Genomic DNA, 72,089 nt, shown 5'->3' on the forward strand with positions numbered 1-72,089 from the left:
ACCATCATTATAAATTTGCATGACAGGTAAGGATTACCACCAATTTCCAAGTCTACTCTAGACAATTTGGTTTTCAGCTTAAATATTCATTGGAAGTTATAACTGGCAATTGCACATTATTAAGAAAATGCTTGAAGTTTTTGAATTAATATTCCAAGTCCATGCTTTAAATTTTTCCTAGTGTAAGTGTAACTTTTTGCTTAAAAGCTTATACAAAATGATATGGTGTGGGTAATAAAAGAATGACCACAAAAGAAGAGGATATAGTTATTCAAAAAGGGAAGAAGTGGGTATTGTGTGATATCTTCATTAAATTCATTTTCCATGAAGGAGGAAGTGAAATATTTGTAATTAAGAATATATACATCAATTTCAAAAGAGAGACAACAATTTTAGAGAAATTGAATTAATGTATTTGCACTCTTAGTGTATATGACTCAAATTTTGTTGGGTATGTGTACATTATCAATGAAAAAAGAAAGAGTCTATATAATTTTCTTATGCCAAAATTTGGGACACATTTCATAGTTTACTCTTAAAGGAAAAATGTTGAAAATCGTGTTAGCTAAAACTCAAAATTTTGTTTTCTTGAGTCTAAAGAGCTTAATGGAAGAACTCAATCATAGAGACAACAAAATTGGTTAGTTTTGACTAGGATATGACATCCAATCTAGATCAACAAAATGGAACACTATTACATGCCATGACATCTAACCTATATCTAGTTGAGGCTTTTTGGCATGGGATGATTCATGCATTTTACCTTCACACTCATATTTATTTGTTGGACAATAAATGATAGATGAAGTTTCTAGGAGTCTTAGACAAGTCATTAAAAGCCACTACATCTTTTGGGCATGACTTGGTTGTGCATGTTGTTAAATTTTCCCTTGGGGAGGAATTATTTAGAGAATATCATAGAAATTTTGTCAACATAGATTTGGCTACAATTTTTTGGGCCATTTTAGAAAATATTTTAAAATGGGGCCTCAATTACTTTGTGAGAAGGTCTTCAAGGTTTATTTCTTGGGACAAATTGAAGATATTTCAGAGAACATCAACAAAGATAAGAAGATTCCTCTATTGTAGGAATTTTGTGTGATTTGACATTGAGAAAGAGAGGTGTATTTGTTTCCAATCGTAACCACTTTGGAGGAAGGGAACTATGAGAAAAGGAAGTTGGGTATAGGCAAAAAAATATCTTCCTCATGATTTTTGTAGCTTCATACCAAATGAGTTTGGAGGATGGATAAATAAATACTTAAATAGTGAGAGGTTGGACAAAGACATAGAGGATGAGTCCATTAAAAAATGTCATTATTAAGGATTCCCTAATGAAAGAGCAGGAATTGTGTGAGGTGAATTTGCACACCAAATTTCTCTCTAGGTGTTCTACTTGGTTATAGAACTCAATTAGGTGGATCTTTAGTAACAATTAAGGATTGAGGGTTGGTGTGTGAAAAGTATAATTATATCACTATTATAATATAGATATTAGGTATATAGCAGTCTACTGATAGATATTAGGACATTCGCCAAAGTTTGTTTTTTTGGCTATTTTCTATCTTTTGCATCAAAATATATGTAGATGAGTCCTAATTGGAGTCTAGGCATGGAAGAATTATAAAAAATACATCACTCAACTATGTTCTAATACCCATCTAATACTCCACACCCCTCACACATATATATTATATTTGTAAATAATAATTGATCTCCACATGCAACCTATCAAAATAACTACCCAAAAAATGATAGTTTAATAATATTTAATAAATAATTAAATGTATGAAAAAACTATTACAATGAATCAATAGAACGAACAATAACTAGTTAATTGAAAATAAATATCATTTGGATAATATATAATGAACATCAAAATATAAACTTCTTTATTGAAACTTAATGATGTTTAAACCCAAAAAAATTGAGACACTTGACCATACACTTGTTCAACCAATATTCTCCTAATTCCTAAATACAACTCTCCATCATTCTTACATTCCTCTAAAATATATCCTATCAATTAAAAATCCCAATGATAATGGATGGTTACTACAATCTATATTTCCTACAAAAATGGGAATTTCAAACTCTATTCTGAGTGGGAAGGAAAGCTTGTGTATGGACAATGGTGTTAGTGTTGCTATTATGTCATCAATGATCTTTAAGTTTTCTATGGTGGATCTAGTGGTGTCCTCTACTATTAGGTATTCTCCTCAACCTATGGTGAAGTCTTCTAGCCCTTCATCTCTATCTTTAGGGGGAGTTTATACTATGGTTAAAGGATCTTCCTTGCGAGTCACCTTACCTTCTAACATTTCTCTAGTGGTATATATATTAGAAAGTTGTTTAGTGCTCCCCTTGGTATTCATGACAAGGGCTTAACTACCTCCTATGTACTATAAGTTGAGTGGTTGTATTAGGCATTGATAGACTGGTATTTTGGTGCAATAAAAACCCCACTCTAACAAGTGGTATTAGAGTTTAGTTAAAGGTTTGAATCTTTAGACCCTCGGGTAATGTTGAGGGGGAGATTTTTAGAAATTTGTTCAATGCTTTCCTTGAGATTCATGGAAAGGGCTTAACTACCTCCTATGTACTATAAGTTGAGTGGTTGTATTAGGCATTGATAAATTGGTCCTTTGGTAAAATAGAAAATTCCACTCTAATAATATGTGGCTTCTCTCAAAGTTTCTTTGGGTTTACGTACTACTAAGTTATTAAGGGTTGCTTACCCTTCATCTTCTAAGGCTTCTCCCATGGGAAAATTAGAGACTGTTGCACCCTCGTTGGATTGAGGTTTATATGTGACCACTAAGGGATCTTCAATGGTTGTGGGGGAAACTAGGGCTTCTAATTTCCTACAGCACAAGGCTCTTTTTCCTGCGTGTAAATCATTTTTTGTCATGTTGTTTTTAGATATATAGAAAGAGATTATTCACAAAATCTTAGCTTTTTCATCTCATGATTTGATTTGTTGGCTTTGGGGCTTCTTCCCTAGCCTTCCATAGCTACATGCTTGGATTTCCCAAATTTGGGAACCAATCCTAATGCATATCATTCACATTTATCCAACGGCCAAGGGTTATTTCATTCCTAAAGTCAATCAAACTGGGGATAGAATTTTTTTAGTAGGGAAGATAATTTTGTGTTGATGGTCAAACCCTGGCATCTAAACTATTACCCTTCTTTTGAATTTTTAATAAGATTACTATTCGGTTAGCCTCCCTTACATTTTCCTTCATTTGCAGATTGAGTTTTTATTAAAGGAATTAAGTTAATCTTTGGGGGATTTTAAAATGATTGAAAATAAATTATTTGATAATTTTCATTCAACTTATGCCTATATTTTAGTTGATTTGGATGTTTCCAAAGTGCTTCATGTTGAGATAGTATTTTAATCTTCTATGGACTCTTGGGTTCAACCACTCAACCATGAAGGTATTGTTGGAAACTACAATTGAGATAATTGTTATCTTGTCATTGATGTCAAACCTTAAGGATAAGATAGTTGATATCATAGTAGAGTGTCATATCAAGATGATTGATCAAGAGGATTTGAGGAGATAACAAAAAGACCTAGAGGAAAGGTTGAGTTATGAAGAACTATAATGGCCACTTGATTAGTTTAACCTTGACAAGATAATATGATTGTTTAATCAAAGCTTAAGCAGAGAAGATAGATATATTGGAGCATTTAAGAAGTGATCAAAGAAAGACCAAATGCATAGGCTTGATTGAGAAAAAGATAAGATGATTAAGGAACTTGAAGTTTATACCAAGTGATGCTAGAGTTGACAGAATGATAGTCTAAACTAATATAATATAGTGTTAACCGAATATTAGTATTGACCAAGTATTAAAAAGTATGTTGAATAGAATAATTAGTAGCAATTGAGTAATTCAGTGATGACCAAGTGTCAGAAAACTAGTGTTGGTCGAGGAAGCACATTTGATAGATTGTGAGGAAATCTTGATTTCTAGCTAACAAAATTGAATTCTTTTAATATGGAAAGTGTGTTGAAGATAAGGATGGATAAGATGGATTAAGGTTAGCTAGGAGATCAATGGCTTAATTCAAAGAAAATTTTCTAGAAAATAAGAACATGACTGAGAAGGTAGACATATTCATTATATGTGTTGAATTTGATTGACATCCTAAGATCTACAATGATGTTTAAGCAGCAAAAGATCAGAATTACCTATTTAAGGAGAAACAAGCACCAAACCTTAAGAGGTTAGAAAAGTTTGTGAAGACCTTAACAAGGTTGGAGTAGTTGTTGATTTTTTTGATTGGAAAAATTGAGCAAAAGGTTGAATGGTGAAGTGTTGAGATGAAGAATGATTGCTTGAAGGATTTCCAAGTGAATCAATGATGAAGATGTTAATGGAGGACAATCAATGAGTCAATTGTTAAACTAAATTGTGATATGTATTTGCAAAGTGAGTTGTATTTGTTAGATCAACCTATTGTTACTTTCTAACCATTTTATCAATATTGAAATCCTTTAATGAAGGTTGACATAACAATCATATGTAAATCCTTTAATCAAGGTGACATTCTAATGTAATGTACTTAAGCCCTCTAACAAGGTCACTCCTAATGAGGTGATTAAATCCTTTAACAAGGTCACATTTAACAGTGTGTTTTGTAACCTTTAATAGGGTTGGCTCCTAAAAGAGCTTACTTCACAAGAGTGAAAATTGGTGGCATGTTACTAGTGATTTTTCCCAAATTGGGTTTCCACATTAAATCCTAGTCTCATACTTGTGTGGATGTTATATGAGATATTTTACTATTAATGTTTTACGTTCTACAAGTTTTTTACTATTGGGATAGTGGACTACAAGTTTATGTTACTAATTTTTTTGTATAGAGACCGAGCTAGTAAATATTTAAATCTAAAGTATTTGAAGTGGTTAAAAGTTTAATTGGTGCATCTGGATCTAACGATAACTAATTCACCCCTCTTAGTTATTCTAAATCATTCTAACAATTAGTATCATAGCATTGGTTCTTATAGATAAAATTTTGAAGGTACTTGAAGATAAACATCAAGATGTACAAAAAGAGGTGCCAAGGTTGAACAAGGAGAACTTTCCTACATGGAAGAGTTTGATGAAGTTGCATCTAGAAGGAATTGGAGAAGGAGCAATACACTATGTGGAAAATGCATATGTAGAGATACCAAGACCTCTAATAGCTTAGTAGATGAAAGAGAAGAAAGAACAAAATTAGGCTATTTTGGAGACTGCATCATCCCTAAGCTACACTGAGTTTGATGACATAAAAGAGTGCACTACTACTAAGAAAATGTAGGATAAACTACAGACTATCTATGAAGGAGATACAACTATTTTGAGAGCAAAATCAAAAAGTTTGAGAGGTAATTTTGATAAAATGAGAATGATAGGAGGAGATACCATTACTCAATATTGTGGATGATTCAAAGAAGTGATAAATGCTATAAGAGGATCAAATGGAAAGATTGATGATGAAACTGTCCGCAGCGGCAGTAGCATCATCATTAGTAGATACAGCACCAACACCAGCAGATTCATATCCTGACCTTAGTGATAGAGATTAACAAGGTATTGAGAACTAACTTCCTATTTGTGCTATTACAGTCTCTAAAATATAAGAATTGAGATGTACCCCATGTAATAATCTGACTTTGGAAGGATTGGTTGATAGGCTTACTTCTTTTGGATTGTCAAATTTCAATAATTTTACTCCTACTACTATTGAATCTTCTTCCAAATCTCAATTGGTTCTTGATAAGAAAGGAAAAGGAAAGTGTGTGAATAGTGATAGTGATGTCTCTAATGATGATCTTGATGAGCTTGAAGCATTGATGGCTAGAAGACTTCCAAGAAGTAGAGGAAAATATAAAGGTAAACTTCCTATAATAGGTTTTTGATGTAAAAAAGTTGGTCATATTACTACAAGATGTCCTGACAAAGAAGACAAGGATAAGAGAAGGGAAAGCAAGTACAAAGGCAAAAAAGATGGCCGAGAAAATAGAAGAAACAAGTACTACAAATACAAAGGTAATAAATCTTATTATATTTCTAAAGAAGAAATTGATAATAAGTCTGATAATAATTATGATGAAGAAGTTGTCTATGTTTCTATGAAAGAAGATTTAGATGAAGATGAGAAAATTGCATTACTTTCATATGTGAGTAAAGGTGATAGATGGATAATTGATAGTGGTTGCTCACATCACGTGAATGGTGATAAAAGTAAGTTTCAAACTATGGAACAATACAAAGGTATTTGTGTTAAGCTTGGTAATGATGCATCATGTCTTGTGAAAAGTAAAGGATCAATACAATTGACTAATAAGATCAAGTGTGATAATGTTTTTTGGGTTGAAGCACTTAACTATAATTTATTGAGTGTATCATAGTCAAAAAAATTAGGGTATAGAGTTGAATTTCATCACAAAAAGGCCAAGATATTTGATGCTACTAGTGAACTAATTGGAAGAGGAGAACAGACAAGAGATAACTTGTTCTATCTAGACTTATCAGATGAAACATGCTTGTTTGCACAATATGATGATATATGGTTATTTTATAAGAGGTTATGTCATGGGAAATTTGATAATTTGGTAAGCATTAATAAGATGAAAAGAGTAACAAGATTACAAAGATTGAAGAAACCCGATAATGCTATTTGTCAACAATGTCAATTGGGAAAAAATAACAAAGTATGGTTTCAAGAGAATGAGTTATACATCTAATTATATTTTGGAACTTGTTCATATTGACCTTTGTCGACCTATTGGAGTTCAAAGGTAATATGGAGATAAATATTTCATTTTTTTTATGACTATTCTAGAATGATGACTATGATGTTTCTAAAAGAAAAATCTAGTTATTTTCAATTATTTAAGTGGTACTTGGCAAGAGTTGAAAAGGAAAAAAGTAAAAGTCTAAAGTGCTTGAGATCTGATAGAGGAGGAGAGTTTATGTCTAATGAACTCAACATATTCTACAATGATAGAGGAATCAAAAGACATATGTCAGCACCTAAGACCTCTCCCCAAAATGGAATAGGTAAAAGTAGAAACATATTAATCATGGACTGTGTTATAGCACTAATGATGGAGAATAATGTGTGATAGAAATATTGGGGAGTATTTTTTAGTATAGCAGTCTATACTTTGAACTAAGTACAAGTCAAGAAAGGTACAAACATTACACCCTTTGAGTTATGGTGTGGGTATGCACCTAATGTGAAGTATTTTGAAGTCTTTGGAAGAAAAAGTTATATATTGAAGGATAATAGAAATGAAAAACTTGATGCTAAAAGTGATGAAGGAATATTCCTAGGATATTCTACTAAGAGCAAAGCTTATAAATGTTTGAACTCTAACACTAACAAAGTTGTAGAAAGTGCAAATATGAAAGTTGATGAATGTGTAGAAAGGAATGAAGTTGAATGAAAAATAGAACCTGGAGACTACAACACACTCATATATGTAAATTAAGGTGTTCCCTACACCTTACCTAAACTTGAGAACAAGGCTACCAAGTGACAACGAAATGTTAATGTTGAGCTGTAGCAATAGGCTGATGTGCTCTTGAAAATAGATTGTTTTCAAGAAAAGAACATAAAATGGAATAGTCATTATTTTTTCAATGATGTCAAACCTGCTACCTCCTGGTGAGACAATTGCTTTTTTGGTCTAAATGTTATCATATGGTTGATTAATGAAGAGGATTTGAAAAGAGGACATAACAAGATCACCCAGAGAAAGGTTGAGTTATTTGGAATATAAAAGGAGCACTAAGAACAAGTAATAAATTTACAATATAGTGTATTGTTGATCCACTTAAAGTCTAAATTGAAAAATTACTCAAGTTAAAATTGAAAGAAGATCAAGTAAGAAAATTTTCTGCCAAGCCTTGCTGAGCAGTCAATACAAGCCAAGGAGAAACTAGTGGAAGCCAAGTGAAAATTAATAGGTGACTAGAAAAGAAGACAAACAGTACAAGTTGAGTGAATGTTAGTATATGCTAAGTAAATTTTAGTTGGTGTCGAGCATTAGTAAACTTTAGTGTTTTCTAATTGAACTAGTGTTCGTTGAGTGAAAAAATAGTGTAGATGTCAAGTGACACCAAATAGTGTTAAATCAAAGATTTGATGAATCTGAGCCAACTAATTTAGTTTCTTTAATTATGTAAAGTGTATGGAAGATAACTATGATGAGATAGTGGCACAAAATTAAAGTTAAACCACTTTGAGGTGAATTCAAGGAAGATTGTAGTGGAAATTTCTAAAGGAACCAAATGGAAAGTGGGTTGATTCATTGAATCCTACCTAACCCTAAAATGGATAATTATGGTTAAGTGGGAAAAGATCTAAATTCTCTATTTATAGAGATAGTTGGTTAGAATAAAAGGTTGTCATGTGCTAGAACCTAAGGAAGACAAGGAATCTAAGGTATTGCTTCATTTAGTGGCTGAACAGAAGAGACTGCAGTTGGCATACAAAGCAAGAAAGCTCGAGGGGATGAATTCTTGAAGGGTGAAAAAGCTATCAAAGATGAAGTTTATAAATGCTAAGAAGAATAGAGGACTGAAATAGAGATCTATAATATACAATTGAGTTTTAAGTTTTTATCAGATCAAGTCCTACTATTACTTTCTAATAATTGTACAAGTGTGGATAAAATCCTTTGGATTAAGGTTGACCTAAAAATCATTTGAAATCCTTTAATTGTGTGACATTCTAATGGAATGGTCAAAAGTCCTCTAACAAGGCTCACTTCTAATAGGGTGATTGAAATTCTTTAACCAAATCACATTTAACAATGTGTATTGTAACTTTTAACAGGGTTAGCTTTACACAAGGCATCACTTCATAAGAGTGAGAATTAGTAGCATGTTACTAGTGGTTTTTCCCAAATTGGGTTTCCACATAAAATCCTTGTGTCAAATTCTATGAATGTTCTTATGGTATTTCATGTTTACATTTCTACAACATTATTTTGACCTAGGACAGTAACCCACAATGTTGTAGTATTGTATGATCTAATGGATGTATGCATGTTATGGTTTTATGGGTATGGATTTGATTGTTGTGATGTGGAGCCTAATCAGACTCAAAGGTTTATTTGGCATGATTTCCCTCCAGATTATTTCTATGGGAGTTTGGGGGTAGCAGCCCCAAGATGGGGTCAAGGGGCAACACCCCTGTAGGGTCCTAGGGTAGTGCCTTTATATTGCATCAAGTTGCAAAAATGCCCTTATATTGTAAAAGATGTTGGCTACTATTTATTATATTATTCTAGCCCTGATTTTGTAACCAGAAAAAGCTTGTATAAAAAGGCTTAGGGTTAGGGATTTCATTATAAATGTTGATATTGTAGCTTCTTATGGTGGTATTGAGTTGTAAGGGGTCATGGTTTGTAATTAGGTTGTAATCACTAGATAATAATAATATTGGACTTGTTGTTGGTGGACGTAGCACAAGGATTGGGTAAACCACATTAAATCTTGGTATCTTGTGTTCTCTTTTATGTAGTCTACTATTTTTTGGTATTGGTTATATTTGCATGTAACTATTAGCGTTGTCTAAACGGTTAATCCTAACAAGTGATATTAGAGCCAGATGGTCGTCAATTTTTTAGGTAGACCATTGTCATTTTTTTAAGAAATCCTCTGCAAGAAGGTCTCACGGTTGGGTGGGAGACTCATGGTTGAGTAGGAGCTATGGTAGATGAGGGTAAGCTGAGGGTTGACAAGTTTAATGGGTAGAACCTTCAGTTATGGAAAATAAAAGTGGAGGACTATCTTTATCAAAAAGATTTATGGAAGTTGTTGGAAGGAAAGACAAAGAATTAGGGATCTATGACAAATGAGGACTGGGATCTTTTAGATAGAAAGGTACTTAGAAGCATATTATTATGCTTGACACCATCAGTAGCATTTAATATTACAAATGTGAAGACAACAAAAGAGTCAATGCAAATACTAACAAAACTGTATGATATGCCCTCTGCTTCAAACAAGGTATTTCTCATGAAGCATTTATTTAATATGAAAATGACAAAAGGTGGATCTTTTGTAGATAATTTAAATGAGTTTAATAATATGACCAATTATCGATCTATGTGTATCAATTTTGATGAAGAAATTAGGGATCTCTTGATTTTGAGTTCTTTGTTTGAAAGCTGGAATGGCTTGGTAATGATTGTGAGTAATTCTATTTCTAGATCTAGTACCCTAAAATATGATGATGTGATTGGTGTTATTTTGACTGAGGAAACTCGTAGGAAAAGCTCAAGTGTATCTTCATCAAAAAGTTATTTGAATGCACAAAGTAGAGGTAGAATGACTGAGAGAGGAAATAATTCTAGAAATTGTGGAAAATCAAGAGGAAAATTAAAGTGGAAGAGGTCTCAATCCAAAGGACAGAGAGATTGTTGGTACTACGGGAAATCAAGGCATAAGAAGAAAGATTGCTAGACTTGAAAGAACAATGAAGGAGATAAACTAGAAGGAAACAAGGAGGCAAATGTGGTAAGTAACAAATCTAAAGAGGATGCTTTACTTTTGTCTTTAGAAAGTGTTGATGATTCATGGGTTTTAGATTATGATGCTTCGTTTTATGCTACACCTCATATAGGTTATTTCATTGATTATGTCCAAGGAAATTTTTGGCTTGCTTATTTGGTGGATAATAAACCCTGTCAGATTGTTGGAAAGAGAAAATTTAAGATTAAGTTGTAGAATGGGAATCATTGTCTACTACATGAGGTAAGACATGTTCCAAGGCTAAGTAGGAATTTAATTTTACCAAAGAAACTTAGTGATGAGGGTTGTGTAGTTACATTTAATGATAAAAATTGAAAGGTTTCAAAAGGTGTGAAAGTAGCCACCTATATAACTTTGTATAGGTCATATTGTTCCTTCTACTTTGATTATTTCAAAAAAAGTGAATGTTTAGGAATAGTTGTTGCAGTTGGGCAGGGAGAACAAATAGCTACTGTAGATTTTGATACAGCGTTGTGGCATAAAAAACTTGGGCACATGAGTGAAAAAGGTATGAAAGTACTACATTCAATGCAAGCTTTACTAGGTCTAAAATATGTTAATATGGATTTTTCTGAAAGTTGTGTGTATGGAAAACAAAATAGAGTGAGTTTTGTGAAGACTAGGAAGGAAAATAAAAGTGAGAAGTTAGAGCTTGTGTATGCAGATGATTGGGAACCAGCTCAGGTATCTTCCCTTGGTGGCTCTCATTATTATGTTACATTTATTGATGATGTAACTAGAAAAGTACAGGTTTATTTCCTTAGACAAAAATCTGATGTATTTCAAACTTTTAAGAAATGGAAATGCTTTTTTGAAAATGAGATTGGAAAAAAAATTTGTCTCACATATAATAATGTTGGTGAATGGTGAGTATTGCAATCATGAATTTGAAGATAATTGCTTCATGAATGGTATTCATAGATAAAAAATTGTTCCAAGGACTCCACAGGAAAACAGAGTGGTTGAACACATGAATAGGACTATAATGGAGCATGTAAGAAGCATGAGGTTACATGTAGGGTTGCCCATAAACATGTTGGAAGAGGCTATTAATACTACTATATACTTGATTAATAGAGGTCCCTCTACTCCTTTGGGTTGTGGTATTCTAGAGGAAGCATGGATTGGTGAGAAGTTGAGTTATTATTTTCTTAGAACCTTTAGTTGTGAAGCATTTTCTTATATAGATTCTAAAAATAGAACCAATATGGAAGCTAAGTCAAAGAAATGTATATTTGTTGGCATATGGCATTAATGAGTTTGGTTATAGGCTTTGGTATTTTGAAAATCATCAAATTATAAGAAGTGAGGATGTCATATTCAATGAGAAAGTGTTGTAAAAATATTTTTTGTAGTAACATGAGAAGAAAGAAAATGATTATGTAGTTTTGGATGATACTCTAAAAGTTGATGTTCCAAAAATTCCTCATGATGTGAAACAACCGCAACAGCAAATACCACACACCTCAGTGAATGTTAGATGGTCAACAAGGATGAGTAGACCTTAAAAAATATTTTCTCCTTCCTTGTATTCTATTTTACTTACTGATGTTGGTGAACCTAAATGTTATGATGAAGCTATGCAGGTGGATACAAAGATTCAGTGGGAGTCTGCAATGAAAGAAGAAATGGACTCTTTGCTGAAAAATAAGACATGGGATTTATGCAAGTTGCCTGCAAGTAAAAAGGCTTTACAAAATAAGTGGGTTTATAGGTTGAAAGAAGAGGATGGAGGTAAGAAATGATTTAAATTCAGGTTAGTTGTAAAAGGATTTGCACAGAAAAAAGGCATTGATTTTGATGAGATATTTTCTCCTTTTGTTAAAATGACTTCTATTCACACTATTTTAAGTATTGTGGCTACTAAAGATTTGTATTTGGAGTAGCTTGATGTTAAAACAATCTTCCCTCATGGTGATTTGGATGAAGAGATATACATGGCTCAGCCACAAAGATTTGAGGTCAAAGGTAAGGAGAACATAGTGTGCAGATTGAAGAAAAGTTTATATGGCTTCAAGCAAGCACCTCAGCAATGGTATCGAAAATTTGATAGTTTTATGCATGAGCATGGATATAATAGGTGTCATTCAGATCATTGTGTTTATTTTAAGAGGTTGGATGATGATAGCCACATTATTTTATGTTTATATGTTGATGATATGCTTGTAGCTAGGTCTACCATGGATCACATTAAGGGGTTAAAGGAACAGTTAGCACATTCATTTGCTATGAAGGATTTGGGGGAAAAAAAACAAAGCCTTCATATGAAGATTTTCAAAGATAAGAAGAACAAGAAATTGACATTATCTCAAGCTAATTATATTAAGGTGTTGCAACATTTCTCTATGCAGAATGCTAAAGCTATCAACACACCTTTACTTGGTCATTTGACATTGACTAAGGAGATGTGCCCCAAGACACAAGAAGAGGAGAACAAGATGTCTAAGGTACCTTATGCTTCAACTATAGGAAGCTTGATGAATGTTATGGTATGTACTAGGCTAGATATTGCACATGTAGTGGGATTTGTTAGAAGGTATCTGAGTCATCTAGGAATTGAACATTGGAATGCAGTAAAATGAATTCTCAGATTTCCAAGAGAAACATCTAATAAGTGTTTACAATTTGGGGGCTCTACTACTAATTTATAAGGATATGTTCACTCAGATTTGGTAGGGGATATTAATAATAGGTGGAGTACTATGGGTTATGTATTTACTATTGTTGGGGTAGCCATTAGCTAGGTTTCTAGGGTACAAAAGGTTAATGCTTTATCCACTACAGAGGCAGAGTATGTTGCTGCTACAAAGGATAGATAAGGATATGATATGGCTTTAGTTCTTCTTGGAAGAACTGGGACACCCTCAGAAGAAAAATTATTTTCTTACAAATAGTCAGAGTGTCATTCATCTTGCAAAGAATTTGTTTTCTCTACATTCAAAGACAAAATACATACAATTGTGGTACCATTTCATTCAGTCAATTTTGGATGATGGACAATTAAAGCTAGAAAAGATACATACAAATGATGATCCAATGGATATGTTTACAAAGGTTGTGACAAGGGAGAAATTGAATTCCTCTTCATTTTTAGTTGGTCTTCTAGACTGAATAGAATACAAGAATAAAGAATTCCATGGTGATTTGGTATTCCAATTGGAGCTACAAGTTTTGTAGTGCTATGATAAGTCTCCAAGTGGGAGGTTATTATTGTGGAGTTCGATTAGTCTCCAAGGGGGAGATTGTTCTAATGTGGAGCCTAATCATACTCAAAGGTTTATTTGGTGTGATTTCCTTCCAGATTATTTCTATGGTGGTTTGGGGGTAGCCCCCCAAGTGCGCTCCCTGTCATAGTATAGGGTGGTCAAGGGGAAATGACCTCATGAGGGTTTTCAAGGGTAATGCTCCTAAAGATAAAAATGCCCTTATATTGTAAAAGGAATCAGCTACTTTTTTAAATTATTCTAGCCATAATTTTGTAAGTGGAAAAATCTTGTATAAAAAGGCTTAGGGTTAGAGATTTCATCATGAATGGTGATACTATAGCTTCTTACGATGGTATTCAGTTGTCAGTGATTATGAATTGTAATCAGGTTGTAATCACTGGATAATAATAATATTGGAATTTCTATTGGTGGATGTAGCCCAGGGATTGGGTGAACCATGTTAAATCTTGGTGTCTTGTGTTCTCTTTTATGTGATCTAATATTTTTTGGTATTGGTTATATTGGAATCTAACTATTATTTCTATCTGAGGTTAATCCTAACAGTGATTAGCACTAAAAATTATTATTCATAGATTTGGACCTTGGATAAATGATTCACCCCCCTCTCAGTTATTCTAAAGAATTCTTAAAAATGGTATCAGAGCACCATTGCTTGAAAGGAAATAATTTAAAGGTACTAAGAGCTAAAGATCAAGATGTATAAAAAGGAGGTGCCCAAACTTAACAAGAAAAAATTTCATGCATGGAAAATTTTGATGAAGCTACATCTAGGAGGTCTTAGAGACCATGAACAATCTACCATCACCATTAAGCTTGTTGATCATGTTGGAGCCCCAACTACTAATGATCTAAAAAAGAAGAAAGAACACAATTAGGCAATGGATTTTCCCTAAGTTACTTAGAGTTTAATGACATCAAATATTGTGACATTAAAAAGAAGATGTGGGATGCTATACAAATAATAAATGGAGGAGATACAAATGTTTTGAGAGCCAAATTTGAAAGTCAAATAGGGAAGTTTGATGACACGAGAATGCAAAAAGATGATAACATTGTTCAATATTGCACAAGAATTAAAGATGTTGTGAATGCTATTAGAGGAGCTCATGGTATTATTGATGATGATACTATAATCAACAAAGTATTGAGAACACTACTACCTATCTATGTTATTAGATTTTTTTCCATACAAGAACTAAGATGTATACCTGGTGACAATATATCCCTTGAAGGTTTGATGGGTAGACTCATTGCATTTGAACTCTTTAATTTTGATAATAATTTCAAAATTAAAAATGTTGAATCTACTTTCCAAGATAAACTGTCACTCAAGGAACCTAAAGTGAAAAAGAAAAGGTCAAATATGTTTCTAGTGATAGTGATATAGATGAGGAGGATGTAGAAAATCTTGAAGCATTGCTGGCAAGAAGATTTCATAGAGGCAAAGGAAAATTCAAAGGTAAGCTACTTATCATGTGCTTTAATTGTAATGAGGTTGGTCATATTGCTACTAGATTTCCAGAGAAGAAGAACAATAGAAGTGGAGACAAATACAAAAGTAAAAGAGATGAGGACAACAAAGATTACAAAGATAAAGGAAAGAAGTCTTGCTACATTTTTGAGGAGGAAACAAAAGATGAATCTCATGACCATGATGATGAAATGATGTATGTTGCAATGAAGGATGATTCTTATGAAGATGAGGCAACTGCACTAGTATCTTATGTGAACAAGAGTGATAGATGGATCATTGATAGTAGGTGTTCACATCACGTGACTAGAGATAAAAGTAAATTCATTACCCTTGATTATTACAATGGAAATAGTGTAAGGTTTGGTAATGATTCACCCTATTTGATAAAAGGTAAAGGATAAATTAAACTGATAGAAAATATCATGTGTGGCAATGCTTATTATGTAAGACTTGTATGTAACTTGTTGAGTGCATCACAACTAAATAGTTGAAGTTTTCAAAGTAGAGTTTTAGAAAAAGAAAGAAAAGATCTATGAAACTAATGGGAAACTAATTTGAAAAGGTGATCAGACTAGTGGTAATCTATTCTATCTTCACATGAATGATGATGCTTATCTTGTTGTAGAATTTGATGATGTGTGGTTGTGGTACAAGAGGTTATGTCATGTTAACTTTGATAACTTAGTCAGTATCAGTAACATGAAAAGAGTCAGAGGTTTGCCTAAGTTGATAAAACTTGACAATATGATTTACAAACAACATCAATTAAGCAAGATGACAAAATATAGTTTTAAAAGTAAAACTCATGCCTCTAAAGAAATTTTAGAATTAGTTCATACTAATTTATGTGGACCAATTGATGTCTAAAGATACAAAGGTGACAAGTACATTATCCTCTTTGTTGATGATTATTCTAGGATGATGACAGTTAAGTTTTTGAAACAAAAATCTGATGCTTTCTAAATGTTTAAGTGGTACTTGACCAGAGTTGAAAAGGAAACTGGAAAAAGATTGAAATGTATGAGATTTGACAAAGGTGGATAATTTACATCAAATGAGTTTGAGATATTTAGTAATAATAGAGGAATCAAGAGATAGACTTTTGCACCTAGAAACCCTCCACAAAATGGAATTTGCTAAAATGAGGAACAAATCTATAATGGATTCTTCTAGAACACTCATTATGGAGAAGAATTTTTCTTTCAAATACTAGAGAGAAGCTATTAGTACAACTATCTATACCCTTAACTGAGTACAAGTCAAGAAATGTACTCGTTCAACACTTTTTGAACTATGATATGGATACTCACCTAATGTAAAATATTTTAAGGAATTTGGTAGTAAGTGCAATATTCTTTAAAAAAATAGGAATAGTAAACTTGATACTAAAAGTTAAGGTATATTTGTAGGCTATTCCATAAGAAGAAAAGCTGATAAGTGTTTGAATATTAACACTAACAAAGTTGTGGAAAGTGCAAATGTGAAGTTTGATGAATACACAAAGGTACATGAAGCTAAACCTATGAAGGAACCTAAAGAGTACAAAATCCTTTATATACTTTTATGGAGCAATTCTTGATGATGAAGTTGTTGTAAACCAAGTTGTAAATCAATAGCAAGTATTTGTGACTATCGAGTCACATACAATGAATGCCTTCATGAGCTGAGTTGTAGACAAAAGCTGAGGTACATTCTAATTCTAAGATAAGTTTACATGAAAGAAATGTCAATCTACCTAAAGAGAAGTACATACTAATTCTAAAGTTGATAGATGCATTGAAGAAAGAAGAGCATAACCAAGATTTTCAATGTATGTCAGAAGACATCACCCTACTAAAAAAATTATTGGAGATAAAGAAGCTAGACCGATGACAAGAAATAGTTTGAGACATGATACATGTTTTTTGAGAATGCATGAGCCTAAAATAGTGAAAGATGCCTTAGAGAATGAGGATTGGAGTAGAGCCATGAAAGAAGAGATTGACCAAATCGAGAAGAACAAGACATGGAATCTAGTACCCAAACCAGAGAGCAAGAATGTGATTGGAACCAAGTCGGTGTACAAAAACAAGCTAGATGCGAATGGTGAAGTCACAAGTAATAAGGCAAGACTAGTTTGCAAGGGTTATGCACAAGAAAGAATTGACTATGGACAAACATTTTCCCCAATAGCAAGATTGAAAGGAGTAAGAACTTTTCTTGCTTACTTTGCATACAAAGGTTTAAAATTTTATTAGATAGATGAGAAGTCAACATTTATAAATGGTATGTTAGAAGAAGAGGTTTACATAGAATAGCTTCAAGGGTTTGTTGATCCAAACAACAAGAACATGGTATGTAGACTACACAAAGCTTTATATGGTTGAAAGAAAGCCCAAAGAGCATGGTATGTAAGGCTTCACAATTATCTTATGAAGATTGGTTTTGAGAAGATTGATGATAACAACAATTTGTACTTGAAGATAGAAGGAGGTAAAGGTATTTTATTGGCTGAAATTTTTGTTGATGATATCATATTTGGAGGTCAAAATGCATTATGCAATTCAGTTGCAAATGAAATGAAGAAAGAATTTGAGATGTCTATGTTTGGAGATATCAAATTCTTTGTTGGTTTGCAAGTATATCAAATGAAGTATGGTGTATACATCACTCAATCTAAGTATGTGAAGGAAATTTTGAAAACTTTTGGTTTGGAGGATTCAAAACCAATTAGCACTCCTATAGTGATTGGACACAAAATTTCAAAGACTGATGATTATGCTGAAGTAAATCAAACATTGTATAGGTCTATGATTGTCAAGTTGCAATATATAGTACATAGAAGACTTGACATTACATTAATTGTCAGGATTGTTGCAAGATTTTCTACAAATCCTAAGGAGAATCATTTGATGTTTGTTAAGAGAATAATGAGATATCTAAAAGGAACAAAAGAATGTGGTCTATAATACAAGAAAAATAAAAAATTTGAGTTAAAGAACCTATAGAGATGTTGATTAGGCTGGAAACATTGATGATAGAAAGTGTACAAGTGGTGAAATTTTTTTCTTAGGAGAGAGATTGGTCACCTAGACCAAACAGAAACAAAATTATATATCTCAATCTACTGTTGAAGCTAAATATGTGGTTACTATTGTAAATTGTATAAATGTTGTATTGATCAAGCAGCTACTCAAAGATATGAAGGAGGAAATCACTAAACCTATGGTACTTTATTGTAATAATAAAAGTGTTATAAACATACCAAATAACATTGTGATGCATAGAAAGACAAAGAACATTGCAATCAAGTATCATTATTTGAGAGAATTGGTTCAAGACAAAGAAGTGAGGATGGAATATGTCAATACAAAAGAATAGATAGCTGATATATTCTCAAAAGCTTTACCCAAGGATGCACATAAATATATTAGAGGTAAATTTGGGGTGATACCCCTATCCCAAGATACTTAAGAAGCATGATTAGTGTCCTACATCAACTGAGTTGAATGTTGTATCTTACAACTTGATGCAGTGGATCTTAGTTTAGGAGATGGCTAAAGTAATGGAGTTGAATTAAAATATTTTTTAGTCACATGCAAGGTGACTGAGGGAGACCCTAAATTAATTATATTTGCATGAAGAGATTACAAGTCTTTAGCATTGTTGTCAATGAGGGAGAAATCATGAGGGAGAGATATTCTAAAGATGGAGATAGAGAAAGAGAAAAATAACCTACATAGGGAGATATAATAAAGATACATTGAAGAGATTGAAAAAATTCACATTAACCTATATGAAGGAAGGACATATACTGATAGAGGGAGAAATTTCAAAGATGTTATTTCTTTTTTGTATTGTTCTTGGAATTGGTTTGCTGTCAATGCAAAAGACGCAGATTGTTGAAAAGAGATTGTTTTGAAGTAAAGAACCTATAATGGGACAATCTTTATTTCATCAATGGTGTTAAACTTGCTACCTACTGGTGAGACAATTGCTATTTTGGTTTCAATGTTATCATATGGTTGATTGATGAAGAGAATTTGAAAAGAGGAGATAACAATGGCAGCTAGAGAAAGGTTGAGTTATTTGGAATATAAAAGGAGAAATAAGACCAAGAAAGACATTGATACTATAGTGTATTGTTTATCTACTTAAAGTCTAAATTGAAAGATTACTCAAACTAAGATTATGTTTCCAAGTTATACTCTTACCCTTAAAAGTTTGAAGTTATTTGTTTTTAATGAGTTTGTGTTCAGAGTGATGTATAAGTATCCTTTAGGTTACTTAATTCTCATCTTCCTTGAGTCCCTCCCTTTCTTTGTTTTTTGGATCTGCCTTGCATTACCTATACCTATTTCTTCTATGTGGGTTTCATGGTTTTCTAATGTGCGCAGGGTCTAGGTGATCTAGGCATAATTGGAATGTGTTTTGGCATCTTCCCAATGAGAAGTCATTCATGCATATTTCATAATTTTTTATCTTGCCTTAGTATCCTTTCTCCTATGGGTTCTAAGCAATAGAACTAGTTTTCCTAAATTGGTGAACTTAATCAAGTGTGTATCTAAAGAATGAAGCCATGAAAGTGATTAACAATTGTGTATATGATTATGTCATGATGGAAAGACCCATGACGCTGATATCTAATACTAGGAATGATCTCATTCATGTTGTAGAGGAAGATTCTATCTTCAAAAGGAAAAGAGAAGATATATAAGTATTTTATTGTGCACTAATGGAAGCAAAGGTGTTTTGTTCTGCTTCTGAGGCAACAAAAATTTGTGTGATATCCAAGGCTTTACATACAATTAGTAATACCATGATTTTGGATGAACTATTTGGAGCTCCTCATCAGTGAGGCATTCTTGAGATCTATCTTTGAGGCCAATAGATTGAGGTTAAAGGGTAAAATGTTGTTAGTTGTACTCTAGTCTAAGAAATGTTATTGAGAAATATCTAATACTAGGAATGATCTCATTCATGTTGTAGAGGAAGATTCTATCTTCAAAAGGAAAAGAGAAGATATATAAGTATTTTATTGTGCACTAATGGAAGCAAAGGTGTTTTGTTCTACTTCTGAGGCAACAGAAATTTGTGTGATATCCAAGGCTTTACATACAATTAGTAATACCATGATTTTGGATGAACTATTGGGAGCTCCTCATCAGTGAGGCATTCTTGAGATCTATCTTTGAGGCCAATAGATTGAGGTTAAAGGGTAAAATGATGTTAGTTGTACTCTAGTCTAAGAAATGTTGTTGAGAAAGAAGTTTTCCATCCCAAGGTAATGAAAAAGGTTACTTAATTAAAAATTTTGGGAATAGAAACACAAGAGACTTCAAAGTATGAATATTCTTTAGAGATGCTTGAAAGATGCTTCCAAAAAAAGTCGGTAGTAATAATCAAACCCAATACAAAGGGAATACATTGTTAAATGCTCAAGGTGGAAAGTAAAAGAATGAAGTTCACAAGCTAACAAAGAATCACTCCCCATGCTATGATTCTAAATAGAAGGAAAGTTGGTTTGTGGAAAAGCTAAGTTTCTCTTTCTCCCCTATAGAACTTAAAGGCTTCTTTTGTTAAGTGATTTTTAGTATTATCACTTTAGTCTAAGTAAAGTAATAGTGCTTTTAGAAATACAAGTTTTTACATGAAAATTAATGAAAAGTTTAAATATTCATTGGTCATCAAATTAAATGCAAATTCTACCATTACAATCATTGGTTAAACTTCATTTCATTCGTGTGGCACCAATGTTCTAATTCCTATACCTATTTCATCAGAATTTTCTATAATTGGTTTCTTCAAGTGTATTAAAATAGCTATTTATTGAGATCTATATCCTGTGCAATCAAAATGAATGGCAATCAAAGTTGCTAGTTATGATAAATTAATTGGCCTAGAGAGTGAATTAAGAGAGCTAACATACACATCATTCAAATTCTACAATTTGGGTGATCTTCATAAAGAATCAATTCTCAACCTATTCATCCAATCACTCAAAATCTTAAAGAGAGTGGACTAGTTGAGGCAGCTGATTTTACAATGGCAATACATGCACCTAAGCTTGTGAGGGAATGTATCAAGAGATATGACCTATAAGAAAAGAATATCTTGTTTCCTAACCAATCTATCATCATCTTGATCAACAAAGCATTGATGCAATCTGTGTCCAGCATTCCTGTAAAGGAGCAGTATTGTGATGTTGATTTTGGATATTTTGCATCTATGTTTAATGAGAAGAAGACCCTTAGATAGGAAGACATGTGGAGGACATGGTTCCAGATTGCTCGCTCAAAGAAGAGAAAAATTCCTACGACCTTCTTCGAAATAAATTTGAAAAGAGAGATAGTGGATATTCTAGCTTTACTTCTCAAGCTAAAAGGAAAGGAGGAGATCTTAGATTTCATCAAGTAGCATTTCTTCCTAGTGCAAGGTATATGTGCTAAGGATATGAAGATTGACTAGGCATAGATTATCTATGATGACTTGCCTCATGGTTGAATTCAACCACAGGATTTCAGCAATATTACATGTCCTCATATTTGATTTATGCATCGACTACTATCCACTTGTGGTCCAGCCTCCCTAGCTTCCAGAATGATGATGAGCACACTAAAGTATATGATTTCTATCCACTTCTATAGCTACAAATAATTGTTGAGGAGTATGTGGTTGTAAATTATGGCTTCACAATGAGGCTATGTTGGGAATTGCAAGGATGCCTTGAAAGGATATTTTCACTATAGGCAATTTTGACCATTAGCCAATTCGGATGCTCATTCATCCAAGTTCTGATTTTCTCTTATTTGTAGATTAGACCTTATGAAAATTTTCCTAAGAGGCTTCCAAGGTATACAAAAGACAAGGTGGTTATAGTCAAACTATTTTGATGGATCCTTGAAGTGAACATCTTGTGTTCCAATGTAAAGAAAATAGCCAAGACTCCCTTCCCTATTGTGGTTGGACCTTATTCCTGTGCTTTTAGGCATGATGCATAGAATCTGGTGAAGATTTTTGAGAGAAAAATCAAATTGATAGACTATGAGGTAATCAAGCCTCAATATGATCTAGTCAACTTTGTAAGGGATCACTTGAAGTTGGGATGTGCATATAGCCATGTTCCAGATATTGAAGATTTATGGTCTGGGTGTCTCAACAAGTACCAAAGCCAAGAGAATTTTTGGTCATGGTTAACAATTAATGAGATTAAATTATCTAAAAAATATTTTTGATGTTTATGACCTTGCAGATGATGGAGCCTACATGCATCTTACATCCTATGAGAAGATCAATCGTACCCCAATTTTGTCTACCCCACTTGTAGGTCCTATCATAGACACTATGAAAGTTCTTATGTAGGGAATAGTAAAAAGAATGGATAAGTGGGTGTAGTGGACCCGAGTGACAAAGAAGAGGACTGAGAGCACTAGTTCTATGGGTGGAGTATCTATTGGAACTGCCCGAAGAGGACCGAGAGCACTGGTTCTATGGGTGGAGTATCTATTGGAACTGCCCAGTCAATCGTAGCAATGACCACCATGACTACTATTTTGACATATGTAGTACTATTATAGTCCATTGGTCAAGGTGGAGACCAACCTCTAAAGAAGAATGTGCCAATCCCTCCTACCTACTTTGGTGGCTCTCTTCTAGATACCGGGAAAGTTATGAAGAAGGATGGAGATAAGGACAAAGGGAAAGAATAAGAGAAATCAGTGGCCAATCCATCTCCCCCTATCCAAGTCATCAATTTGGATGGTGCCACAAATCCCATGGATGGCCAAGAACAAGATGCATCTCAATAAGGGGATACCTTATCTCTCTTAGTGACTAAGGTCACTGCATTCCCTATTTCTTCTTAGAGCAAGGAAACTCCCTTAATTGTGAGGAAGCTATTTGATCCCACTACCTTCCAGTCAACTATCAATGCCCTCTCTATAGATTCATGGCTCAAGGAGACCATTGATATGAAGAAGAGGAGATATGAGGAAGCAACTCCATCAAAGGACTTGATCACAAAAATCACCTCTTCTCAAACATATAGGAAGATGAAGAAGCAGAAGGCAATTGCTACATTGGCTACTAATTCAATAATTGGCCATACGTTAGTAGAGATTGTTGAGCCACAAAAGGAAGGAAAATTCAATTAGCTTTCCAAATATGATTTTCAAATTAGAATAGTGGATCTTGGCATTCTACTTCATGACTTCATGGTGAACATGTCAAAGTCCACCAAAAATAAAATTGAAGATAAGCAAGAAGAGCTTAGAGTAGAAAAGGAAATTTTGAAGGCCTTAAATAGAGAATTAGTGTACATAAGGTCAACATTTGGGAGCACTTCATCAAGTCAATTTGACTTGAATGTAGAGGATAAAAAAAATTTACTCCTAAAGCTGCAACAAGAAAGGCAATTTGGGCAAGTTGGTCAAGCATGGGTAGATCATATGAAGGCTCAAGGTCCCCCATTAGTTGAAAACTTGGGAAGCCTAGTGTTAGATGCTTACAAACTCAAGAAGGCAGCTGCAAATTATTAAACCACCATACAAAACGTAGTAGACAAGCTAACAGAGTAGCTGGACCTTCTGCAAAAAGTTATTGACATGGTGACTAATGTTTCCATTACTCATGGGATCATCAAGAAGGGTAAGGATTCATTGTTTCACTGGAAAAAAACCTTGTAGTTTGTTATAGAAAGATCTATGAGGTCTACAAATGAGCTCAAGGATATACATTACTTCGTACAGATGGTCATTGAGAAGTTATTTCAATATTTGAAGATATTTCATATAGAGTCCATTGTGTGCAAGCTTGTGGATATTGAGAGGATGAAGTCAAAGTTCTTGGTGATCATTGATGAAGTTGTTGATCTACTCAATTTCCAAGTGTCGAAGTGATGAAGGGTGGTCCCCTTAATACCATAAACTCATAATAGAAACAAAGAAACAACAACAAATGCAAGAACAAAATATGGACTTCTTATTTGCATTACAAATGCAATATTACAGAATACAAAAGTACAATATGCTAACCCACATGGGTGCCTTCATTACAATAATTGGCAAGACAAGCTATGAACTATCACCCAGAGCTATTCTAGACAATGTTTGGGCCTTTCTTAAATAGGCAATTTTATGCCGCTTGAGAAGGTTCTGGACATTGAAACTTAATACCTAAGGCTGACAAACCCTAAAAATACATATAGAGTTGGCTAAATACTTATTTGATAATAATTTTAGATATTTTGGGTAGCCCAACTTTGAAAGGCCATAACTCACAAACTGTTGCTCTGATTGGCTATTATAACCACATTTTTGAAATGCCAACTCCTGATCTACAAGCTTGGAATAGCACAAGCACCATTTTTTTGAGTTGTTGGACCTCATCTGGGCACTTTAAGGCTCCAACGGTGAGCTTGAAGATTTTTCTACAAATTTTTCCATCTAAAATCTATAATAACTTCTCTGATACTTAAGCTAGAGCAATGAGATTTTTATGATAGGCTTATAAATCTAAAATGGACCTTCCTATAGTAAATGAGAATATTCCAAGCTCATATGACAAACTTAATTAAAAATAGCAAGTTCCCTTAAATATTAACCACCTTGTCTACAATTCCTTATTAAAATAGAAAAGATTGAAAAGAAAAGAAAAAATTGGGTGATGCAAGATTGCTCTTACACCCAAGATGCTCCTGCATCATGAAGATCTAGGAACTCTCATTAGTTGATGTAATCATAAGGAGAGAATTGGAGAAATTTCAATCAAGGGTTGCCAAAATAGATGAATTGACTAAAATGCATGGCTACTGGAAGGTTCGAGTTGACAACATCATCATTCTAGATGTCAAAGAATAGGATAAAGTAACTAATGCCATGAAAGCTTATAGAGCCAAAGTAGGTACTCCTAAGAGGACATGATGTTTTGATGCTTTTCCAAACACCTGTCATTCTCCCTCTTCTCTTTCTTTTGTAGTCATTCATGGTATTTTGTCAATTTTTGTAACACACAATCATTCAATCTTGTCCTATTTTTAGTTTATTCTATTTAAAGATGCTCTACGAAGCAATCACCCAATGTAACCAGCCATTTGAGAAGGCCTATAAATGTAACCTTTTGAGAAGTTAATGAGATTGGAAAAATTACTTTTGGGTAAACCCCTATATCTGTAACTAAGTATATGTGACTCTGAGTCCATTTCTAGTTTTTCTGTTCATTTAGTTTTAGTATAGTGTATGGAGTGAATTTTCTATTGTTGGAATTAAATGAATGTAAATGAACTTGGTTTTGTTTCCCAATAGATTGTATGTCTTACTTTCTTCAGCATAAGCATCTCTTTTGTTATCTCTATTGTGCATTTTAGTTTGTATGTTTAGTGTAGTTCATTGCAAAAGGAGGCCAGAAATTGGTGGATGGAGTAGCTAAGAGATAGACAATCTGGGTATTGTCTAAACATCAACTAACTATGTAATCCAAGAATTGCCTATTTCTCCATCTCTTCCTTTTCTCCTATTGTCATAGTTAGTCATGCATGTTTCCATTTCTTTCATTTAGGTTATAATAGATTGTATGTAGTGAGTTAATCCCCCTTTCAATTTCCTAATTTTCTTAAAGTGTTGAACAACTTGGTATTTGCCTCTTCTACTCTCTAGTTAAGAGCATACCCCCAAACCCCGAAAAAAAAAATTATTGCACATCTTGCATTCAAAAGGGTGATGTAGGTTTCAATTCATGGGTCCTTGATATATTACTATATGGACCCATTTTTTTATTAAATTCTTTGTTCTCCACAAGTCATTGTGTTGTTTAAGAGTCAAGGTATGAACCAAAAAGATAAGGAGACAAAATGTTAACCAATAGCTTTTGGTGACTTTACTGGGGAATCAAAATCATATGTCCTAATTTTTCTTAGTAAGTCTATCTATGGCTTTACTAAGTAGCTTAGAGCTTATCTCCATGGCACTCAATCCATTATGCCATGTATAATAACTCATAAGAAGAAATGGTGTTGCCTCACAAGGGACAAATCCTAGAAGTGCAACCTAACCTCAGTTTCCAGAAAAAATAAGAGGACATAACAAATTAAATGAATACCCTTGCTTGGGCCAATATAGAAGAGTAAGTTTCACCCTTGAAAGAGAAGAGGCCAATGTTGAATATTGGGAGGGAGTTTTACAAGAAAGAAGATTAAGAGAAGTGTGCTCATTGTGAACTAAAATAGTTCACCTTGGATCCTAACTATACCTGCAGTGCTCATGATCAAGGGAAATTCAACCCTGTGATTCAAAGAATTGTAGAAGACTAAGTTCTCTATATTGAAAGATCCTTTAGGAAGAGGGAAAACTTTCTCTCAAGATCTAATATATCAAGGTATCTTTGGTACTCTTTTTTTACCACCTCACCTTATTTCCTAGATACATAGCCATTCATTTCACCTCCTATTTTCCTCACTCAAATCCCATCATTGTGAAATGCCCTCACTCTTCACAAAGTCATTACCCCTACTATTGTCACTTTTCATTCTATAATAGTAATACTCCCTGCCTTAATGGTTGTTCCCTGGGGTAATGTTATTGGCCCTCTGCAACTTGCTACTAATAATGACCTCCCTAGAGCTTCTCAAAATAAAATTTCCCAAATTCAATGGTGATGGCAAGGTCTCTAATGATGAGCACATCGTGGCTTTCTTTTCTGCATGTAGTGTTGTTTGTCCTCAACATGAAGACGTAGCAGTGAGAATGTTTGTGGAAACCTTGGTTGAGAACATAGTTGACTAGTTTTAGCACCTTCTAGTAGGATGTATCATGACCTATGATGACATGGAGAATTGATTTGAAGCATTCTACAAGAGTATAGAAGTTGAGCATACTCTGTTAACTCAACTTACCCAAATAAAGAAGGAACCTAGTGTTCCTATGAGAGACTCCATTTCAAAGTTCAACAAATTGGTCAATAGGATCCCTACTGCAAGCAGACCTACTATAGATAACTAAAAGATGTTCTTCATCAGTTCCATGCCCCCAACATAAGTTTTCAAATTAGGTGTGCACATGTGGCTAATCTGATGGTCACTTAGACCTTTGTAATTGAATTGGAGGATGATCTAATAGTAGCTAGGAAATGGAAAAGAGAAATTAAGAGTGGAGCCTTAACAAGGTTTGCCAATAGCACAACAAACAAGATTGAAGCAATGCTTTAGAATATCTCTAACAAAATCATTTCCATGAACAGCAAGAGGATTTTAATAATTTTTAATTAACATTGGTCACTCCTACCAAGGAGCAAAGAAAATAAACCCTTCACTCATCTAAATCCCCACTGAAAACATTCCTAGTAAGCATGATGAGAAGTTAACCCTTGGCAACCTTAGAAGACCCTAAGATTGAGATGTTTAGTCATATTTCAAAATTTCTTACCAGAAAAATTATTGAAAAGACTAAAGGCATTAAAAGAACTCCATAAATTCTTGAGAAAGTGACTAACAAAGTGCATGATTTCATTCCAGTTAAAGTTAGTGAAGTAGATCCAAAGAAAATAGCCCAAGAGGTAATTAATGCTTTTGATAATTAGTTCAACACCCTTTTAGAAGTTAATTGTTACCCCACAAGAATCCATAGAGAAAGGAAAAGAGATAACAAAGAAAGAGGATTGTCATAATTTTTAATTAAAATTGGTCACTCCTACCAAGGAGCAAAGCAAATGAACTCCTCACTCATCTAAATCCCCACTGGAATCATTCCTAGCAAGAATAATGAGAAGTTAACACTTGGCAACATCAAGAGACCCTAAGCTTGAGAGGTTTAGTCATATTTCAATGTTTGGTGCAAGAAAAAATATTGAAAAGACTAAAGGCATTAAAAGAAATCATTAAATTCTTGAGAAAGTGACTAACAAATTGCACAATTTCATTCCAATTATATTTAGTGAAGTGGATCCAGAGAAAAGAGCCAAGAGGCAATTAATGCTTTTGATAATCAGTTCAAAATACTTTTACATGTTAACTATTACTCTATAAGAATCCATAGAGAAAGGAAAAGAGATAACAGAGAAAGAGGATTGTCATAATTTTCAATTAAAATTGGTCACTCCTACCAAGGAACAAAGAAAATAAACTCATCACTCATCTAAACCCCCACCAAAATCATTTGTAGCAAGCATGATGAGAAGTTAACCCTTGGAAACATTAAGAGACCCTAAGATTGAGATGTTTAGTCATATTTCAATGTTTGGTACAAGAAAAACTATTGAAAACACTAAAGACATTAAAAGAACTCAATGAATTCTTGAGAAAGTGACAAACAAATTGCAAGATATTATTCCAGTTAAAGTTAGTGAAGTGGATTTAGAGAAAAGATCCCAAGAGATAATTAATGTTTTTGATAATTAGTTCAACACCCTTTTAGAATTTGCATCTACCAAGGCACAAGTCAGTCATGATGCACAATTATTTGACATTGTATGCAATAATATCATAGGAGAGTTAGTGATTCTTGACTTGTGCATCAAAGAGTTAAGTAGATGTTTAATTTGAGGAAAGACCTTGTGTGGATAGTGTGATCTATCACACAATTATATCATATATATCATAGAGGTGCTAAAGGGGAAAAAGCCACAAAGTTACAGAGTATTGTGAATGAGCTACATTTACCTAATGTGCACATTGAAGACTTAGAGAGAAGAATTGGAAAAATAAGTGATGATATCAGCTTGATTGAGCTAAGATGGGAGATAATAATAAAGATGTTTTCGTTATTGAGGGAACACCTCACTCTGACAATTATTCATATTCAAAAAAAATTTGATGAATGTCGTAAAGCTAAGGCATCATATGAAAAGTTTGTATATTCATATTTGAGTGCAGTAGAGTTGGCATCCTATGCACTATGTGCCCTAATTAGTGTATCAGAGGGTGTCCAAGACACATGCAATAAAGAATTTCCAAATTTGAAGGCAACCTTTTCTAATTATTTCTCATGGCTATCAAATTAGTCAGCTTGAAAGTTTTGAAGGAAAAATTAAATTTTGACTTGTACATAGTTTTTGGCTGACCTTTGTCATTAATGTCAAAGGGGGAGTGTATTGTATGGAAAATTATATGTATGTATGAGGAGGTGTAAGGTAGAGTATAGAATAAGGGGGAGTATGTATAAATTTCATAAGATAATTTTGACTAGTGGACCATTTTGTGGGTACCATCCCCACTGATTTTTCTGTTGGGTAGGGTTTCCCTAGTTAACAATTAATGGTGTTATGAGTTGCACTATATTACTGGTATGCTTACTTTTTAGTTTAATCACTTGTGCATTTTTTAAGGTTGTTAAAGATATCCATAGTTGGGAAAAAGGTTTTGAAATATTGATTCACATAGAAAGAGGAGTATGAAGCCTTTATAGTAAATAAAGTTCAAGCTTAACACACTCTAAAGAATATAAGCCTTGGGAATTACAAAAATAGGGTCTGGAATGAGATTGAGCACCTAGATGCCTTCTCAATACAAGTTTTTCCAAGGGAGAAGAATGCAAGGGTAGACTTTTTAATTGGATCATCTTGCTTCTACTCTCAAATCTAAATTTCACAAATAATTAATACAAGGTTGCAGTCTTATTCAGGGCCAATGTTCCTGACAATGTTGAGACATGGAAAGTGTTCAATGATGATAAGCATATCTACTCTTTCCTAGAAGGCTTTGAACCTTCCAATGATCATTACTTTGAAGGAAGTGAAAAAATCTACAAATATTTCTCCCCTAACACCAAGAAAGAGTAAGAGCTTGGAGCTGAACAATTCAAAGGTAACAAGATCCATCAACATCTTATTTCCCTTTAGAAACTATTTGATAGGAATGATCCATTTATTATAAGTTAAATGAGAGAAAAGGTGGGACATTGAGAGAATATGAAGGAAGGAACATTGGCACTGAATATAAACCAAAGATAGTTAATATTGGTAGTAGTTTCTCGAAGGAAGAAAGGGAAAAAGAAAAGGGATTGTTATCAAAATACCAACATGTATTTTCTTGGGGATGTGAGGACCTAAAGACTTTTAGGAATAATGAATTCAAGCACAAAATTCCCCTCAAGCATGAAGTTACTCCCTTTAGGAAAAAGTAGTGTAACTATAACCCTATGGTCTCAAATGCCATCTTTAGGGAAGTTCACAAGATGCTGGAAGAAAAAATCATCTACCTTGTACACCATTTGACATGGATAACCAATATTGTACTTATCCAAAAAAAGAACAGGGAAATTAGAATTTGTGTGGAGTTCAAGAATTTGAATCAGGCATCTCTGAAGGACAACTGGGCCTTGTCCAATATGGATCATTTACTGCAGTTAGTAGTTGGCTCTAAAATGATGTCCATGATAGATGGATTTTCATGTTTCAACCAAATTGAGGTAACCTTGGAAGATCAGCTCAAGATAGCATTCACCACCCCTTGGGGAATGTTCGCATATAATAGGATTCCCTTTGGACTCATCAATGTTGGAGCCACCTTTCAAAGGGGTATGAATTCATCCTTTACTGATCTTAAGGATGAAATCATCATCATATACTTGGATGATCTAATAGTTTTCTCCAAAAAATGAGAGAATCACCTAAAGGACTTGGAGAAAGTGTTGAAAAGATGGGAGGAGCATGGGATTTCACTCGATCCCAAGAAGTCAGTCTTTTGTGTTATAGAAAAAAAATTTCTAGGTCATATAGTCTTTGAAGAAGGCATCAGGATTGACCCAGAATGTGTTAGAGCCATCCAGCCACTCAATTTTCTAGGAAGAAAATTTAGAGTCAAATCATTCTTTGGATAGGTGAACTTTCTAAGATGTTTCATCCTTGATTTTTTTGAAATTACCAAATGCATAGTTGATATGATGAAAGGAAGCCAAATTTTCAAGTGGAATGATTCTAGAAGAATGACTTTCAATCAAATTAAGGGTGCCATAGCCAAAGCACTCATGTTGGCACACCCAGATTACACCAAGGAGTCCATACTATATTGCTACTCCTCAACCCATATGCTATCTACTATACTCATGCAAGAAAACAAGGAAGGTATCCAAGTGCCAATTGCTTTCATGAGTACTCCCCTTAAAGAGCTTGAGTTGAGATTCTCTCAAATGGAAAAGCACACCTATGTAGTGGTAAGAGCACTAAAAATATTTAGGTCCTATATCTTGTAATCTTATTATGTTGTATGTGTACCTGATTCAGCTATCAAAAGAATATTGACCCAACAAGAGATAGGTTGCAACACTAGAGGTGCATGGATATAAAATTTTCAAGAGTATGGCATTGACCTAAAGCCAACAAAGTTGGTGTGCAGGAATAGCTTGTGCAGGATAATTGCATAAAATTAGGACTTGAGTCAAGAAAATGAATCTTCAAGGGCACTAAAGGTCAGTCTCTAAGACCCTTGGTTCTCAAAGATTGCCTATTTTTTAACTTATGGGGATTTCCCTAATGGACTCACATACAAACAGAAAAGAGACCTCAAAATTAAATCAGCTAAGTATGTCATATATGATAACGAATTGTACAAGAGAGAAATAGATGGAACCTTCTTGAGATGTATAGATAAACCCCAACAAGAAATATTGCATCATAGATTCCACAATGAGGCTTGTGGTGGTCATTTTTCATCAACCATTGTAGGATACAAAATTTTGAGGCAATGTTATTACTAGCTTGGCATGTTCAAAGATACATATAAATGGGTGGCCAAATGCAAAAAGTGTAGGATGTTCTCCATGTTAGATTGTGGTGATTGATCAAGGAAGTATTGTACATACTTCATAAATTAAAAAAATTGGGCTACTATTTGCCAATGGCTAATATTCGCCAATTGGCTATTATTTATTCGCCAAGTTATGGCTAACATGTTGTAGCTAATTTTAACCCTAAAGTGGAAAAAATACTTGTATAAAAGGGCTTAGGTTTAGGGGTTTTTTTATAAGGTGTTACGCAAAAATTGCTTCTTATGGCTAATGAGCTGTAAGGGATTATAGATTGTAATCAGGTTGTAATCACTAGATTGTAATAATATTGGACTTACTATTTGGTGGATGTAGCCCAAGGATTAGGTGAAACACATCAAATCTTGGTATCTTGTGTTCTTTTCTATGTGATCTTTTTTTTTAATATTGTTTAAATTTGCATATAATTGTTATTTATGTCTGAGGTTTAATCCTAACACCCCAACAAACCTCAATGAGATGCATTGGCTCTAAAGCCAATTGTACTAGAAGGCATCTTTCTACAGTGGGGAATTGATTTCATTGGACCAATCAATCCTCCTTCTTCTGCTAATCATTTATATTTCATCACTGCTACGGACTACTTCACCAAATGGGTGAAAGCCAATCCTACCAAGAAAACTACTTCTAAAGTCATCTGTGAGTTCATCAAAGAGAAAATTTTGGTAAGGTTTGGGGTGCCATTGAAGCTTTTCATTGACAATGCTTCTTGCTTTACTTTTGCAAAGATTGTAGAATTTTGTTATGACAACAACATACACCTCAGTCATTCATTGGATTACTTCCCTCAAGTGATAGGTCAAGTAGAATCAAGCAACAAGAATTTAATTAATATCATAAAGAAGTTGGTTTATAAGAACCAGAAGGACTAGCATAAGAGATTTTATGAATCTCTCTGGGTAGATAGAGTGACATCGAAAAAAGGTAATCAAGATTTTTTCATTTGAACTAGTATATAGAGTTGAGGCTAGCCTTCCTCTCCCATTAAAGCTATCCATTTGTAAACTATAGCAAGTGGTTGAGGATCCAATATTCCAAAATGGTTTAGAAAAAGTGCATCATGTACCTAACTAAGCTAGAGGAAGAGTGTGAAAGGTTGGTTGATCACATTATAGAGCATCAGAAGTGCGTAAAGACATTTTTTGACAAGAAGGCCAAACCAAGGAAGTTCATGGAGGACAATTTGGTCCTATTGTTGGATAAAGGTTATGAACCCAAAGGTATTCATAACAATTTTGATTCCCTTTGGAAAGGCCCTTTCAAGATTATGCAAGTGAATCAGGAAAAACTCTTTTATTCTAGAATATCCTTCTAGAGAGACTCTTTCATTTTATTATAATAGCCAAGATCCAAAGTTTTATCAAGTTCATAATTGAAAGTAGGTAACCCTTGTAGTTAGTGTTAGGCTAGGTAGGTTTGCTTTGTTCCTTGTTTTGTTTTTCTACTTTCCTAGGTTAGTTTTCCTTTCTGTTGTGTGTTTAGCTTAGTTACCCATTGTAACTTGTCATTCCAATTGTACAAAACCAAAGATTTTGGGTCCCTTCTTAGAAATTTTCAATGCCTAAGTTCCTAGTTAGAGCTAGTTATTGCCAAGTTTTAGTCTTACCCTACAAATTTTGAATTTATTAGTTTTTAATGAGTTTATGTTTAGGGTGATCTCTAAGTATCCTTTAGGTTACTTCTCATCTTCCCCGAGCCCCTTAATTTCTTTATTTTTTGGATCTCCCTTGCATTACCTATACCTATTTCTTATATGCGATTTTCCTATTTTTTCAATATGTGTAGGGTCTAGGTGATCTAGGCATAGTTGGGATGTGTTATGGTGTATTTCCAATGAGAAGTAAGTTTTTTTTGTTTCACAATTTTTTATCTCTCCTTAGTATCCTTTCTCCTACAGGTTCTAAGTAACAGAATTGGTTTTACTAATTTGGTGAACTTAATCAAGTGTGCATCCAAAGATTGAAGCCATGAAAATGGTTAACAAATTGTGTATATGATTATGTCATCATGAAAATACCAATGAGTTTGTGATCCAACTCCAAGAAGAAGCTCATTCATGTTGTAGAGGAAGATTCTACCTTTGGAAGGAAAAGAGTGGATCAATGAGTTCTTCACTTCACACTAATTGAAGTGAAGGTGTTTTGTTCTGCTTCTAAGGTCATAGTGACTTGTGTGATATCCAAGGCTTTACATAAAAGAAATAATGTCATGATTTTGGTTGAACTATTATGAGCTCCTCATTAGTGAGGTATGCTTGAGATCTAGCTTGCAAGCTAATACATTGAGGCTAAAGGGTAAATATTGTTAGTTGTACTCTAGTCTAGGAAATGTTGTAGAGAAAGAGGTTTTCCATCCCAAGGTAATGAAAAAGGTTACTTATCCAAAGGCTTTGGGAATAGAAATATAAGTGACTTCAAAGTATGAATATTCTTCAAAGATGCTTGAAAGATACTTCCAAAAAAGTAAGTGGTAAGAATGCAACCTGATATAAAGAGAATGTGGTGTTAAATGCTCAAGGTGGAAAGTGAAAGAGTGAAGTGCACGGGCTAACAAAGAATCACTCCCTATGTTGTGATTCTGAATAGAAGGAAAGTTTTTTTGTGGAAAAGCTAAGTTTTTCTTTCTCCCCCACAAAACTTAAAGTCTTGTTTTGTTAGGTGATTTTTAGTATTATCACTTTACTTTAAGTAAAGTAATAGTGCTTTCAGAAATACAAGTTTTTACATGCAAATGAATGGAAAGTTTAAATAGCTATTGATCATTGAATTAAATGCAAATTCTACAATTATAATTGTTGGCCAAACTTAATTTCTTTCATGTGGTGCCAACATTCTAATTCCTATACGTATTTCATCAGAATTGCCTCCAATTGATTTTTTCAAGTGTATTTAAATGGCTATTTATTGAGATCTGTATCCTATGTAATCATAACAAATGACAAACAAAGTTGTTGGTTATGTTAAATTATTTGACCTAGAGACCAAATTAAAAGATCTAATAGATGTATCTTTCAAATTATATGATTTGGGTCATCTTCATAGAAGACTCAATTCTCAACCTATTCATCTAATCACTCAAAAGCTTAAAGAAAGAAGACTAATTAAGGTAGTCATTTTTCCAATGGCAGCACATGCACTTGATCTTGTGAGGAAATTCATCGATAGATATGACCCATAAACAAAGCATATCTTGTTTCCTAACAGATCTATCCTCATCTCTGTCAACAAGGCATTGATGCAGTCCATGTTTGGCATTCCCATGAAGTAGTGATATTACAATGTTGATTTCATCTCTTTCACATATATGTTTAATGAGAAGACCCTCAAATGAGAAGACATGTTGAGGACATGGTTCCACACTACTCACTCGAAGAAGAGAAAAATGCCCAACACCTTATTCGACACAAATCTAAAAATAGAGATAGTGGATATTCTTGCTCTACTTCTCAAGCTAAAAGGAAAGGAGGAGATCTTGGAGTTCATCGAGAAATATTTCTTCTTGGTGCAAGCTATATGTGTTGAGGATATACAAATTGACTCAGCACAAATTATTTGCAACGAGCTTGCCTCATGGTTGAATTCAACTAGAGGATTTAAGCAATTTTAAATGTCCTCATATATTATTTATGCATTGGCTACTCATTACTTATGGCCTGGCCTCCTTAGCATCTAGAACTATGATGAGCACACCAAAGTATATGAGTTCTATCCACATCTATAGTTGCAATGAATTTTTGAGGAGTATGTGGTTGTAAATGATACCTTTAAAATGAGGCTATGCTAGGAATTGTAAGAATTCCCTAAAAGGATATTTTCACCAGAGGAAATTTATCACTAAGCCAATTTGGATGCTCATTCATCTAGTTTCTAAGTTTCTCTTATTTGTGGATAGGAGCTTACAATGGTTTTCCTAAGAAGATTCCAAGGTATCTAGAAGATAAGGTGGTTCTAGTCGAACTATGTCAACAGATCCTTGAAGTGAACACCTTATATTCCAATGTAAATAAAATAGTTGGGATTCCCTTCCCTATTATGGTTGGACTCTATTCTTGTGCTTCCAAATTTGATGCTCAGAATCTGGTGAAGAGTTTTGAGAGAAAAATCAAATTGATAGACTATGAGGTACTCATGCCTCAATATGATCTAGTCAACTTTGTAAGGGATCACTTGAAATTAGGATATGCATACAGGCATGTTTTGGATATTGAAGATTTCTAGTTTGAGTGTCACAATGAGTACCAAACCCAAGAGAAGTTTTGGTCACAGTTAACAATTAATGAGATTAAATTGTATAAAAATTATTTTGATGTTTCTCACCTTGCAGATGATGGAGCCTACACGCATCCCACATACTAAAATAAGATCAAAGGTACCCCAATTTTGTCTACCCCACCTGCAAGTCTCTTCATAGACACAATGAAGGTTCTTATGTAAGTAATAATCAAAAGAATAAGTAAGTGGGTGGAGTGGACCCGAGCGAGGAAGAAGAGGACTAGGAGCACTAGTTCTATGGGTCGAGTATCTATTGGAGCCACCTAGTAAACCATAGCAATGACCACTATAGCTACTACTTTGACATCTGCATGCCCATCACAATACATTGATCAAGGTGGAGACCACCCTACAGAGAAGAATAATCACTCCTACCTATAAAGGTTCCTCTCTTCTAGACATCAAAAAAGTTGGGGAGAAGGTGGGAGACAAGATAAAAAGGAAAGAACAAGAGAAATTAGTGGCTAATCCATCTTCCCATTTCCAAGTCATCATATTGGTTGGCGATATCAATCCCATGGATGGTAGGAACAAGATTCATCTCAGCAAGGGGATACCTTATCTCTCTTGGTGACCAAGGTCACTACCTTCCCTATTGCTTATTAGAGCAAGAAAACTCCCTTAATTGTGAGGAAGCTATTTGATCCCACTGCCTTGTAGTTGGCTATCAATGTGCTCTCTATAGAATCATAGCTTGAGGAGACCATTGATAGGAAGAAGAGGAGATATGAGGAAGCAACTCCATCGAAGGACTTACTGACACAAGTCACCTCTTCATAGCCACACAAAAAGATGAAGAAGCAGAAGACAATTGTTACACTAGCTATTGATTAGACAACTAGCCATATGATAGTAGAGATTATTGAGCCACAAAAGGAAAAAAAAATTACATGACCTTTCCAAAGATGATTTCCAAATCAGAATGGTGGATCTTGGCATTCCATTTCACAACTCCATGGTGAACATGTGGAATTCCACCAATGAGAAAATTGAAGATAAGTTAGAAGAGCTTAGAGTAGAAAAGGATATCTTGAAGGCCTCAAACAAAGAATTGGTGAAGTACATAAGGTTTGCACTTAGGAGCACTTCATCAAGTCAATTTGACCCAAATGTAGAGGAGAACAAAAATCTACTTCTAAAGCTACAATAAGAAAGGAAATTTGGGTAGGTTGACTGAGCATGGGTAGATCAGATGAACGCTCAAGGTCCCCTATTAGTTTAAATCTTGGTAAGCCTAGTGTTAGATGCTTACAAACTTAGGGAGGTAGCTTCAAATCGTCAAACCACCATACAAAAGGTAGCAAACAAGATGACAGAGAAATTAGCCCTTCTATAAGATATTATTGACATAAAGACTAATATTGTCAATACTCATGGGATCCTCAAGATAGGAAGGAGTCATTGTTTCACTAGAAATAATCATTGGAGTTTGTTATAGAAATCTCTACAAGGTCAAGGATGTACATGACCTGGTGTTGAAGATCATTGAGAGGTTATTTCAATATTTGAAAATATTTCATATAGAGTACTTTGTGTCCACTAGTGGCAAGCTTGTAGATATTGAGAGGATGAAATTAAAGTTCTCAAAATTCATTGACAAAGTTTTTGATCCACTCAATTTCCAAGTGTCAAAGATCTAGGAACTCTTAGTAGCGGACACAATCATAAGGAGAGAATTGAAGAAATTCCAATAAAAGGTTGCTAGAATAGATGGATTGACTGAGATGCATGACTATTGGATGGTTTGAGCTAACCAAATCATCATTCCAGATGTTGAAGAACTAGAAAAAGTAAATAACGACATGAAAGCTTATAGAAACAAAGCAATTACTCCTAAGAAGAAATGATGTTTTCTTGCTTTTCCAGACACCTATCATTCTCCCTCTTCTCTTTCTTTTGTAGCCATTCATGGAATTTTGTCAGTCTCTATAATGAAAAATGATTCAAATTTATCTTATTTTTAGTTTATTATGTTTAGAGATGCTCTATGAAGAAATCATCCAGTGTAACTACCATTTTGAGAAGGCCTATAGTAACCTTTTGAGAAATTAATAAGATTGGAAAAATTACTCTTGGGAAAACCCCTATAGTTGGGACTAATGGATGTGACTCTAAGTTCATTTCTAGTTTTTTTTTTCACTTAGTTTGAGTATAGTGTATGGAGTGAATGTGTTATTGTTGAGAATTGAATGAATGTAAGTGAACTTTGTTTTGTTTCCTTCATCAAACAGATTGTATGTCTTACTTTCTTCAACATAAGCATCTCTTTTGTTCCCTCTGTTGGACATCATAGTATGTATGTTTAGTGTAGTTCATTGCAAAAGGAGGCTAGAAATTGGTGGATAAAGTAGCTAAGAGATAAACAATCTAAGCATTGTCTAAACATCAGCTAACTATGTAATGTGGGAATTACATATTTTTCCATCTCTTCCTTTTCCCTGCTATCATATGTGGTTATGCATGTTTCCATTTCTTGCATTTAGGTCACAATAAATTACATGTTGTGAGTTAGTCCCCCTTTCAATTACCTAAGTTGCTTAAAGTGTTGAACAACTTGGTGTTTGCCTCTCCTACTCTCTAGTTAAGAGCATACCCCCAAAATCCAAAAAAAAAAAATTCATTGCATATCTTGCATTCAAAAGAGAGCTGTACCTTTCAATTTAGGGGTCCTTGATACATTACTACATTGACCTATTCTTTTGTTAACTTCTAAATTCTCCACAAGTCATTGGATTGTTTAAGATTCAAGGTATGAACCAAAAAGATAAGCACACAAACTGTTAACCAATAGACTGAAAGAAGATCAAGTAAGAAAAGTGAATGCCAAGTCTTGTCGAGCAGTCAATGCAAACTAAGCATAAATTAGTGGAAGTTCATTAAAAATCAATAAGTGTTGAGAAAAGAAGATAAACAATGTAAGCCTAGTGAATGTTAGTATTTACAAGTAAATCTTAGTTGGTGTCAAGAATCAGTAAACTTTAGCATTTTCTAAGTGAATAAATGTTGGCCAAGAGATAGAATAGTATAGATGTCGAGTGATAACAAATAGTGTTAAATAAAAGATTTGATGAATCTAAGCTAACTAATTTGATTTCTTGAATTATGTGAAGCATGTGGAAGATAAATATGATGAGCTCGTGGTATAGACTTCAAGGTAAAACCATTTTTAGGCAAATTCAAGGAAGATTGTAGAGAAAGTTTCTAGACGAACCAAGTGCAAAAGTGGGTAGGTTCATTGAATCCTGCCTAACCCTAAAATGGATAATTGTGGTTAAGTGGAAAAAGATCTAAATTTTGTATTTATAGGGATAGTCAAAAAAAAGGTGTTGGAATTACTTTAAAATAATTAAGAGGGGGACTAAATCAGTTATTCAAGGTCCAAATGTATAAATAATTTTTTTTCACAATTCAGTGAACCCATAAAACATTCATACCCATGCATGCATCCATTATGTATTTACTAAACCTTCTATGTTACTATCAAATCAATTTGTAGAAACATAAAGCACGAAATACAACACATTCATCATCACACTTGACACAATGATTTACATGGAAACCCAATTTGGGAAAATGACAAAATAACATGCTACTCCTTTTCACTATTTTGAAGTGATGCCCTGTGAAAGGCTAACCCTGTTAAAGGTTACAATACACATTGTTAAATGTAACTCAGTTAAGGGATTTCGATCACCCTATCAAAAGTGAGCCTTGTTAGAGGACTTTAGGCCATTCACTTGGAATGCCACCCTATTAAAGGATTTTCCAATGACTGTTAGGTTAACCTTAGACTAATAAAATTGTTAGAGAGTAACAGTAGAGCTTTGATCTAATACAACTTACAACTTACAACTTCACTTGTAGATTACAGATATCTCTTTAGTCCTCAATTCTGCTTGGCTTTCATTCTTTGTAGCTATAACAGCTTGTTCATCCTTCAAGCATTCATCTTCTTAACCATTCTTGCTTAACATGTCATTGCAAACTCTTCTCTTGGGTCACTTGATGAAGTAAAACCCTTAATTCCTTCTCCACCTTAGGTTCTTGCACATGACACCAACCTCTCTAACCCCTTTGCTTCATGACTAGATATTCCTATAAATAGGAAATTGGAATATTTTCTCGCTCATTATCCATCATCTAAATTAGGGTTTTTGGATGGATTAGGTAGGATACAATGTATCTACCCCATATCTTGTTTTTTCTAGAAACTTATCCTAGAATTCATTTGAATTCACCTAAAAATGGTTTACATCAAATTATGTGCCACCAACTCATCAACCTCATCTTCTTCCTAGTTCACAAGTTCCAAGAAAAAAAATTTGTCAGCTTAGATTCAATGAAACGTAGATCTTTGTCATAATGAAGCAACTTGACATTATCAACCTTCTGATGCTCAACACATACTACATCACTCAGTATCAACTATAAAATCACTCTGCATCAACTAAAGTTTACTGATGCTCGACATCAATTAAACTTTACTTGGCATCAACTATCTTACTCAAAATCTACTAGAATTTTCTTTCACTCGGCTCCAACTAACTTTTAGCTTAGCTTGCACAAACTTTGCTCAATGCCTACTGTCCACTCAGTCAAGCTTGTTAGACAAACTTTTTTTAACTTATTATTCTAAACTTTCTAAGTTTAGCCAACCATTTTGTAACCTTAAGTAGATCATTAATTCATCATGTCATCACTATCTTAACAGATCCTTATACTTCATTACATAATCATAACTCAATCGTTCCTCTAGGTTCTTTTGTTACATCTTGTTGATCAAATCCTCCTCATCAATCAACTAAGTGATAGTATGTGAGTCTGATAAGAAAGTGTCTTACTAAAAAATAGTAGGTTTGACATCAATCACAAAACAATGATTGAAACTCATAGTCTTCTTCAACAATCTCCCTCTTTTTCAATCAAATTTCAACAATCTCCCTCTTTGGAATTGATGGCAAACCAAACTAATGAACCAAGTCAATCAAATGATGAACATCTTGTTCAACCAATATTACTAGGTTAAAAATAGTAAGGAAATACCAAAGAAACAACTTTTGTTTCTCCCTCTATCAATAACTTCCATCTTCTGATTAGGTTACAAAACTTTTTCTTAAAAAAAATTCCTCTAAGTTCCTTCTTGTATCTCCCTCTTACTAGGTAAATTAGGATTTCTCTTTTATTTCTTACTAGCTCTTTGATGAATGTCTCCCTCTTAGTCTTGACTCAATTCTTGATAAACTCCCTCTCTGATTAGTAGATTAGTAAAACTCTTCTTTTGATGATGATCATTTTAATGTACTTTCTCCCTCTTGGACAAAAATTCCAAAGACCTATACAAAAAACTTGTCATCCTTAAAATATGCAGATATAAGCTTTGCAGTTTCCTCAATTTCTCCCTCTGTCACCTTGCTTATGACTAATTTGAATTTTCAGCTCTGTGATTACTTTAGGCAGTTCCTAAAGTAAGATCCACTGCATCAATTTGTATTATATGACTATCATCTTGTTTGATGTAGGGCACTCCTTCCATTTCTTAAATAGCCTTTGATATGGCTATCACCCCTAGTTTACCTCTTAGATACTCATGATCATCTATAGGTAATGGTTTTGTGAAGATATCAGCAATTTTATCCTTTGAGTTAACATATTCCATCTTCACCTCTTTGTCTTGAACTAATTCTCTTACATAATGATACTTGATTGCAATGTGCTTTGTCTTTGTGTGCATTACTGGATTCTTTGATATATTGATAGCACTTATATTATCACAATAAAGTATCATTGGTTCTTTGATTTCTTCCTTCATTCCTTTGAGTAGTTGTTTGATCTGTGCAATATTTATGTAGTTTAAGTAGTAATAACATATTTTTCTTTAGCAATAGATTGTAAAGTACAACTCTATTTCTGGCTTGTCAATGTAACTAGTCTCTTACCTAAGAAAAATGTTCCTTCGTTGGAGCTCTTTCTATCATCAATGCTTCTAGCCTAGATAGCATCAATGTAGGCACTCAAGTCAAACCTTTCATTCTTCTTGTAGTATAGACCAAACTCTTATGTTCCTTTCAAATATCTCATTTTTCTTTTCACAACCATTAAGTGATTCTCTCTAGGATTGGTTGAGAATCTTGCAACTATCCCTATAGATAATGCAATATTAGGTCTGCTATGTGCTAGATATTGTAATTTACCAATCATAGACCTGTACAATATTTGATTCACCTCAACTGAATCATCAGTCTTTTCAAATTCAATCTTCACAAGATAAGTATGAAGTCTCTCATACCATGCTCTTGGTGCTTGCTTCAATCCATATAGGGCTTTGTGCAGTCTACATACCATGTTCTTATTGTTATCATCAACAAATCCTTTTGGATATTCTATGTAGACTTCCTCTTCTAGTATGCCATTCAGAAATGTAGATTTAACATCCATCTAATAAACTTTGAAACCTTTGTATGTAGCATAAGCAAGTAGAGTTCTTACTCCTTCCATTCTTGCAACAGGAGAAAATGTCTCCCCATAGTCAATTCCTTCTTCTTGTGCATATCCCTTGCAAACTAATCTTTCTTTTTTTCTTGTCACTTCACCATTCTCATCTAGCTTGTTTCTAAATATCCACTTGGTACCAATCACATTCTTGTCTTCCGGTCTAGGAACTAGACTCCATGTTTTGTTCTTCTCTATCTGTTGAATCTCTTCTTCCATGGCCCTATACCTATCATCTTCTAATGCATATTTCACTATTTTGGGCTCCTTCATGCTTAACAAACATGATTCACTTCTCAATCTATTTCTTATCATTGGCCTAGCATCTTTGTTACCAATGATTTGATTAGCAAGATGATGTCTTTTGACATATTTGGACAATCTTGGCTCAGCTCTTGTTTCTACATTTTGTCTTTCATCTTTAGAGTCACTATCTACATCTCTATCAAGTATCTCAGCATCTCTTTCATGTGTACTAATCTTAGAATTAGAATGTGCATCTTGTTCATTTTGCAACTTGGCATCTAAATGTAGCTTAGTTCTTGAATGCAACTCGGCATTCACAAGATGTGACTCGACAATTACTAAAACTTGATGTTGATTTGTAACTTGATTTGCAATGTCTTCTTCAATAGGCATTCCTTCATAGAAGTATACAAATGATTTTTATTCTTCTAGTTCTTTCATAGGTTCAGCCACATGTACTTCTATAAATTCATCAAAGTTCACATTTGCACTTTCCACAATTTTATTAGTGTTAGTATTTAAACACTTATAAGCTTTACTTCTTGTGGAGTATCCAAGGATTATACCTTCTTCACTTTTTGCATCAAACTTTCCATTCCTAACATCTGTAAGAATGTAATATTTACTTCCAAATACCTTAAAGCATTTTACATTAGGTGGATATCCATACCATAGCTCAAAAGGTGTTGAATGAGTACCTTTACTAACTTGCACATAGTTCAAGATATATACAGTAGTACTAACAGCTTCTCTCCAGTATTTTATAGCAACATTTTTCTCCATCATAAGTGTTCTGGAACAGTCCATTATAGACCTATTTCTCCTTTCAGCAATTCAATTTTTTGGAGGGTTCCAAGGGGCATATGTCTATCTTTTTATTCCTCTGTCATTACAGAACATCTCAAACTCATTTGAAGTGAATTCTCCTCCTCTATTTGATCTCAAGCACTTCAGACCCTTACCTATCTCTTTCTCAACTCTTGCCAAGAACCACTTAAACATTTGAAAAGCATCAAATTTCTATTTTAGAAACATGACTATCATCATCCTAGAGTAACCATCAACAAATAGCATTATGTACTTATCTCCTTTGTAGCTTTGCACTTCAATTGGTCCACATAAGTCAATATGAACAATCTCTAGTATTTCTTTAGAGGTATAAGCTTTACTCTTAAAGCTTGACTTTGACATTTTTCCTAGGTGACATTGTTTTCACACTATATTATCAAGTTTCTTTAACTTAGACAATCCTCTAACTCTCTTCATGTTACTAGTACTAACCAAGTTACCAAAATTAACATGATATAGTCTCTTGTGCTAGAGCCATACATCATCAAGTTTTGTAACAAGACAAGTAGCATCCTCTATATCTAGATAGAATAGATTACTTCTAGTTTGATCACCTTTTACAATCAATTTCCCATTTGTGTTATATATCTTGGTAGTTTTGTTTCCAAATTTAACTTTGCATCCTAGGTTATTCAATTGTGACACACTTAACAAGTTATAATTTAGTCCTTCAACATAGTAAGCATTGTCACATGAAATATTATCTGTGATTTTGATAGAGCATTTTCTTTTTATTAGACATGGTGCATCATTACCAAATCTTACACTATTTCCATCATAACAAGTTAAGGTAATCAACTTACTTTTGTCTCCAGTCATGTCATGTGAGCATCCACTATCAATGATCCATCTATCATTCTTGTTCACACAATTTAGAAGAATAGTTGCCTCATCTTCATCATATTCATCCTTCATTGCAACATATACCACCTCATCATCATGTTCATCAAAGTCATGTTCATCAATAATGTAGCGTGATTTCTTGCCTTTGTCTTTGTAATCTCTATTGTCATCTTCTCTTTTGTTTTTATATTTGTTTCCTTCTCTATAGTTCTTGTTGTGTGTACATCTTGCTACAATATGACCAACTTCATTTCAATTGAAAAAAATAATGGGTAACTTACCTTTGAACTTGCCTTTACCTTTGTGACATCTTCTTGCTAGTAGTGCTTCCAATTGTTCCATATCTTCCTCCTCTATATTACTGTCACTAGATGCACATTTTATCTTTCTTTTTTTCTTCTTCTGCTTCACCTCGTCAGAATGCTTCAATAATAACTTAGCTTTGAAAATAGACTCAAGACTCTCTGGTTTGTAATTGTCAAAGTTAGATAGCTCAAAATTAGTGAGTCTACCTACCAGACCTTCAAGGATTAGATCATTTCCTGGAATACATCTCAACTCTTGGATTGTAGAAACTCTAATAGCATAAATAGGCAATAATGTTCTTAAGACTTTACTTAACACGGTATCATCATCTATATGGTCAGTAGCTCCTCTTATTGCACTAATAACTTCTTTTATCCCTGCAACATATTAAGCAATATTTTTTCCTTCTTCCATTCTCATATCATCAAACTTACCTCTAAGGCTCTTAGATTTGGCTCTTTGAACATTTTTGTCTCCTCCATAGATGGTGGTCAGGGCATCCCACATTTTCTTTGCAGTGTTACAGCCTTTGATATCATCAAATTTGGCATATCTTAGAGTAGAGGCAATCTCCAACATTGTCTAATTGTGTTTCTTTTTCTTCTTCATATCTTCACTAGTTAGGGCTCCAACTGGATTGACATGTTCCACTATGATGGTAGATTGTGCATGATCTCCAAGTCCTACAAGGTGTAGCATCATCAAAATTTTCCATGTAGGAAAATTATCTCAGTTGAGCTTGGGTACTTCCCTTTTAGACATCTTGATCTTTGTGCTTCTAGTACTTTAAAACTAGTCCTCTTAAGCAGATGGCTCTGATACTAATTGTTGGAATTACTTTAGAATAACTGAGACGGGGGGGGTGAATCAGTTATTCGAGGTCTAGATGTATAAATAAAACTTTTTCACAATTTAGTGAACCCATAAAACATTCATACCCATGCATGCATCTATTGTGTATTTACGAAAACTTGTATGTTACTATGAAATCAATTTGCAGAAATGTAAAGCATGAAATGCAACACATTCATCATTACACTTGACACAATTATTTATGTGGAAACTCAATTTATGAAAAACCACTAGTAACTATTACATATTGTCCCCCCTGCCAAATATTTGAATTTTAAATTCTTGCCGGCCAACAGTCACTTCTCAGTTTAATGTTGTTTTAAACATCCTAGCAATATCAAAAAAAATTAAATGATTGAACTTTATGATTTTCCTGATTTCCTAGGTTTATTTCTGCGGACCCGCAAGTCCCCGATTGTTGGATCAGGAAATATCTACGATTGGCACTATCTCGGTATGGGAAGCTATGTGTCATTTTTCCATAGCGACATAGCACCTTTTGGCTGCCGGTGGGTCCTCCTTTTCCTCATTGTTTCTCTAGTGTGGGGTTTTGATAGATCCCTGAAGGGTACTATGGCGCTATCGAAAAATCTATATTTCTCATCGTTAGCGACATAGCACCTGGATGATAAAAGAGCATGGTGGGACCTTAGGAAACATGGAAAGTGACTGTGATTGAAGGAGGATTTTGATTCATTGCCAGCTATACAGATCTTTTGACATCAATAGTAGCCTAGACCCACACACCTCTCAAATGCACGAAGGTTTCCTCACCCTTGGATCAATCTGGATTAATGGTGAGCACTATCTCGCTATGAAAAGTTGTGAGGATATTACCCATAGCGACATAGTGCCTCAATGACATGTAGCAAGGTAGACCCATGTTCTCTTGTGAACCACAGGGATGATACCATGCGGTTGCCAAGTGTGTTGACATTGGTTCATGGCCCCAAAAGTTTTAAGGGCAAAGTGCAGTAATTTGGCAAGTCTTCCCGATCGTCAGATCTATCTGAATCCGCGATGGGCACTATCTCACTATGGAAAATTACTTGGAGGATACACATAGTGACATAGTGCCTCGATGACATGTGTCCCAGTGGCTCAAGAAACATTAATAGTTAATGATAGCGATTAGAATAATTGCCACGATCAAGGTTTTAGCAAGACCACTACGGTCAAGGTTGAGCTAGCGTGGTTAGTTAAAAGACAAGGTCAACTAAGGGAGACTTTGCAGGGTGCCAAAAAGATAAAAGACTGTTGGTCCATGTGGCTCATCCCAGTGCCAAGATAGATTGATTTTCTGACCTTGCTGATTCATGGGACATAAACAGGGGAAATCAAGGGTTTTGCACAAATCTGATCTTCATGATCAATTCCAACCACCCTAGAGTAAATGTGAAACAAAGAAGAACACTCTACCACCCCGATCTAATCTATCTACCTGGTCAACGCATAGTTATGATGTCATTTATGTCTTCTCAGGGCCCTGTTCCAACCAAGATCAAATATCATTACATCTAGATTTGTACCCAGACCAATTTTTTCTCCATGATTGTTCCTTGCAGGACTTAATGGCAGGTAGTTGCAAAGTAACTATAGTTGGAGGACATCTCAGTTATGCCTAAACTATAAAGGCAATTTTTGGTGAATTTTGTAGGGTCGACCTTTCTCTGTTTTCTCTATTATTGCTCTGCAAATTCTTAGTGTAAATTCTCCTATGCCTTTGAACTACATGATTCTCTACCTTATCTCTTTCAGCCATTGGTATGAAAGTATGAGAACTCATTTCCTCTTACTGGTGTTTTGTAGAGATCTATGATCTGTAGGACTATATCTCCTTGGCCTATGAATGATAATATAAGTGAATCTCTCTTTCCTTGTGTCATTCATCTTGGTCTTCTAATCTACATGTGGTTATTAGATTAAAGCAAGTCTGAATGTTTATATCCTTAGTCTCATTCTAGTTCAATAGTGCATATATGGGCAGAGATTGGTCTGAACACTCTATTTTGGTGCATCACCTCTTTAGATTAGATTAGGTAGATTTTCTTTCATGCTCTCCTTCTCCCTTTTCCTCTCCAAGAGTAGTTAGGTGCATCTTGATAGTAAGAGGAAGTCGGCCTTCTCCAGAGACTCAACCTCACAATTCAAGTCCCACAACTTGGAGGTTCTTTCCATGTTTCACTATGTTGTCCTCATGCATAGGCTTTGGACAAGGGTGCAAACCTTAGTGAAAATAGTTTTTGGCATGCCCAATGGGACCCACCTCTCAGAAAATTTCAAGCCTACTGGTGTCAGAAGGGAAGATTTCAAGACCAATACCGAGGAGATAGTATTGGCTTTGGTGTTTAAGCCTTCAAGAGGCTCATTCTTCAAAGTACTTGGTGACTCTAAACTTCAAATACATATCTGGTTCCAGACCAAAGTTGCAGTGATTTATGCCCAGAGCTAAAACAAGGGCATCTTCTAGAGGTAATTTTCAATACAAAGAGCTTTCACTTTCAATCCCTAGAAGAAGGAGGACTAGAGTATCTTTATCACTAGTTAGGAGTGCAATAGTAACAAATACACCTACAATATCTATCTCTACTCCTCCTACTATTAGATCTCAGCCTAGACTACCATCAATACATATCAATAGATCACTTGTCTATATGGTGTTGTCTAAGGCTCATACTTTTGCCACCTTTAATGGTGGGAGCCCTCTCTTATTAGCCCAAAGACATAAAATATCTATAGCTGCCCTCAAAAGTATACCAGAGTTTACTAGTGAAACTTCTATCTCTCCCTCAGAACACATTCAAGAGGTTGTGAATGTCTGCAATATACATGGTATTACAAAGGATGATGTTGCAGTTAGGCTCCTAGCCTCATCCTTGAAAGTGAAAGCACTAATATGGTATAGAGGTTTAGCTTATGGTTTTGTAATAGATTGGGATGGATTAGGAGTAGTATTGTGCAAACATTTTGAGGATAAAAGTGACTATCTATCACTTTTAGAGCAGTTGACTACTATAAAAAGAGCCCCCCATGAATGTATGACTAGCTTTAATTATATATTTCAAAAGACATGAGATAGAATACCTACTTTAGTGAAGGCTGCCCTAGTAATGCCTTCTTGCATTACCTTAGAGCTTTTAACAGTGATATTGCCACTACAATCCAAACTATGGGAGGAGATACCTTGCCTAATGCTTATGACATAGCAATAAAATCAGAGAACATCCTGATACAAGGAGGTAAGCTAGCTCCAAGGCCTCTTATGCCTTTCTTACCTGATGTTTCAAATCATCAATTAGCAATGGCTCCTCTTCCCACAACTTCTACATCACAATCCCTTGTCCCAGTCCCTCGAGCTTCCACATCTTCAAATGGGATAGATGAAATCAAAGAAATGATGCAATCTATGATGCAAAACCTAGATAAGATATTGCAAGGCCAAGAAAAGAAACTAGAGGATAGCTTCTCTGTAATGCATAAAATGAGCAATTAGGTGGTGGCTTTAGAAAGACAAGCTCAAGGTAGTAAAGCTCATCAATTAAAACATCAAACTCTAAACAATGGTAGGCCTCCAAATCATAATTATGGGAACAATTCCTTTGATTAGAATAGACAAATTAGTCATGCTTAAACTTCAAATGCAAGCCAAAGTAGGGACATAGTCCCTCAAAACAACATGGCCCAAGATCAGGATTTTTGTCCCTCCTGCAATTACTCCTATGCCCATTGCATGTGTCAAAAGGCTGAATCTTATTTGGCTTTGACCATCCAAGAGGCTACAATACAACCATCAAAATAAAAAGGACAATTTAAGGATGCCTCATATGTGTAAGGGCAAGGTGGTTTTTCTTTTATGAATCATCAGATGGAGGAGCATTGTAATGTAAACCAGGATTCCATTGCTCATAACACTAGAAGCAAAAGAAGAGCTATGGAAGATGTTGTCCCTCCTCCTCCCAATTAGGCCTCAACTTCAAATGTGATATCTCATGAGCAAGCAGCAAATAATCAATCAAGTACCTTTTAGTAGCAAAGGAAAAATCATGGCAGAAAGGATGCAAGTGATCCTCAAGTTATTCCACCTCAACCTCGTACAATTGCAGCTCCCAAGGCTTCTACCAAAGTGCCCACTATGCCATTCAGTGTGTTAGAGAAAATGAAGATGAAAAATGTAAATATCTCTATATGGGATGCTATTGCTACTGTACCCATGCAAAAGAGGCTGTTGCAGCAAGAATTGGAAAGAATTGAACCAAAGGATCAGACACGCAGCTTGGAAAGTGCCACAAGCCTAGTACAACCATCAAGGGAGGTAGAAACAAGTAAAAAGGTTAGACCTCCTTCATTCTATGTTTCTCTAATTATATGGGGAAAGCTAGTCCATAATTGCATGATTGATTCAGGGGCTAGTAGTTCAGTGATGCCTAGGTGTGTTGTTGATGCTTTAGGAATGAAATATGAACCCATTGTTAGGGATGTATTACAGTTGGATGGTAGTATATTCAAGACTATAGGGATCCTTAGGAATGTGGAGATGGCCTTACATGCATGCCCTAGTTATATTGTAACCCAAGATATCTCTATTGCTGAGGTCAAGCCATATTTTGCCATCTATCTGAAGAGACTTCAGTGCCCAAATAGGTGGTTTCATATCTTCTGATTGGTTGTATATGTCTTTCAAGATGAGATATGGAACCAATGCTTCAATCAAAGTAGAGCCTCAAGCCCTCCATTATATTGAATCTTACACCTCTAATTCGATCAACATGAATTACCCTTGAGATAGGTCTCAGTACATATTGTATATTGGAGAAAGGTGCTCTAGTTCCCAATCTTGTGTAGACTAAAGAAGATATGAGTGGGATATGGAGTATGTACTTTGATGGCTCAAGAAATAAAATGGATTAGGGGCTGGTGTGAAGTTAATTTCTCCTGCACAAGTAAGGTACTACTTCTCCTTTAGGCTTCAATTTAGTTGCACTAATAATGTGGCCGAGTATGAATCCTTGATTCAAGGTCTCCTACTTGCTTGAAAGAGAGGAATTCAAACCTTAAGGGTGTATGGAGACAGTGAGTTGGTGGTTAACCACATGAGAAATCAGAATACCACCAAGAATGGTTTTCTCAAGTCTTATAAAAATAGGGTATGGGATTTGCTTAAAGGTTTCAATGCATTTGATATTTAAAGCATCCCTAGAAAGAAAAATAGATATGCTGATAGACTTGCAGCAATAGGTGCATCTTATGATGTGCCATGGAATCTTGAGGAGGAGAAGAAGCAACAAATTAGAGTGGTAGTATGGCCTGCCATCCTTGATAACAAAATCCATTGGTAAGTGTTTGAGTCTAATGAGAAAATTGTGAGCTTCTTGTAGAATGAAACAGATCAGTATGGTGACCAAATCATTAACCTCAACTCCAACAAGTTTCCTAAAGGTATCATTACTCTAGAGAGTGTTTTTAATCCTGATGACCAAGCAAGAGGTAGAGACATAAACCTAGCTGCTGATGAAGATGATCATATTCCAGTCACGGTTGCTAGTGTAAAATCCTTGAACATGGGGAAGGTATGCTTTGAAATTGAACAAGAAAGTTTTTTTCATCTATGTCAAGAATTTAATGATATATTTTCTTGGACATATGATGACTTAAAGGGCTTTGACCCAAGGTTATTTCAACATACTATAGATTTAGTTGATAATGGCAAACCAGTAAGACAAAAGTAGAGGCCAATGAATCCCAAGATTGAACCCCTAATGAGAAAAGAGCTATCCAAGTTGATTGAGGCCAATATAATTTTTCCCATCAAACACTCATCATGGGTAGCAAACCTTGTCCCTGTTCCGAAGAAGAATGGAGAAATTAGATTGTGTGTGGACTTTAGGGACCTTAACAAGATTCCCTTAAAGATAACCATCCTCTCCCTTCTATGGAGCAAATTTTGTCCAAGGTTAGTGGTTCAAAGAGATTTTCATTTCTTGATGGATTTTATGGCTACAATCAAGTGCTGGTTAAAGAGTCTGATAGATAAAGGACTGCATTTACCACTAAATGGGGTACCTGTGCTTATTGTAAGATGCCAATTGGGCTACATTTTAGAAGGAAATGGAGATGGCCTTCAAAAGATTGATTGACAAGTTTGTCTTAGATTACCTTGATGATATCACTCTGTATTCAAAGGATGTAGAAGATCATTTTGATCATCTAAGATAGGCATTCCTAAGATGTAGAGAGTTTGAAGTGTTTCTTAAGCCAAGTAAGAGTGTCTTTGCTACCAATCAAGGAAAATTATTAGGACACATTGTATCTAAGGATGGCTTAACCATTGATCCAAAAAGAACAAAAGCAATACTTGCCCTCTCTCTTCCTAAATACAAGAAAGGGCTGCAAAGTTTCTTAGGTAGGATAAATTTTGTGAGAAGATTTATCCCTAATCTTGTTGCCATAGTGAAACCTCTTAAAACTATGCCCAAGAAAGGTATGGCCTTTGTATGGACCAAGGAAGGGAAGGAAAGTTTTGAAGAGATCAAGACAGCCATAGCCTCAGCCCCTACTCTCATGAATCCAAACTTTGAGAAAGATTTCATCCTTTATACCCTAGGTGGTGAGTCAAGCATTTTTGCTATCCTAACTCAAAGAAATGATAAAGGTGATGAGCAGCCCATAGCTTTCTTTAGTGAAGGGCTTAAAGAGTATGAAGATAAATATAGCTATGTGGAGAAGCAAGCCCTTGTAGTCATTGGAGCTTTAAATAAATTTAGACACCTTCTATCTCATAATAAGATTCATTTTTTAGTACCCCATGTTAGTGTGAAGGATTTCCTTTTCAGCAAAGATATTAGTGAGAAAAGAGCTGGCTGGATTACTAAAGTGATTGAATATGATATTGACATTCAGATTACCAAGCTAGTAAGAGGGAGGGGGTTGTGTAAATAGATGTTATCATCTTAGGAGCCTGATGAGGAGGCTACTATGATATTAACAGAGGAACAAGAGGTAAGAAATGATGACTCAAGGAGTTGGATGGATGATATGAAGAATTTCTTGCTAGGAAATGGATACCCTCAAGGGTTAGACAAAGCTAAAAGGAGACAGTATAGATTTCAGTCAATCCCTTATGTCATAATTGATGGCATCCTTTTTAGAAAAGATTTTAATGGAGCCCTATTAAGATGCCTTGATACAGATCAGGTTAAAAGAATGACCAAAGAACTTCATGATGGTCCTGATGGTGGTCATTTCTCAGCAACGACAACTACAATGAAGATCATGAGGGCTGGTTACTTTTGGTCATCTCTATTTCATGATTGTCATAAGAATGTGAGGAAGTGTGAAAAATGTGCCTTCTTATTTGGAAAAAAAAGACTTGTAGCTCTTCCCCTTCATCCTATTCAGGTGGACCAGCCTTTTTCTCAGTGGGGATTGGATTTCATAGGCCCTCTCAATCCTCCTTCCAGTTCTGGTCACAAGTGGATTTAACCTGCTATAGATTACTTCACTAGATGGACAAAGGAAGTTGCATTGAAGGATGCCATAGAATCTTTAGTTGTGGAATTCCTTGATGGAATTGTGACCAAGTTTGGTGTCCCTTCAACCATTATTACAGATAATACAAAGTCTTTTGTTGGAGCTCAGATTTGTGTATGGGAAATGGATCATAGTATCTATTTGAGCACATCCTCAAATTACTATCCTCAGGGTAATAGTTTGGCAGAGTCCTCCAACAAGAACCTGATCAGGATCATCAAAAGGACAATAGAAGATAACCAGAGGTGTTGGCATAAAAAATTGAAGACTGCACTGTGGGTTGAAAGAATAAAGCCTAAAAGGTCAATAGGGGACTCGCCATTCATGTTGGTATATGGGAGAGAGGCAAGACTTCCAATTTCATTAGAGTTCCCATCCCTAGAGCTAGCTCATTAGTTGGAGTTGATTGAAGATAATGCCATGATAGTAAGAATGGCAAAGCTGATGGAGTTGGAAGAGAAGAGAAGTAAAGCCATGTAGACCCTAGAGACACACTAGCAGCAAGTAAAAAAGAGTTTTGACAGGAAGGCTAGGGTCAAAATCTTTCGAGAGGGAGATTTGGTTCTGAAATGGGATGCAAATAGAGAAAAAATAGGAAGACACTCAAAGTTTGATGCACTGTGGAGTGGCCCCTATCTAATTATCAGTTGTACATAGGCCAATGCTTTTCAGTTAAGCAGGCCTAGTGGTGAAATTTTGCCCACCCCAGTCAATGGGATTTATATCAAACCATGTTTTTGATGAAGGTTGAAGGTTTCATGTACATAGTTAGCTTAGTTTTGTTTCCAGTTTATTCCCTACTTTTCCAAGAAGTGCACAAGCATAAGATTGTCTTTGTGAGACAGCAAGTTTTGAAATTTTGAAGGGTGCAGAAGGAGGTTTTGGTCTCTAGTTTCAGCTGCAAAGACAGGAGTTTCAGGGTTTCCCTCTCAGAGATAGGGTTAGGGTTTCACAATATACATAAGATCTACATCTTTTGACTCTGTAGCCCAATGGATGCTTTGGGTCACTGGTTTTATGCATAGTAGGCTAGCATCCCTTGTGAGTTGCTAGAAATGTTAAATATTGGCCACCCCCGGCAAATATTTGAATTTTAAATTCTTTCCCACCAACGGTCACTTCTCAGTTTAATTTTATTTTAAACATCCCAAGAATATCGAAAAAAATTAAATGATTGAACCTTATGATTTTTGTGATTTCCTAGGTTTATTTTTGTGGGCCCGCAAGTCCCCCATCATTGGATCAAAAAATATCTATGGTTGGTGTTATCTTGCTATGGGAAGTTGCACGTTGATTTGCCATAGTGACATAGCACCTTTTGGCTGCATGGCCGATGGGTCCTCCTTTTCCTTGCTATTTCTTCGGCGCCAGGTTTTGATAGATCCTCGGAGGGTGCTATGGCGCTATCAAAAAATCTATGTTTCTCGCTATTAGTGACATAGCACCCGGCCGATAAGAGAGCATGGTGGGACCTTAGGCAACATCAAAAGTGACTGCGATCAAAGGAGGATTTTGATTCGTTGCCAGTTGTGCAGATCTTTTGATGTTAGCAATAGCTTGGACCCACGCCCCTCTCAAACGCACGAAGGTTTCCTCACCCATGGATCAATCTAGATCAATGGTGGGCACTATCTTGCTATGGAAAGCTGTGAAGATATTACCCATAGCAACATAGCACCTCAGTGACACATAGCGAGGTGGACCCATGTTCTCTTGTGAACCATAGGGATGATGCCAGGTTGTGTCAAGTTGTGCCAAGTGGTTGCCAAGTGTGCTAACATTGGTTTGTGGGCCCATAAGTTTTAAGGGAAAAGTGTAGTAATTCGATGAGTCTTCCCGATCGTTAGATCTATCTGGATCCATGGTAAGCACTATCTAGCTATGGAAAATTGCTCGGAGGATACGAATAGCGACATGGCACCTCGATGACATGTGTCTCAATGGCTCAAGCAACATTGACAGTCAATGATAGCGATTAGAATAATTTCCACAGTCAGGGTTTTAGCAAGACCACTGTGGTCAAGGTTGAGCTAGCGCAGTAGTTAAAAGACAAGGTCAACTCGGGGAGACTTTGTAGGGTGGCGAAAAGATAAAAGACTGTTGGTCCACATGGCTCATCCTAGTGCCAAGTGTAGGCACCTAAAAATCCTTTAGAAAACAAAGTAGTTTTATTTTCTAAAAAACTTGCTGATGACATCATCATTTATTAATTAATTAATTATTTAATTTATTTATTTATTTTTATGCCATTAAATCTCTTTATCTTAATTAAAAATATTTAATTAAGGAATCCCTCCCAAAAATGTTTAAATCTTATTTAAACATTATTTCCTTATTTATTAATTATTTAATTAATAAATTGACCAAAAATCCCAAAATAAATAATTTATTTATTTTTTGCCCAAAACTTGGCCAATTTCCTTAAGACCACTAACCTCTTCCAAAATCTTCTAATCCTTCTTTAATTTCGATTAAAGGCTAATCCCATCATTTCCTATCCCTAATCCCAACTCAAAATATTTAATTAAGATTAAATATTAATCCTCATGTTTATTAAAAATGTTTTAATAAATATCTCTCAACCCAAACCCATGAAATAAATAAAACTTTATTTATTATCTAAAAAACCTTTTTTATCCTCATCCTAAGAAGTCTTAGACTCTTCTAGAAAGTCTTCATCCTCATCCAAAGCCTAGACTCTTCTAGAAGATGTCAATCCTTATCTTTAATCCTAATCCTAATCCCCTCCTAACCTTGTCACATTCCCTAAACATGGGTTAAGACTTGCTAACCCAAGCCAAAGCCAACAAATATCTCCTCCTTCACCCACCCTCATTAAATGGTATCCACTTGCCCATCTCTAACAAGCCTAATATAATCTTAACCCAAGCCTAATCCAAACCTTAATCATTTGCACATTCCTAAGTCAAGCTTAAGACTTTCTTAATCCAATCCAAGTCAAAATATCTCAACTCTCTCACAAATATCCCAACCATAAAACTTTATGAAGCCCACAAAGCCACAAATGACTCATACAAATCCATTTATTGCTCTTACAAGCCATTATGAGAGTCTTTATGAGCTTTGAGCCTCCTTTGTTGACCCCTCAACCCCTCTTGCTCTAACCAATGACCCTATGACATGTGTCACTTCCTGATTGGCTGTAAAGAAGCACAATCTATGTGCTCTCCTCTCATTCAATCTAAAATTTCCATAAACTTTCTCTCATCCTTGCATCCTACCCCTTGATCCCTCAAGCCCTTTGCCTATTTAAGGAATCCTCTCCCAAGGCATTTTAACACAATGTAGAAAGTAAAGCCATAATGCTATTTTGAGAATCCATTTTTAGATCAAATCCATTCACCAAAATCTATCAAAAATCCTCCATTGAAGCCCATTTGAGCATTTGAGCATGTATACATAATCAAGCCATCTTAGCTATTAGACACACCTCTACATCAAGTGATCATCCTCATTGAGAGAGCCTATCTATGGCTCATATTCTCATTTGAGGACTTCACTTTGTCTCTCATGAAGCTATGTTAAATTAGTATGCAAATTCTTTTGATTTTTTTAATTTAGTGTTTCTAACATACTAAAGTAGCATATACATTTTGGCACGCCCGGTGGGACCCCGCATGGGTCATCTTCATTAGCTTTTTTAGTCAAGTTTTGTATGTCATTTGCTGATTTTGGCTAATTTTTCTTGTTTTTGAGATTGGTAGGATTGTATAAATTGGTTTTGTAGGTCCACATGAGCATGAAGAAGACAAAGGAACTCATAGTCTATCTCATAGTGTTTGCAGATTTTTCAAGCTTATAGGTGGACGAAGCACTTGGAATTCTTCTTCCTCTTCTTGTCTATATTCTTCTTCTATTCCGTCTACTTCTTCTTATTCTTGAGGGGTCTTGGCCTTTTTTTTTTAAGGAAGAAAAATCATACACACTTTTTTTTAAGTGCTTAAAATGAACCCCCAAATCATACTTAAATCCATTAAAAACTAAAAATTTGCAAAAAAAAAATCTTTTAACAAGTGAAACTAAACCAATCCAATCATTTGCATCCTTGCAACATCAAGGTTTTAGATGCATTCATGCAAAGTTAGAAACACTTCATTTTTGGGAATTTAAAAAGAACTTCAAATTTCCATTTCAAAAGGTTCAAAATCAACACTAAGTGCACACTAAAATCTAAATCAAACTCAAAGCATCAATCAAGGACAAAATGAACCTCATTTGCAAATATTTTAAAGTTCTTTTAAAAATCTCATGAAAACTAAGAGTCCTAAATGGTTGCCAAAATTGTCCTAAAAGCTTTTTTATTTGTTCCAAACAAATGTCTTGTTGCAAAATCATGAATGTTTCTTAGGTTTTTCATGCATCAAAAAAACTTAGGAATATCATTTTTGGGCTTAAAACATGCAAACTAGAACACAAAATCTTGAATGAAAACCAAAGTCCAAAGAGTCATTTTCACTTTTGAGTCCAAAACAATCTTGAATGATCTAAGGTTAAAGCAAAGCACTTCAAAGTTCTTAAAACAACACGCAAAATCTCAATATTGGATGCTCAAAGGAAAAAACTTGAATATTTAATCACTTGTCTTTGAATGCATGTTGCTAAAATCACTCTTGAGTGCCATAGATTAAAATCAAGTTTGTTTTTTTTTATGAATGCATGATTAAAACAACAAATCCAATTTTGAATGCCATAGATCAAATAATCATCTTTTGGGGCATAAAGAGAATCCACATTTTAGAAACTTTCTATGTTATAAAAACAAATAAAGACACTTTGAGTGAATTTGTTGTTGGACTCACCCTCTTTAATCACCCATCATTCTAACCATTGGTTTCATTATCAGAGCCATATATGGGGATGGGTCTACCTAAGAAGGTGTTAAGTGTTCCAAAAAAATCAAATTCCACTCACTTGAGTTTTTATTGGTTTTTCTAAGATAGAAATTTTTTTGAATGCACATTAGTCTCACTAACACTTCATTTGGGCATAAAAATTGAACAAATTTTAATGTGGAGGGCCTTCAGGCACATGCTTGAAATCAAGCTTTACACACATCTTTGTTTTGGGCTTAAAAAAATCTCACACTCAATCTTGAATGCCTTAAAGAAAATCAATCGATACTTGACCTGGAGGGTCTCTGGGCGCGCGAGTTTACTTTTTGTTGACCCTAACTTTCCTTTGTGTATTCATTCTTCGATCAATTCTCTTTTGTTAGTGCGTTTCAAATTTGAATTGAACCTTTGCATCTTAATCATGTGTGTTTTCAAAAAGTCTAGATCAGAAAACTTAAGCGTCAGTTGGAAAAGAACTTTGTCTTTTAGCCCAAGATCATCCAAGTCTTCTCTCCCCTTGTTGTCTTTCGAGGCCATCTTGGGTGCATAAGATTAGGATCCAAAATATTGTCTTAGCTTTTAGGAGGCCTACTTGGATATTTCATCACCCCTTGGGATGACCTCAACTCCAGTGTTCTGGTAGAGTATAAAGATCAGGAGGTGAATCCAAAGACACCTCTCTTGGGATCAAGATTTTGTCACTCGGGCTAAGCCTCAAGGAACTTTATACCCTTGTGAAGTGAAAGAGGAGAAGTGGGTTACTACTCCTCTCGGCTGTGTGACATATTTTTGGTTTCATCTATGAATTTGGGCCTCACGTACCTTGCATATATTGAGGACTCCCTAGCTAAACCAAATTTCATCCTTGTAGAAAGCTTCCTAGGATGTTGGTGTGTTTGATGGTCTTGCTCCAAACTTTTGTCTGCTTCTTTGTTCATAGCTTTTGAATGAATGTTTTCCAACTTTGGTCAAAATCCTAGAAAAGCAAAAATCTTCCAGCTCAAGACATATTTAGCGTAGTCACTCACTCATCAAAAAATCATCCAAGCTCCCCCACCACAACCAAATCTATCTAGTTCTTTGCTTTAGAACAATCCCAAATCCAAAGTCCATCCAAATCATCCCCCCAGCCAGCTAGCAACCCAATCAAAAATCACCCAAGCCTTTAAGGAATTTTTGTTACTCTGCTAGAGTTTGCTATCCAATCAATCTATCCAAATCCCTCAATATCCCCAAGGTTATCCCTTTGACAGAGCTTTGTCTAGGGTAATCTAGCCTTGTCACTTGTCATTCCTCATAACCTTAAGCTAAAGGTTAGGATCCACAAGTGGTCAATCTCATGTCATGCCCATAGGATCATTTGTCTATCCTCAAGTTGACACCAAAAGCCACCAATCATGCACATAGGAAAGCAAAACTCTCACTTTTTTACAGCATACCCTTTAAGTCTTCCATCCATAGGAAAGCCAAAAATCTCTAGCAAATCCTCCTTAGGTCTATCATGCAGCTTTGACTCTCCCTAGGAAACCTTTCATTAGCCAATCCAAAATCTATACTTAATCCAAATCCAACCATGAGCTTCCATGTTCATCCATATGCAAGACCCCATCCCCATCCAAATCATCATCAAAACATGAAATCCCAACCCTATCATGATGAGTTTGGTTGCATTGTACTTTCTCCCGCTGAATCCTATTCCAATGATGATGAAAATCTTGTTGACTATGATGGGTATCTTGAGAGACTTAGATCCCTTCTGCCTACCATCCCCCAAAATCCACACATTCTGCCAAACTATCTAGTCATGCCATCTCATATCCCAGCTTCTCCTCCATCACCCAATCAACCAAGCTTCCAATCTTCCACCCCCATCACACCAGTTATTCCTGTCAATCCACCACCTCCACCTCTAACACATGAGTCTCCCAGGAACCTCCTAGAGGAAATACAAGAAAAGTTTCCTCCAACAGTCGATAAGCCATGTCATCTAATCCAACCATGTAAAGTAGTTAGTGATGAAGCTTCCAATTATAATATCACCTCCATCTCCCATAGCTGTCATCCCCATACCATCCATCAAATTGCTTAAAATCCTTCCACTTCCCGCAAGCATCAAAATCCCACCACCTATCAAATCCCTCCAAATCCTATCCACATTACCTCCAAGCATTTCCCAAATCTCCCGTAATGACCCTTATGCATCCATCTTCTACTCACCCATCTCCACTACTGAATCTCCCATTTATCCATCTATTGCCTTTGTAGAATCCAACCCTTCACCTCCTATCGCACCATCCACTCCAATACAATCCTATCAAGATCCTACCCAAAATCATGTTGACATCCCCCAAAGCATAAACTAAGATATCATCATGCCATGTCTTCCATCCATAGTGCAGTCACCATCCCCTGCATCTCCAAAACCTCAAGCCATACCTCCTCTACTATAGGATATCTTTTCATCCATCAGCTAAATCAAGATCCTATCCTACCATCTCCTTCGCTCCATGCTTCCATCTTACCACCTATCTAAGCTATTCCACCATCTATAATCTACCCTCTTGGTTCACTTACATTCATCCATGGTGGCCCCCTCTCAATAGAAGAATTAAGAACAGTATCTCCCCATTGCAGTACACCTAATAAAGCACTTCTACCATTTTCTATAAGCAAAAAATTTCCTCAGCTCATTCGAATGCTTAATTGATGGCATTATCAAGGTCAAGGTTTAGGACCACAAGAGCAAGGAATCAGAAAGCTTATTATTGCACAAAAAAATCCAGGATTTCATGGTCTTGGATATGTATCCAAAGGCTAACCATCTGAAAGTGTTGGTACATGCCATCCCCAAACCAAGCCTATCTCCAGGCCCACCATGCCAGCCTCCCATCATTCCTTCAAGAAATCTTATGTCATCCCCCCTCCACCATCTTTGCAACCAAAAACAACCTACCATATCCCCCCTTCATCTGCTAAATCCATTTTGGGTCACCATGTCCCAAAATCTACCATCCTCCATCCTCCTATCAGCCATCATAAAAATCCTATTCCCTCCATTCCTACGCAAGATCAAAAAAGGAACATATCAGTGCACATCATCCATCATCATCCCCCTACATGCTCTTCCATATCCTCTCCATCTCACAAAGCTTCTCCTAACCATCTTCCCAAAGCTTACCACAGCAATGTGAATGCCAACTTTAAAATGCATAAAGCTAAAAATCCAAATCCTATGCAATCATATGTCTATTCTAAAAGACATACTCAAAAAAGGAAAAATCCAATCAAAGAATGCAAAACAATGCAAAAGCCTATGAAAAGAAAATCCAAAACCATGCGGATCCCAAAGAAAAAAGTTGAAACCCAATGCATAATGGCATCCACCATTGCTAATCCCCCATCTACTAACTCATGTCCCCCATCTCCTAACTCCATCTTGGATGCCTATATCCCCAAGCACGCTTCCACAAATCCTCCATCAAGCCCGCATCTACCATCTATCCCCCATATGCTCTTTTCACACCCCTCCCAACATGTGCCAATGTTGATCCTACAAGCATCCGCATCTCATGCTCCTTTCCAACCTTTTCATCCCTCCATCTCCGACCATCAATCCCATCTAATCTGATCTATTGCATAAATCATACATCTAGTGTACCAACAGCTAGCAACAAAATTGAACATTCCAACAACCAGTAAAAAATCCCAAAAAAGCCAAAAATAGCTGAAGAAAGCCAAAATCATTCCAGCTAAGTCCAAAGTCAAAAAGCCAAAAAAATAAAGAAAAATAAAGCGTCCACTGGTGAAAACTTGGCAATTCAAGCACCTTGGACAAGTACCATGATGAAAACTTGGAAAACAAGCATCATGCATAATCCAGCCATCCCCAGCTTAGCCTATCATCCTCATGCTTTTGGTCACATCTTGCCATCCAGCTTCATCTTCCAATTTATCCACCTATCTTTCATCCTCCAACTTTTATTTATCACTATCCACTTATCTTCTACAACCTCACCCCATCATCCTAGCTATCATCCATCTCCCTAGTGCCTTCATCTTTTCCATCCTAGCTTCAATCCTATCACATCCATTATAAGACCTCCTTCCACATGTCATCTTCTGACTGGGGGCACTGTATTCCTTGGAGATCTTTTCTTGTCCATCCTCCCTTGTCATTTGTATCTTTCTCTAGGCTATCCTCATGCAAATCCAATATCATCCTCTCATTAGCCATTCACTCTAGTGCCATCTATCAGCTCAGCTACCACCAACCTTAGCATTGTCCCCATCCTTGGTCGCGCATCTATCATCACTATTGGATGCATCCTGCCAAATCCATATCTTCCACTATCACCTCATCCTTAGCTTTTGCATCTTGCACCAACTTGAGCCATCCCGCTATCTTATCATTCGGAGCTCCTGTACAGCTTGTAAATAATCTTGTATCCAATGCTTGTATCATAGCTTGTATATACAATCTTGTCCAAAAAAACCTTGTACATTTGTACCATATCTTGGTCCATCAGCTTATACATCCTCTTTAGCTTAGTACCATTGTATCTATCCAGCTTTTGTGTCAGTTCATCCTTGATCAACATCTTGCACACATCGCACAACCCTTGGTTAGCTATTCCAAATGCATCCTTTAGCTAGATATCCTATCACCAAAGTGTTATCCTTCTTAGTTCAGCTTGCCAAGTGCATCATTAATCCAAATCCACCAGCTTAGGTGCTCTCTCATAGATCCTTGTAGGATATAGCTTTCCTCATGTCTGATCCTGGTCCATTAGTACCTCGTCCTACCCATCTCCTTAGCAAACGGTTCTCTTTTGGAGTTTCACTTTATTTTGATTTGGAATCTTCCCTTTTAGGTCTCGGAGTATCTTTTCCAAGCAATCTTTTTATTCCCTCCTCAAGGTTGCCATGATCTTCCATATCATGGTATACTATGAATGGGGTAATCTGAGCGTAAGGTTTTGTTGAGGTCTTTTGTTTGTTTTTTCTTTTTTTCTTGTTGGTTACCCAGTGTGGGTTACCTCATATTCTCATTTGAGGACTTCACTTTGTCTCTCATGAAGTTATGTTAAATTAGTATGCAAATGCTTTTGATTGTTTTAATTTAGTTTTTCTAACATACTAAAGTAGCATATACACCAAGATAGGTTGATTTGTCGACCTTGCTAATTTATGAGACATAAACAGGAGAAATCAAGGGTTTTGCACGAATCTGATCTTCATGATCGATTCCAACCACCCTGAAGTAAATGCGAAACAAAGAAGAACACTCTACCAAACCAATCTAATATATCTACCTAGTTAGAGCATAGTTATGATGCCATTTCTATCTTGTCAGGGCCCTATTCCAACCAAGATCCAATATCATTGCATCTGGATCTGTACCCAGACTAGTTTTTTCTCCATGATTGTTCCTTGCAGAACTTAATGGCAGGTAGTTGCAAAGTAACTATAGTTGGAGGACATCTCAGTTATGCCTGAACTATAAAGGCAATTTTTGGTGAATTTTGTAGGGTCAACCTTTCTTTGTTTTCTCTATTATTGCTCTGCAGATTCTCAATGTAAACTCCCTTGTGCCTCTTAACTACATGATTCTCTGCCTTATCTCTTTTAGCCAGTGGTATGAAAGTGCAAGAACTCTTTGCCTCTTACTGGTGTTTTGTAGAGATCTATGATTTGCAGGACTGTATCTCCTTGGCCTATGAATGATAATATAAGTGAATCTCTCTTTCCTTGTGTCATTCATCTTGGTCTTCTGATCTACATGTGGTTATTATATTTAAGCAAGTCTAAATGTGTATATCCTTAGTCTCATTTTGGTTCAATAGTGCATATATGGGCAGAGATTGGTCTGAACACTCTATTTTGGTGCATCACCTCTTTAGATTAGATTAGGTAGATTTTCTTTCATGCTCTCCTTCTTCCTTTTCCTCTCCAAGAGTAGTTAGGTGCATCCTAATAGTAAGAGGAATTCGGCCTTCTCCAGAGACTCAACCTCACAGTTCAAGTCCCACAGCTTGGAGGTTGTTTCCATGTTTCACTAGGTTGTCCTCATGCATAGGCTTTGGACAAGGGTGCAAACCTCAGTGAAAATAGTAACATGCTACTCTTTTTCACTCTTCTAAAGTTATGCCATGTGAAAGGCCAAACCTATTAAAAGTTACAATACACACTGCTAAATGTGACCTGGTTAAGAGATTTCAATCACCCTATTAAAAGTGAGCCTTGTTAGAGGACTTTAGACCATTCACTTGGAATGCCACCCTATTAAAGGATTTTCCAATGAGTGTTAGGTCAACCTTACTCCAAAGGATTTACCCTAGATTGATACAATTTTTAAAGAGTAATAATAGAGCTTTGATCTGATATAACTTACAACTTCACTTATAGATTACAGATCTCTATTCAATCCTCAATTCTGCTTGGCTTTCATTCTTTGTAGCTCTGAAAAATTATTCACCCTTCAAGCATTCATCACCTTAATCCTTCTTGCTTTACATGTCATTGCAGACTCTTTTCTTAGGTCACTTGATAAAGCAAAACTCTTAATTCCTTCACTACCTTAGGTTCTCACACATGACACCAACCTCTCTAGCCTCTTTGATTCATGACCAAACATTCCTATAAATAGGAAATTGGAATATTTTCCTGCTTATTATCCATTATCTAAATTAGGGTTTTTGGATGCATTAGGTAGGATACAATGTATCTACCCCATATCTTGTCTTTCTATAAACTTCTCCTAGAATCCATTTGAATTCACCTAAAAATATTTACATCAAATTCCATGCCACCAACTCATCAACCTAATCTTCCTCCTAGTTCACAAGTTTAAAGAAAAAAAACTTGTTGGCTTAGATTCAATGAATCTTTGATCTTTTTCATAATGCAGCAGCTTAGCATTATCAACCTTCTAATACTCAGCACATATTGTGTCACTCGGCATCAAATAAAGTTTACTAGTGCTTGGTATCAACTAAACTTTACTCGGCATCAACTGTCTTGCTCAACATCCACAAGAACTTTCTTTCACTCAACTCCAACTGACTTTTAGCTCGTCTTGCACTAACTTTTCTCGGCACCTATTGTCCACTTGGTCAAGCTTGGCAAACAAAATTTGTTTAACTTATTCTTCTAAACTTTCTAAGTGTAGCCATCCATTTTGTAACCTTAAGTAAATCATCAATTCATCATGTCATCACTATCTTAACTAATCCTTGTACTTCATTACATAATCATAACTCAACCATTCCTCTAGGTTCTTTTGTTAGATCTTTTTTATCAAATCCTCCTCATCAATCAACTAAGTGATATTACTTGAGTCTTATGAGTAATTATCTTACCAGCAAATAGCAGATTTAGCATTAGTGACAAAACAACAATTGAAACTTGTAATCTTCTTCAACAATCTCCTTCTGTTTCAATCAAATTCCAACAAAAGATTGCCATATGAAAGAACCTAAGAAAGACAAGGAGTCTAGGTTATTACTTCATCTAGTGGCCAAGCAGAAGAGACTGTAGTTGGAATGCAAAGAAAGAAGGCTTGAAGGGATGAATGCTTAAAGGGTGAACAAGATATCAAAGCTAATGTGTATGAATTCCAAGTAGAATGGGGGACTAAAATAGAGATCTATAATCTACAAGTGAGCTGAAAGTTTTTATTAGATCAAGACCTACTTTCTAATAATTGTACTAGTGTGGATAAAATCTTTTGGATTAAGGTTGACCTAATAGTCATTTGTAAATCCTTTAATCAGGTGACATTCTAATGGAATGCTCTAAAAGCCTCTAACAAGGCTCACTCCTTATAGGGTCACATTTAACAATGTGTATTGTAATCTTTAACAAGGTTGGCCTTTCACAGGGCATCACTTCAAAAGAGTGAGAATTAGTAGCATGTTATTGTGGTTTTTCCAAAATTGGGTTTCCATGTAAAATCCTTGTGTCAAATTGTGTGAATGTTCTTATGGTATTTCATGTTTAAATTTTTGCAAAGTTATGTTGACCTAGGATAGTAACCTACAAAGTTAATGTATTGTATGATCTAATGGATGCATTCATGTTAAGGTTTTATGGGTATGGATTTGATTAGCACTAAGAAGTTTTATTTGTACATCTTGACCTTGGATAACTGATTCACCCCCATCTTAGTTATTCTAAATAATTCCAACACAAGCAACAGATTGTAGGAGTTGAGCTTTAGTAGAATGATGCTAAGATACATGAAGAAGATGTCAAACACTAGCAAGACAATGTTGAGCTACTGGAACCTAAAGAAAGACCATAACATACAATACAAAATGAACTTGAAATAAATTTTCATTATGAGCATGTACAAGAAGAAAGAAGAAAAGAACCTACACTAGAAAAATATGTGAGAAGACATTATGGAGCTTAAAAAATCATTGGAAACAAAGAGTTTGGAATACATGTTTATGTTGTGAATTTGAGCCTAAATCAGTAAAGGATGCTTTGGACAATGAATATTGGATTCAAGAAATGATTGAATAAAATGAACAAATAGAGAAGAACAAAACCTAGTCATTGGTACCTAGATCAAAGTACAAAAATGTTATTGGAACCAAGTGGGTATTTAGGAACAAACTAGATGAAATAGGAGAATTCATAAGGAATAAATCTAAATTAGTATACAAAGGATATGCACATGAAGAAGGTATTGACTATTGGGAAAAATTTTCCTCAGTTGTAAGATTGGAAGGAGTTAGAACATTACTTGCATATTCTTCTTATAAAGGAGTTAAAGTATATCAAATAGATGTTGAATTTGCATTTTTGAATGGAATATTGGAAGAATAGGTTAACATTGAACAATCAAAAGGATTGTTTGATCCTAGCAAGAAGAACATGGTATGTAAACTACATAAAGCACTATATGAATTGAAACAAGCTCCTAGAGCACGGTATGAAAGGCTGCATAATTATTTGGTAAAGATTTTTTTTTCAAGAACTAATGATAATAGTATTTTATACTTGAATACTGAAGGTGGTAAAGTGATACAGTTGGGTGAAATATTTGTTGATGATATCATATTTGGAGGACAAGATGCACTATGCAAATCATTTTTAGATGGAATGTAGAAGGAGTTTGAAATGTCTATGTTTGGGGAATTAAAATGCTTTGTTGGTTTACAAGTATGTCAGATGAAGCAAGGTATCTACATTACTCAATCAAAATACATCAAGTAGATACTAAAAAAAATTCGGATAGAAGACTCAAGACTATTCAGCACACCTATGGCTATAGGACATAAGCTATCAAAGGATGATGATTGTACTGATGTGAACTAGACATTGTATAGATCAATGATTGGGAAACTATAATATGTTATTCACATCAAAGCTGATATTTCCCTTGCAGTTAGAATTATTGTAAATTTTTTGGAAATCCTAAGGAGAATCATATGATGGAAGTGGAAATAATACTGAGATATTTGAAAGGAACAAAGGACTATGGCTTATACAACAAAAAGAATGACAAGTTTGAACTAAAAATATACATAGATGCAGATTGAAAAGGACATGTTGATGACAAAAAGAGTACAAGTGGCAGAGCTTTCTTTCTAGGAAAGAGATTAGTCTCATGGACAAGCAACAAGTAGAATTTCATTTCACAATCAACAGTAGATGTTGAATATGTGGTTGTAGAAATGAATTGTTCTAATATTGTGTGGATCAAGAAATTGTTGAAAGGGATGAAGGAAGAGATCAGTGATCCTTTTTTTACCTATTGTGACAACACAAGTGCTATAAATATATCAAAGAACTATGCAATTCACACAAAGACAAAGCATATTGCTATCAAGTATCATTACTTGAGAGAGTTAGTCCAAGATAAAGAAGTGAGATTGGAATATGCCAACACCGAGGAGAAAATAGCTGATATTTTCACTAAGGCTTTGCCTAAGGATTAACATGAGTATCTAAGAGGTAAATTTTTGGAAGTCTTATTAGGAAAGTAAGATTCTAAGAGGGTGGGTGAATTAGGATCTATTAAATTTTTTACTTCTTAAAAAAAAACAAGTTCATTTATCATTTTCCCATCTCATATTTAGATCATATACCATATAACCATAAATTGTAACGCTAAAATAGATCTAAGTGTCATCACATACATCAATATGAAAATAAATGTAAACACATAACACAAAAGATTTTGGTTACCCAGAAAGCCTCTAAGGTGAAGGTACAATTGGGGTGGGGATGACACCCACAAATATTCACTATTGCATAAATACAGTTTGTTTGTTAAGGCTACAACATCTGATCACTTCTAGTGATCTACCCTATGAAAAGTCTACCATGTTAAGAGCTAACAAGACTTACTTAGTGTACCTTGATTAAAGGATTTAAACTTATAACTAAGTAAGCCCTCTGTTAGGAGATTTAAATAGGTTTGTTAAAACCACTTTGTTAAGAGACTTACCCTAATCCACTTGTTAGAATGTCTTAGTACCTGATCCTTCAATTATCACTTTATGCAAGAATTCAAATCTTCTCTTTCCTTGACTGGTTTGATCTGCTTATTTGATATACTCTATTCTACCCTACATTTCTAGATTTCTATGTCTGATCTCTTATTCTAATCATCAAACATGGCCTTCCTTCACTCTCTCCTTGACCTTCCCAAATATGCACAATTACCCTTTTGATTTAGGCCTTGAACTCTTCTTAAATAGATAGTTGGAGAAGGTTCTAGATCATGATCAATGATCCAGAGTTCTCCATTTTTTCACTTAGTCCTTCTAATTTCCTGATTGGTTATTTTGCCTTTGTAGGAATTGATGTCCTCTAACAAAATGTGTAATTACCTCCTTAGTTATTTTCACAATCCAAAAATCTCGCATAGAAGTAGGCCAAAAATGATTTACATACGTGTTTATACCATCATAAAACATATGTCAAAATTGGTTTACTTGGCACTTGAATACCTTTTCACTCGGTCATAACTGATATTCATTTTTTCCTTTGACTTATGTATGCTTGGCAGTAACTAACTCACTCGGTATATATTATCTTTTCTTTTCTTGGCATTAACTACCTTTACTTGGCATATACTATGACTTGGTCCATATTGGGGTGCTCAACAACCTTACACTTTCTCAGCTTGTACTAAATATAATCAAGTCCATAAATACTCAACCTTCAATGGGTGGTTTGGTCGAAGTGATGATCAACCAACTCTACCTAGAAAATGACTAAGTGTTGGATGCTAATAAGAAACATGGCTTAAAGATCAATAGTAAACTGGGGGTGATTCCCCTAGCTAAGGAAACTTAAGCTAAGATGGACCTTTGCATCAAATGAGTTAATTGGAATATCTTACAAGTTGATGCAAAAAGTCATACTTTAGGAGTTACCTAAAGTAGTGAAGAAAGAAGAACATAATGTTACATTAGTCATAAGAACAAATGAAAAATCATGAATAATTCAAAAGTACTAACATGAAGATATCTACATGGTAAAGATGTATGAGAAGGATGAAGTATCTTTGGCATTGTTCTCAAAGAGGGAGATAATATATAGTTACCATATGAAGAGGGAGTTATCCATGAAGAGATGTTGCAAAGAGGGAGAATGTATTAGTGGAGCTGATTGATTTCATGATCTAATATAATAGAGGGATTCTATGTCTTTCTTATCAGAGCTGCATGGATGAGAATTAGAATGAAACTATAAAAGTGTTTATTGTTGGACACTGAAATGAGAATCAAAATGAAACTAAGGATATTAATGATGGTTTGATACTCAACACAGAGGGAGATGCTTGAAGAAATTGCATGTTTTGGATTGTATTATAACTAGAGGTGTTGCCATCAATGCCAAAGAGGGAGATTATTGGAAACTACAATTGAGACAATTATTATGTTGTAATTAATGTCAAACCTTATTGGTAAGATAATTGCTATCTAAGTAGAGTTCCATATCAAGATGATTGATGAAGAGGATTTGAGAAGGACATAACAAAATGGACCTATAGGAAATGTTGAGTTATGAGGAACTACAATGGGCACTTGATTAGTTAGACCTTGACAAGATAATATTATTGTTTAATCATAACTTAAGTGGAGAAGATGGTTGTATTAAACCCTAGAATAATTTAATCAAAGAAAAACTAAATGCATAGGCTTGACCAAGCAAAAGAGTAGAAGATTAAGGAACTTGATGTTTATGTTGAGTAATGCTAGGGTTGACCAAGCGATAGTTTAAGCCAAGAAAATATATTGTATTTCAAGCATTAGTATTGACTAAGTATCAAAAAGTATGTCGAATAGAACAGTTAATAGCGATCGAGTAATTTAGTGATGATTGAGCTCAAAACCTAGTGTTGGCCGAGGGACAATATCTGATAGATTGTGAGGAAATATTGATTTCCAACTGACACAATTAAATTCTTGGAATATAAGAAGCATGTTGAAGATAAGAAGGATGAGCTAGATATTTCCCTAGTAGCTGAAATTGTTGCAAGATTTTTTACAAATCCTAAGGAGAATCATATGATGGTAGTGAAAGAATACTAAGATATTTGAAAGAAGTAGAGAACTATGGCTTATACTATAAGAAGAATGACAAGTTTGAATTGAAAGTGTACATAGATGTAGATTAGGTAGGTAGTTTTGATTATAGAAAGAGTACAAGTGGTGGAGCTTTCTTTCTAGGAAAGCGATTAGTCTCATGGACAAGCAAGAAGTAGAAATGCATTTCACAATCAACAACAAAAGCTAAATATGTGGCAGTAGTAATGAATTGTTCTAATATTGTGAGGATAAAGAAATTTTTGAAAGGGATAAAAGAAGAAATCATTGATCTTGTTGTTATCTATTGTGACAAAACAAGTGGTATAAATATATAAAAGAACCCCATAATGAACACAAAGACCAAGCATATTTCTATCAAGTATCATTACTTGAGAGAGTTAGTTCAAGATAAAGAATTGAGATTGGAATATGTGAATACCAAGGAGAAAATAGTTGATATTTTTACTAAGGCTTTACCTAAGGATGCACATAAGTATCTAAGAAGAAAACTAAGGGTAATTCACTTAGCTAAGGCTACTTAAGCTAAGATGGAGCTCTACATCAAATGATTTTATCAAAATATCTTAAAAGTTTATACAACAAGCCATACTTTAGGAGTTACCTAAAGTAGTGAAGAAAGAAGAAAATAATGTTGTATCAGTCATAAGAATAGATGATAAATGTCGAATAAGATTCAAAAGTACAAACATGAAGATATCTACATGGTAAAGATGTATTAGAAAGATGAAGTGCCTTTGGCATTGTTTTCAAAGAGGGAGATAATATACAATTACCATATGAAGAGGGAGTTATTCATGAAGAGATGTTTCAAAGAGGGAGAATGTATTAGAGGAAGCTGGTTTGTTTCAAGATCTGATATGATAGAGGGGGTCTATGTTTTGCATATCAAAGATGCATGAATGAGAATTGTAATGAAATTATAAAAGAGTTTACTTTTTGACACTGAAATGAGAATCAAAATTAAACTAAGGATATTAATTTTGGTCTAATACTAAACACAGAGGGATATGCTCAAAGCAATTACATGTTTTGGATTGCATTATAACTAGAGGTGTTTCCATCAATACCAAAGAGGGAGATTGTTGGAAACTATAATTGAGACAATTTTTATGTTGTGATTGATATCAAACCTTATTGGTAAGAAAGTTGTTATCTAAGTAGAGTGCCATATCAAGATGATTGATGAAGAGTATTTGAGAAGAAAGATATAACAAAAGGACCTAGAGGAAAGGTTGAGTTATGAGGAACTAAAATGGGCACTTTATTAGTTAGACCTTGACAAGATAATATGATTGC

This window comes from Cupressus sempervirens, chromosome 9, assembly GCF_028749045.1.
Source record: "Cupressus sempervirens isolate cs-2001-9-10 chromosome 9, ASM2874904v1, whole genome shotgun sequence".
NCBI lineage: Eukaryota > Viridiplantae > Streptophyta > Pinopsida > Cupressales > Cupressaceae > Cupressus > Cupressus sempervirens.